Source organism: Anabrus simplex, chromosome 2, assembly GCF_040414725.1.
Source record: "Anabrus simplex isolate iqAnaSimp1 chromosome 2, ASM4041472v1, whole genome shotgun sequence".
Taxonomy (NCBI): domain Eukaryota; kingdom Metazoa; phylum Arthropoda; class Insecta; order Orthoptera; family Tettigoniidae; genus Anabrus; species Anabrus simplex.
Window position 1 is genome coordinate 88,940,908 of NC_090266.1, and position 72,089 is coordinate 89,012,996.

General features: G+C 41.4%; 1 protein-coding gene across 1 annotated transcript; it reads left to right on the top strand.

The window, feature by feature from the left end:
- The first annotated feature begins 21,339 nt into the window (after positions 1-21,339).
- On the top strand, positions 21,340-39,746 carry LOC137498439 (uncharacterized). The gene is made up of 3 exons (XM_068225941.1): positions 21,340-21,406; positions 38,930-39,029; positions 39,381-39,746. The coding sequence occupies exons 1-3, from the start codon at positions 21,340-21,342 to the stop codon at positions 39,625-39,627; spliced, it is 414 nt and encodes a 137-aa protein (XP_068082042.1). The 3' UTR covers positions 39,628-39,746.
- Positions 39,747-72,089: the final 32,343 nt, after the last annotated feature.

Consider the following 72,089-nt stretch of genomic DNA (forward strand, 5'->3'; position numbering starts at 1 on the left):
GCGGACGCCGGGAGTGCAGGCCTCCTTCAACCAACCGACGAGAAATTGTTCTGGTCGATATTGGAACAGCCAGGGTGTCTTGCACATGCTGAAGAATGGCGGTTGACGTGGCGTGCGGGGCTGCCACCGCTTGGCGGCGGATGCGCCGATCCTCGCGTGCTGACGTCACTCGGGCTGCGCCTGGACCCCTCGCACGTGCCACATGTCCCTGCGCCAACCATCTTCGCCACAGGCGCTGCACCGTGGACACATCTCTATGGGTATCGGCTGCGATTTGACGAAGCGACCAACCTGCCCTTCTCAGCCCGATCACCATACCCCTCGTAAAGTCGTCTGTCTGCTGGAAATGCCTCCGTTGACGGCGGCCTGGCATTCTTAGCTTTACACGTGTCCTGTGGCACACGACAACACGTTCTACAATGACTGTCGGCTGAGAAATCACGGTACGAAGTGGGCCATTCGCCAACGTCGTGTCCCATTTATCGTTCGCTACGTGCGCAGCACAGCGGCGCATTTCACATCATGAGCATACCTCAGTGACGTCAGTCTACCCTGCAATTGGCATAAAGTTCTGACCACTCCTTCTTGGTGTTGCATTTGCTCTGTCAGTCAGTGTATCTAAAACAATAAGCATTCAATTGTAAATTTCAGTATAATACCGTAGCGAAGCACGGGTATCTTGCTAGTTATATGATATGTGGAAACACACGAGGCCATAGTGCTAGTTACAAGTGGTGTATTGTGGAGGACTGGATTTCATTCACAGTCGCTTGCAGAGTGAACGTTGAAAGGAATAAATATATGTGTTAAATAAGTATATGTACATGTATGCATTTATGAATTGCACCCGTATTAAGGTCAATCGAAGAGCAAGAGACCCCTCACGTGTCTTCAGTAAAGATTTGGCTGTAATATCAATTAAGCAATACATCAGGTAAAATATCTCAGGGAAAATGACGTAGGATTTGGCAACAAAAAGCGACATTCCAAATTTTAAACACAGCACGATTTATTATTTAAAAAAGTGAAAATTTGTCATCCTTGGCTAGCTAAGGTTTTCATGTTTTCCTTAATTTAGTAAAGTTAATAGACGATTTAAACTTCTGCTTTATGATTTCAAAAAACATTAGAGATACTACACTCGAAATATTCAAAGCACTCATTCACACAGAAGGAAACTGTCACAGTATGTATTACAATTATTTACAATCACAATTTCGGAACACGGTCAAAACTGATACACTATCACTGACAGCACCGCACCTCGTGATGCACAAACTCATTTGTTATTTCTTCAACACGACAGTGGAATAAACTACCTGTCTCAGTCACAGGAGTATCGTCTGCTAGTCTTAGGCATCATTCTCACCAATATCTACTACGTAATAGATGAAGTCCTGTTCGTATGTTATGGTAATATTGCATATAAACGAACTGTTGTGGATAATATATAAGATAATAGAAATCAGCTATATTAAACTTTTGTGAATATTATAGTAATTTGATGATTACGTAAATCATCATCATTATCCTCAATAACAATTCTTTATTATTGTTATTATTATTATTATTATTATTATTATTATTATTATTATTTTCATTAACATTATACTGTATTTTTTCGTAGCTGTAAGATATTTCACTCGTAGTCTTCTAAGTCTTCTTCTCCTTCATCTTCTACCACTCTTGCCCCCACCTGTAGGGTCGGGGGCGCGAACTGTCTCTCTATCAATCACTACTGATCTGCATTTAGGGCAGTCGCCCAGGTGGCAGATTCCCTATCAGTTGTTTTCCTAACCTTTTCTTAAATGATCGCAAAGAAATTGGTAATATATTGAACATCTCCCTTGGTAAGCTATTCCAGTCCCTAACTCCCCTACCTATAAACGAATAATTGCCACAATTTGTCCTCTTGAATTCCAGTTTTATCTTCATATTGTGATCTTTCCTACTTTTAAAGACAACACTCAAACATTCGTCTACTGATGCCATTCCACGCCATATCTCCACTGACAGCTCGGAACATACCACTTAGTCAAACGGCTCGTCTCCTTTCTCCCAAGATTTCCCAGCCCCAACCTTGCAACATTTTTGTAACGCTACTCTTTTGTCGGAAATCACCCAGAACAAATCGAGCTGCTTTTCTTTGGATTTTTTCCAGTTCTTGAATCAAGTAATCCTGGTGAGGGTCCCATACATTGGAACCATACTCTAGTTGGGGTCTTATCAGAGAATTATATGCCCTCTCCTTTGCATCCTTACTACAACCCCTAAGTACCCTCAATACCATGTGCAGAGATCTGTACCCTTTATTAACAATCATATTTATGTGATTACCCCAATGAAGATCTTTCCTTATATTAATACCTAGTTACTAACTATGATCCCCAAAAGGAACTTTCACTCCATCAACGCAATAATTAAAACTGAGAGGACTTTTCCTATTCGTGAAAGTTACAATCTGACTTTTAACCCCGTTTATCATCATACCATTGCCTGCTGTCCATCTCACAACATTATCGAGGTCACGTTGCAGTTGCTCACAATCTTGTAACTTATTTATTACTCTGTACAAAATAACATCATCTGCAAACAGCCTTAGCTCTCATTCCACTTCTTTACACATATCACTGATATATATAAGGAAACATAAAGGTTCAATAATGCTGCCTTGAGGAATTACCCTCTTAATTATTACAGTGTCAGATAAACCTTCGCCTACTATAATTGTCTGAGTTCTATTGTCTACAAATTTAGCCACCCATTCAGTCACTCTTTTTTCTAGTCCAGTTGCACTCATTTTTGCCAGTAGTCTCCCATGATCTACCCTATCAAAAGCCTTACATAGGTCAATCGCAATACAGTCCATATATATATAGATAATATGTGCGTGTGTGTGTGTGTGTGTGTGTGTGGATTTGACCCTGTTTAACGGTCGGATGCTCTTTCTGCTCTTTGTGGAGGGATGTAATCGCCATTGCGTGGTTCTGTGCTGGTTGGTAGTGTGGTGTGTCGTGAGAATGTGAAGAGGAGTGTGTTGGGACAAACAAAAACCAGTCCCCAAGCCAGAAGAATTAATCACACGCTATTAAAAATCCCCGACCGGCCGGGAGTCGAAACCGGAAACCTCTGAAGGGAAGGTCTCAACGCTGACCACTCAGACAAGGAGTCGGACAATATATTTCACTTATAGCCTCTTAGTATATTTATTTTAATTCTGCACAAGTAAATATTGTATTTTTTGGTAAGATGGAAGAGAGGGTCGAAAACCTTTTTTCTTTCCTTTCTTAATCCGTTTACCTTCCAGGGTTGGCTTTTCCCTCAGACTGAGTGATGGATCCCACCTCTACCGCCTCAAGGACAGTGTCCTGGAGCGCGAGACTTTGGTTTGGAAGGATACAACTGGGAGGTGGACTTTTACCTCACTCAGGCGGCCTCACCTGCTACGTTGAAAGGGGGCCTTGTGGGGGTGGGGGGGGGGCTGGAAATTTGGAAGGGATAGACATGGAAGATGGAAGGAAGCGGCATGGCCTTAAGTTAGGTACCATCCCGGCATTTGCCTGGAGAAGAGGTGGGAAACCGCGGAAAACAGTTTTAGGATGGCTGAGGTGGGAATCGAACACCCCTGAACTCATTTGACCTCCCGAAGCTGAGTGGACCACGTTCCAGTTATCGTAGTCCTTTTCAAATTTCATGGCAGAGCCGGGAATCGAGCCGGGACTTCCGGTGGTGGCAGCTAACCAGCACACCACAGAGACGAACAGCCTCAATCTTGCCGGACAAAACAGATTTTATTCTGTTATTATTATTATTATTATTATTATTATTATTATTATTATTATTATTATTATTATTATTATTATTAATTTTATTGTCCGCCTCTGTGATGTGGAGATTAGCGTGATTAGGTGGCACTCCCGGAGGCCCGGGTTCGATTCTCGGCTCTGCCACGACATTTGAAAAGTGGTACGAGGGCTGGAACGGGGTCCACTCAGCCTCGGAAGGTCAGCTGTGTAGAGATGGGCTCGATTATCTTCTCAGCCATCCTAGAAGTGTTTTTCCGTGGTTTCCCACTTCTCCTCCAGGCAAATGCCGGGATGGTACCTAACTTAAGGCCACGGTCGCTTCCTACCCTCTTCCCTGTCTATCCCTTCCAATCTTCCCATCCCCCGACAAGGCCCCTGTTCAGCATAGCAGGTAAGGCCGCCTGGGCGAGGTACTGTCATCCTCCCCAGTTGTATCCCCCAACCCAATGTCTCACGCTCCAGGACACTGCCCTTGAGGCGGTAGAGGTGGGATCCCTCGCTTAGTCCGTGGGAAAAACCAACCCTGGAGGGTAAGCAGATTAAGATGATGAAGAAGAATAAGAATAAGAAGATTATTATTATTATTATTATTATTATTATTATTATTATTATTATTATTATTATTATTATTATTATTATGAGCATAACATTGTTATTCTTGGCTGAAGCCGGCCTCAGTGACATCCACTGCGGTAAGACACATGCTTGTAAAATTGTATTTGCAAATCCATTTATCACCTAGCAGTGAGCCGGAGTATCCGTGCAAAAATGAGGTCAAGCTGCTGCTATCACGTTTCTTCATATTTGAGAGAAAGTTTTCCCCACGGGGAGACGAGAGGACACTGAATGTCGTGAACACGAGAACTGTAAATCCCAAGATCATCATTGTGTTCCTTTGCTGTATCACGTTCTATAAAAAATAACTAAGAAATGGTGACTGCCATAGTTATATGGAGAGTACGACCGAAGGAATTATTGTTCAAAGCATTCTGAGCGGAAATCAAACGAATAATTTTCATTCAAGAAAATCTCTAATTTAAGGAGGAATCCTCCTTGTTTACCTTCATATTTTACTTTTCCGTAGGGACGCTTCGGTAGCAACCTTACCCTACCGTAAAATACAATAATAATAATAATAATAATAATAATAATAATAATAATAATAATAATAATAATAATAATAATAATAATAATAATAATAATAATAATAATAGCTTTTCGTCCTACTAAATACTTTTACGGTTTTGGCAGACCATGAGGTGCCATAATTTTGTCCCGCAGGAGTTTTTAACGTACCACTAAATCTACCTACACGAAGTATTTGAAAAACCTTCAAATATCACTGGACTGGGCCGCGAGTGAACCCACCAACTTGAGCTCAGAAAGCCAGCGCTCTACCACCTGAGCTAGCAAGTCCGTTATGCTACAGCACCATCTAGTTTAACGGGACATGCGTTAAATGGCTAAAGGCGAGTTATGATTAAACTATGTTTTTCCAGAGAAAAACATATGTACTTCTTCTTCTTCTTCTTCTGTTGCTATTACTTTCCGCATACTGAGGTGTTACCATAGGTGCGAACTGTGTCACACATGCGGACCACCGGGCGATTGGCCATGCGGTTAGAAAGGCGCAGCAGTGAGCGTTCATCCGGGAGATAGTGGGTTCGAACCCCACTGTTGGCAGCTCTGAAAATTTCCGTTGTTCCCCATTTTCACGCCAGGCAATTCCTGGGGCTGTACCTTAATTAAGGCCATGGCCACTTCCTTCCCACTCATAGCCCTTTCCTATCCCATCGTTGCCATTAGACCTATCTGTATCGGTGCGACGTAAAGTAATATTGTAAAAAAATAAAAATAAATGTGGATTTGGCCCTGTTTCAAGGCCGCATGCCCTACCTATCCCCAAACACTATATGGAGGAATTGCACCATTGGATCTGGGGATATGGGTGCAGTATGTATTCACTACTGCGTGTTTCTAGGGTGGTCTGTTGTGTGAGCATGAGCCCACCTATTGGTCATGCCGGTTAAGGCGTCACCGTGGTTAGCCGATTCGAGTCCCGTTGATGGAAAGAGAATACACCGTCAGAATGCTGACTTTCAGGGTAGAGGTCGTGGTATACAAGATTTCTTATCACTAGATTCCGTGCCAAATGCCTGGATTCAATTCCAAACCTCTCCGCATGTTCACATGGAGAGAGGGCATATGGAGACGTTAAGCCTTGATCAGACCCCTTGGAGTATACTATGTGCCGACACCGGGTTTCACCATCTCCCCTACTTCATTATAATAATTTTCCCACATCCAGACGTGCACATCGCCGATGGGTGTCAAATAGAAAGACCAGCACAAGAAGAGACATACGATAAATAAATAAATAAATAAATAAATAAATAAATAAATAAATAAATACACGTCGCCTCTGTGGTGTATTGGTTAGTGTGATTAGTTGCCACCCCCGGAGGCCCAGGTTCGATTCCCGGCTCTGCCACGAAATTTGAAAAAGTGGTACGAGAGGCTGGAACAGGGTCCACTCATCCTCGGGTCAACTGAGTAGAGGTGGGTTTGATTCTCTCCTCAGCTATCCTGGAAGTGGTTTTCCGTGGTTTCCTACTTCTCCTCCAGGCAAATACCGGGATGGTACCTAACTTATGTCCACGGCCGCTTCCTTCCCTCTTCCTTGTCTATCCCTTCCAAACTTCCCATCCCCTCACAAGGCCCCTGTTCAGCATGGCAGGTAAGACCGCCTGGGCGAAGTACTGGTCATCCTCCCCGGTTGTAATCCTCCGACCCAGCGTCTGAAGCTCGAGGACACTGCCCTTGAGGCGGTAGAGATGCATCCCTCGCTGAGTCCGAGCGGAAAACCGACCCTGAAGGTTAAACTGATGAAGAAGACGAATAAATAAACGTCTGAACGTGAATAGGATAATTATAATATCCCAGTCACCAAGGCAAAGGAATTAATCAAGCCTGATTAAAATCCCCGATCTCCTTTTTTCATTTTTTTCAATTTGCTTTACGTCGCACTGGAGCAGATAGTTCTTATGGCGACGATGGGATAGGAATAGAGTGGGAAGGTAGCAACTATGGCCTTAATTAATGTAACACCGAGCTAGATAGCTGTAGTCGCTGAAGTGCGGCCAGTATCCAGTAATCGGGAGGTAGTGTGTTCGAGCCCTACTGTCGGCAGCCCTGAAGATGGTTTTCCGTGGTTTCCCATTTTTACACCAGGCAAATGCCGAGGCTGTATCTTAATTAAGGCCACGGCCGCTTCCTTCAAATTCCTAGGCCTTTCCTCTTCCATCGTCGCCATAAGACATATCTATGTCGGTGCGACGTAAAGCAAATAGCAAAAAAAAAAAAAAAAAAATTAAAATTAAGGTAACACCCCACCATTTGCTGGATGTGAAAATGGGAAACCACCAAAAACCATCTTCAGGGCTGCCGACAATGGGGTTCGAACCTACGACTTCCCAAATGCAAGCTGACATCTACGTTACCCATATCACGCAGTCACTCGCTCAGTAATACCGATCTGACCGGCAATCAAAACCGCCACCCTCTGAACCGAAGACCTCATCACTGACCATTCAGCCAAGGAGCCGGGCGAAACAGCTACTTCTATCTAAGAAAAATTTCATTTTTGTCAGTACACTCTACCCCCAGGGGTACGGATAGTGGAAGCATTTATCTTCCACTTCTTCCAAGGCCTTCATGGCCTGTACGAAGATGACTTTGCTTTGCTTATATAAAAAACAAAAAACAAAACAAAAACATGCAGTCAGCTATGCAAAAACAGCAGAAACCAACCAAAGGACTAAATTTGTAATGTGAGAGTTTGCACACCAAATCATCTTTCGTTGTGTGGCAGATCAGTACCATGCATAGCCGACTCGGTCCTTAGGCATTCTTGAAAACGGTGAGTCATACTTAGCATCAAAGAATACAACTTGTTTTGGGTTAGATTATCCCACTCTTGTATAGCAGCTTTAGTCAGTTGCTTTAATTTTAGTAGGAGGATTAGGACGGTGTGTATTTGTTCTCTTAGGTTCACGACATGCAGGTTCAACACAGTTCATGTCCGCAGGATATACCAGCTACACCTTTTGCTGTGTACCATGCGTCTCAGGGAAGTGACTGACCACTCTGGCTCGATCATCCACTCTCCCACAGTGGCAGAAAATACTGTAACTACGGGTTGGGAGATGTTGTGGCTGTATACCAGATCAGGCATGTTTACCCTGGATAGGAACTAGAGGCATACGTTGACCAAAGACGATCCCATCCCAAAATATGACAGAAACTCCCTTAGTGCTACTGAAGGGCTCGTTCCATCCTTCACTAGGTCTGTAATGCCCCTATTGTATAGGTGCAAGCTTATAGGGCCCGCTGTTCCTGATCCCAAGAGCAATGAAGTGTTCACCTCACACGAGCTGTCCTGCGGTGTGTTTTAAGAGGAGCTTTTGGCACAGGCCTTCTTGATATTAGCCCTCCGTCTGACCTCACATATTCAGTATGGTGGCCATTCGAAGACCATGGAGAGACGAGGTGGCAGTAGCAGTGAACCTACGACATGCTGAAAGCAACAAATACCGACCTTCCCTGCGTGTTCTTTCGCGTGAGGATCCCGTCTGTTTTCGATCAGCAACGGTTTGCGACTCCCTGAAATTCATCCAAACTTTAGAGATATCACTCCAATTCACTCCAATACGAGCGGTGATATCCACAATTCGAATGTGGCCAGTAGCATAAATGAGTACTCTTGCCATGTTTACAACGATCCTCACGCGCAATCTATACACTACCGACTTTACAAGTCATGTTAAATTGATCGACACAACAAATGATTCCTAGCGGAAAAATATCGAACCTGATTAGGAGGGTTACTGTGTGAGATTGGCCTCCAGTCCAAACTGTGAACATGCATGAGGTATCGTTACGTATATCACGTGGAATGGTAATACGATGGGGGATCAAATATAAACGGGATTTTTATTTTTATATAAATTAATTTATTAAAAAACGCAGGGCAATTACAATTTATATTTCCACATTGTTTCCTGTTTTCGAAATGCATTTGTCCCAGTGCATGGGCAGCTTTTTGATTATCTCATCGTAAAAAGAGCAGGGTCGTGTCACCAGCTATTTGCACACGAAGTCTTTACACTCTCGTCATCTTCAAATCATTGCCTTCCTACAGCTTCTTTAAGTGGCCCGAACAAATGGAAATCACAGGTTATAAGTCCGGGCTGTAAAGAAGATGATCATGTGTAGTCCCTGTAGCTAGGGGACAGTTAGAGCTGCAGTGTGGGGCCGTGCATTGTCGTGGAGGAGGATGACCTGTCGAATTGGTTGGTCCTGTCTTTTGTGGCGATTTCCAACCCTCGCCTTGTTCAACAGCTCGCAGTAGTAACCAGCATTGATTTTGCGTCGCTCCTGCAATAAATCAATCAGCAAAATGCCTCGCCGTTCGAAGAAACGGTTGCAAGTACCTTGTCAGCCGACAGTCGAATCTTGGTTTTCACTGGTGCTGCCTCCCCTTTCCTCCTCCACTACTTACTGGCTTGTTTGGATTCGGGAGTGTAGTGGTGGACCCATGTTCCGTCGCAGGTGACGATCCGATTTAAAAATGCTTCACCTTCTTCCGAAAATCTTGCTGTGAGCCTCTGACAGACCTCCAAACGTCTCAACTTCAGATTTCCAGTCAAAAGGCGAGGGACCCATCTGGAACGCACTTTACGGAGCTGTAGGTCGTTTGTGATGATTGCTTGACAGCTCCCATAACTGATTCCGACTTTTTCTGCAATTTCTGATACACTCGCCCACCGATCGTCGTCAATAATGCCTTTAACCGCACGAATGTTGCTGATTTTACACACGTTCTCACCCTTCCTTGAACTTTTATGGCAGGCTAACACATGCGTCCTTGACAATGTCTGATCAGAGAACTGTGCAGTCAATCTCTGGTAAATTTCCGCCGCTGTAACTCCTTCACGAGCAAGAAATTTTATGATTATGCGTTGTGCAGTGCGGGGGTGCACCTGTTGCTCCGACTGCGTGAGCATTACTGACGAAACGGCGGGAAATATTTAACAGCACGCTCTCCCCGGCCTAAGCAAAGCAGAAGCGCGGGGCCAGTCCTACCAACTGTTGATGTTCAGGGACAAAAATCCCGTTTATACTTGTTCGACCTTCGTATGTAGACATTTTTGAGCTCTGTAATTTTATGGCGTAAGCTATCACGTCTGGTGTATGATAGTTATGTGAGAAAGAATTTTTATACCAATTTTCACGTGACGAGACTGTAAGAAATTGTGGTCAATTGACAAGTTTTTAATTGGTCCTAACCTATCACGTTTTCTATGAAACCGCATATGCCCATTTCTCTTAAAATAAAGTGGCCTCTTGTATCCATCAGATACGCAATTCCCAGCGACAGCGAAAATGCTGGATAAAAGAAAGGGTAAAGGGTTTTTAGTATGGCATCGCTTACTGCCTCTTGTACTGATTTTGAATTATACGTGGAACCTATGTTAGGTTATGCGTGCCGTGAGATATTGCGTAACATACGTCTAAGCTACATGTAATTTCTTTGTGTTCAAGAAAATAATCGGCGCAAGTGATTCACCCCGTATTTTACTGAAGGATATGACAGTACTGACTGACTAAACTTATAATGTTGGTATTAATGATTAACTAACCTCAGATCCATCTTTGATAAGATATAGTGATCACTGCGCACTATAGCGTCTGGTATGGTTTGTCACGTTCATAGACATGTTTCAGTTTTATAATTGACTTGGAACTCCTACCACTAACTCTCACTGCAGACTGATTGTCAACGTAAATGCATCTGATTACTATTAATAGCCCACCATTGATGCACTGAACCTTCAGTATGGCCAACTTCTTTTTCCTTGGTACTTTGTTGCGTGCTTTCTCTACATGTGGTCTACAAAACATAAGCGTAACATTTCTCACTTACTTGTATATTTTACTTGCATTTATTTAAATGTTCCTCTTTAGCAGAAACTACTCCTATATCTTAAAGAGACGTTTACAATTTGTTGTCAAGATAATATCTGCTGCCTTTCGAGCGGGTAAACCCGAGTGTTGGATAATGTTCCCTGTAAGTGAAAGTACGTAAAGAATACTGACGAGTGTACATGAACGTCTGCGTGTTAAAGCCCCGGGACTTGTTGGAAAGAGAAGGGTTGATATTATAAGATCTCACTCTTCGTCAAGAGTAAGTGCGAGGAAATAGGAAAAATATTGAGATCAATGGACTTGACAAAGGAGCGGTCCGGTAAATTCATAATTTGGTAGGGGAAAATAAAATATATGCCCACGAAAATATTTAGATTCTACGCTATTTTCTCTTGTGAATACATTGATAACTCTGCAATTCCACTGCATTCAAACGTAGTATCGTTGTTACTTTGGCACACGTGGACTTTGGTCTGTTTTACGGCCGGATGCCCTTCCTGATGCCAACCATATGTGGAGGAATGTTATGACTATTTCGTGTTTCTGTTTTGAGAGGCGAGTGGTGGGACGGACAGAAACACCATGCCTGCAAATTAGACGAATTATCCGGACGCGATTAAAACCCACCACCCAGCCGGGGATCGAGCCACGGGTCAGCTGAACAGAGGGCCTCCACACTGAACATTTAGTTAAGGAGCCGAATAAATAAATAAATAAATAAATAAATAAATAGCAAAGCCGTCTTTGTTCAGGCCACGAAGGTCTTTGGAGGAGTGGAAGGAGAAGGCTATCCGCAACCTCGGCACAAAGTGGGATAGAGTGGTTAACACTATGCCCGACGACCTGTGCTTCCAGAAATTAACCTGCTACTCATTTTGGTATAGGCTATGTGAAACTCAAGGCTACGTGCCTCTTAAGAAACGGAAATTTGATTCCTAAATTTTTCGACTCCTGACGGGAAATCAAATTCACGTACTTACGGGAGAACTGAGCACGCCTTTAACACCCTGGCTAGGTATCCCCAATAAATAAATAAATAAATAAATAAATAAATAAATAAATAAATAAATAAATAAATAAATAAATAAATAAATAAATAATAGTGGAAATTAAATGGATAAAAGAGGAGGGCCCAATATGTTGTGCACTTGTTTTGGGAAACAAATTATAACGAGGAGTTGGAAATTTATTGAAAGCAATTAATTAGTTGTGGGTATTATTCCATAATTTTATATAATGTAGTCAATAATTGAAACACTTTACTTACCAGAGTAGAGGATTACTAGAAGAAAACGTGCACAGCAGAAAAACGTGGTCCATGCATAGTGTATATTTAATTAAAAGACAGTTTTGTTGCTGTTTTATCCGATATACTATACGGTTCATCTGTCTTTGAAGTGAAATACTCAAAAATGTTTGAAATGATCCGGAAATTCCTTTGATGTAACCACATTGTAACAAACCAATTAATGTAAGTACACCTCTACACTTCCCTTCTCGTCTGTATTAGATGGTAAAACGTCGCTAGGTGTAGTTGTTTACGAAATAATTTCGTTCTATTCTCTGTAAGAATAACTGCACCTTTCTTCCTCCGCAACTAATATTCCATAGCAGTGATAAATACTGTGATCCTTACTTGTGAGAGGTAACTAATAATAATGTCGCAGGCTATGGCCACAGCTACTTTTTGCTTTGATGCCATTTAAGCTGCCTGAAGGTCAATTTATATTTTATTCTACTTAAGGAGACGGCAGAGGAACAGATCACTGTTGGACAATCTACTACTGAATTTAAAAAAATACTACTGTTTTCGGAAACTTTGACCCCCCCACACCTCTACCGCGTTTGGACCCAAGATTTTGGTTTCCGGAGATCTACACTCTTCCACTAGTCCACGGGTTGAGCTACTTGAGAGAGGTAGTTTGAATAATAATAATAAAGTTTTATCTGACCCTGTAATAATTAAGAGGGGAATTCTTCAAGGCAGTATTATTGGACCTTTATGTTTTCTTATATATATCAATGATATGTGCAAAGAAGTGGAAACAGAGATGAGGCTGTTTGCAGATGATGTTATTTTGTACAGAGTAATAAATAAGTTACAAGATTGTGAGCGGCTGCAGGGTGACCTCGATAGTGTTATGAGATGGACAGTGGACAATGGTATGATGATAAACGGGGATAAAAGTCAGGTTGTGAGTTTCAAAAATAGGAAAAGTCCTCTCAGTTTTAATTACAGAGTTGATGGGGTGAACGTTTCTTTTGGTGATCATTGTAAGTACCTAGGTGTTAATAAGAGAAAAGACCTTCATTGGGGTAATTACACAAATATGATTGTTAATAAAGGGTACAGATCACTGCACATGGTATTGAGGGTATTTAGGGGTTGTACTAAGGCTGTAAAGGAGAGGGCATATAAGTCCCTGGTAAGACACCAACTAGAGTATGGTTCCAGTGTATGGGACCCTTACCAGGATTACTTGATTAAAGAACTGGAAAAAATCCAAAGAAAAGCAGCTCGATTTCTTCTGGATGATTTCCGACAAAAAAGTAGCGTTACAAAAATGTTGCAAAGTTTGGGCTGGGAAGACTTGGGAGAAAGGAGACGAGCTGCTCGATTAAGTGGTATGTTCCGAGCTGTCAGTGGAGAGATGGCGTGAGAGGACATCAGTAGGCGAACAATTTTGAGAGGTGTCTTTAAAAGTAGGAAAGATCACAATATGAAGATAAAGTTGGAATTCACGAGGACAAATTGGGGCAAATATTCGTTTATAGGAAGGGGAGTTAGGGATCGGAATAACTTACCAAGGGAAATGTTCAATAATTGTCCAATTTCTTTGCAATCATGTAAGAAAAAGGTTAGGGAAACAACAGATAGGGAATCTGCCACCTGGGCGACTGCCCTAAATGCATATCAGTAGTGATTGAATAATAATAATAATAATAATAATAATAATAATAATAATAATAATAATAATAATAATAATAATAATAACAACTCGATAGCTGCAGTCGCTTAAGTGCGGCCAGTATCCAGTATTCGGGAGATAGTAGGTTCGGACCCCACTATCGGCAGCCCTGAAAATGGTTTTCCGTGGTTTCCCATTTTCACACCAGGCAAATGCTGGGGCTGTACCGTAATTAAGGCCACGGCCGCTTCCTTCCCACGCCTAGCCATTTCCTGTCCCATCGTCGCCATAAGATCTATCTTTGTCGGTGCGACGTAAAGCAACTAGCAAAAAAATATAATAGGCCTAATCATAATAATAATCCCTAATAATAACAATAATATTGGTTTTACGTCCCACTAACTACTTATACGGTTTTCGGAGACGCCGAGGTGCTGGAATTTAGTCCCGCAGGAGTTCTTTTATGTGTCAGAAAATCTACCAACACGTAGCTGACGTATTTGAGCATTTTCAAATACCACCGGACTGAGCGTGGATCGAGCCTGCCATGTTGGGATCAGATGGCCAGCGCATTAACCGTCTGAGCCGCTCAGACCGGAAGAGGTAGTTTGACTGGCCTCTATATCACCCAAGAGCCTAATATTTCGAGAGTTGCAAAAATCACAATACAAAGGTTTGAAGTAACGTGTTTCCAATTGGAGACCTCTGTGAACATTGTAGTTCCGTTCATGGCACAATTGTGGCTTTATATTCTCGAAATGCTAGGCTCTTTGGTGATATGGAGGGCATGACTTCACGTAGTGCCCCTTAGACCTACCAGAGGCCTCCACCCAACCGGTCTGGGAAGAGCCGCAAATGTCAAGGGATGAGCAGTAACCACACCGCTTGGAATGCAGACTGCCAGCTCTGGCAAGACGTGGCACCCACACGCTGCCTTCACCATCAGATAAACACTACACCACATGCGCACCTCCTGATGAATCTATGCCAGTTAATTGTAAAATTATTAGCACTTTCTTACTGAAAGTGTGACTTGACCCTGAACGCGACATTTTTGCGCTGTTATTTCGTTCTGAAAATGTATGTTTACGATCGGTCTGGAGAGAGTTAGAGAAATGGTTACTGGAATGCGACAAGGATTTAATCCTTTTTAGTTAACGTATATCATTCACTGGGATCTTGTAAGTTTGCAGGGACGTAAATTACAGACCTAAGTCATATAGGAGGATCGTGAAAGTTTTGAAAGAAATTCCTTAAGTTTAAAGACATTTACAACACGTTATTTAGATTAAGTGTTTTCTAACCAGAAAACTACATCCCATTTACCGCAACACAGGAATAAATAAATAGCTGACTTATTCTTTTTCTACCGTTTTTCCCACACCTGCCGGTTCGCAGGTGCGAACTATATAGCACATATGAATTTGGCCGTGTTTCACGGCTAGATGCCCTTCCTGATGCCAACCCTAAGTGGAACGATGTAATCACCATTGCATATTTCTGTGGTTGTCGGTAGTGTGGTGTGTTGTCTGGATATGAAGAGGAGAGTGTTGGGACAACACAAACCCCCAGTCCCCGAGCTAGAAGAATTAATCAGTTAGCGATTAGAATCCCCGACCCGGCCGGGAATCGAACCCAGGACTCTTTGAACCGAAGTCCTCAACGATGACAATTCAGCCAAGGATTAAGGACAAATAAATAAATAAATAAATAAATAAATAAATAAATAAATAAATAAATAAATAAATAAATAAATAAATAAATAAATAAATAAATATTTTACAATTTTTTACGTCGCACTGACACAGATAGGTTTTATGGCGACGATGGGACAGGAAAGAGCTAGGATTGGGAAGAAAGGGGCCATAGCATTAATTCAGGTACACCCTGGTGTGAAAATGGGAAACGACGGAAAACCGTCTTTAGGGCTGCCGACAGTGGGCTTCGAGCCCACTATCTCCAGGATGCAAGCTCACAGATGCGCGCCTCTAACCGCACAGCCAACTCGCCCGGTAATAAATAAATAAATAAATAAATAAATAAATAAATAAATAAATAAATAAATTTTATACCTTTGCTGGCGAATCGTACAGTAGTATTAAGAATGAATGCTTTATGTCTTCTGGAATGGGCTAGAACAATTTTGTTTTCCTTTACCTTTCTCAGTTTCATGCCTGGCTTTGCCAATATGTAAGTGACTGAGTAATGAGCGACATTAATGTCATTCGTATGACAGCTATGAGTGGTGTGAAAATGTCGCCCATAGGGTCAGTTAGTGCGTACATTTCAGACTGATGTGTTACAGTACCTTCTGGCTCCAGGAGGAAAGCAACGGGAAACTACCTCACTCCTAATTTGTGTACTACGCCTTTTCAGTGACGCCTAGACCATCTATGACAGCTAATGTCGGAGCTATTAAGGATCCAGCCAGCCTTCGGGCAGCGAACTCAACATATAAAGTATAGCAGGAGGCTCGTCAGTGCCGTACTTTCTTACGTATAAGAGTCCCACAGGCAACAATGATGAATGGGATGTCTAGTAACTGATTTCCACAGGGGCACTATTGCCTGCAAGTAGGAGACGTCAGAATACTAATAGATAATAATCGGACGGCAGCTCGCTGCATGTTCCTCAGCGCTGCCCGTCTAATGCACCCCCCTTGCGTTAGTAAGCCCCTTCTTCGAACGCATAGTAGCAGGCTGGTATTTGGTGCAGTAGCACTACAGTTGCTGCCAACATATCGACGATGGCTGGTGTGATCAACAACGGCGAATACACAGGCATATTTTAATCTGTGAAGAATCTGGTTGGAATGCAACCGAAACTCGCAGACGGTCTGAGCAGGAGTTTCCAAATGGTCTCCTGCCTTTTATATAAATATTTTGTCAAAAAGAATTGCAATTAAATGCTAATAGATTGTTCAAGGCACATACCGCATACAAGCAATATTTTAGTGGAGTGGAATGTCTGTACGTTCATACAATGATAAGTTGTTATACTTCATTATCTGCACCTTTGGCGTAATTCCAAATCCAACTTTTTACAGAACATGTATAGTAAAATGACTCCTATTTATTTCACATCCGAAATAAGGCACGTTATAGCGCTTCTTTGTAAACCGGCGACTAGGCATCCCGTTCAACATTAGTGCATGCGGGACACTCGTAAGTAGAAAGTACGGGGCTGGAGAGCCACCTCGTATATATGCTGTATAGTTTGATTCTTCTTATGCCGCCTGTTCCCTTGTGGATTTTATAGTTAGAACTCTAAAACAAAACAATGAAAATATACTTACACTCCAATGTAACTTCCCGCTCCACGTAACACCCCCTCTTCTCTCTCTCTCTCTCTCTCTCTCTCCAACTATATAGGCTACTTCGGATTTTCCACAGTTCAAACTACTGTATTTCAATTTGTGACACAACGCATCGAGGGGTGTTCAAGTTTCAGAGACGTATAAGAGAATCTCCTTCTTATTTTCTTGTGCGATCAAATTTTTCCACACCTTGGTGGAGTCGCGGGTGTGATGTCACACATGTGGACCTAGTCCAGTTTTATGGCCGGTTTCCCTCCCTGACGACAATATGTATTCTATTTTACGTATTTTTATGTAGTTAGCAGTGTGGTGTGCTGTGTGTGAAGAGACGTGAATTATACCTAACACAAATTCCCAGTCCCTGAGATAGAGAAATTAACCGGGCATGAAATCAAACGCCAAGACCCTCTGAACCGAAGACCACTACGCTGACTATACAAGGGAATACTAAATGCATAATATGACATTCAAAATAATAATAATAATAATAATAATAATAATAATCATCATCATCATCATCATAACGTGTGGACCGAGCTCGATAGTTGCAGTCGCTTAAGTGTGGCCAGTATCCAGTATTCGGGAGATCGTGGGTTCGAACCCCACTGTCGGCAGCCGTGAAGATGGTTTTCCGTGGTTTTCCACTTTTACACCAGGCAAATGCTGGGGCTGTACCTTAATTAAGGCCACGGCCGCTTCCTTACAACTCCTAGCTCCTTCCTGCCTCATTGTCGCCATAAGACTATCTGTGTCGGTGCGATGTAAAGCAAATAAAAAAAAATAGCGTGTGGACTCCCAAGAGGCCTGATGATGCTATGATGAATTCTAATGATAAAGAAGGCACACAAACCCAGGCGCCGAACTATCGGCATTAACCAAAGAATATCATAATCTCCGATCTGGCCTGGAATCGAACACGAGATCCCCTGAGCCAAAGGCCAGTACGCTAACCATTTAGCCGTGGAGCCGGAGATAATAATAATAGTTTAATGTCCCTCTACTTTCATGGTTTTCGGAGACTCCGTGGTGCCGAAAATTTGCAGCACAGTAGTTATTTTAATTGTTTTAAATTTACCGACACGAGGTTGAGATTTGAGTTCCTTCAGTTATCACAGGTCAGAGCTGGTATCGAATCTATAGACTTGGGCTAAGAAGGCAAGCACCCAATCGTTTTAGCCACTTAGCCGAAAACTATTTGAAATTATCTCTGCCGTTTATATGACTAGCTGCAATATCTGCTTTCTCCGTAGAAAAAAATCAAACACCATTAGGCATGGCGCAAAGCATATTAATGTAGGTATGTAGTTCTTCAGGCTTTTTTATTATTATTATTATTACTATTATTATTATTATTATTATTATTAGGACAGTTAATGGGAAGAAGGGTAGTAAATAAGACGAACAAAAACTGATCGTTTAGTCAAGACATGTCAATACGTCTTGATTTTCTCGAAAAATGTCCTGATGTTGTCGATTATGCAAACATATTTCAAGGGAGATGCCCAAGTTATCTTTTCCTACCTTTAAAAGCTCCGCTCAAGCTTATTCGTCTACTATTGTCATTCCATGCCTTCTATCTACTGACAGCTCGAAATACACCACATAGTCGAACATCTCGTCTCCTTACTCCCAAGTCTTCCCAGACTAAAGTTTGCAAAATTTTCGTAACACTGTTCCATTGACAGAAATCATCCAGAATAATTCGTGCTGGTTCCCTTTGGTCCTTTCCTAGTTGTCGTAACAAGTAGCCCTGGTGTGGGTCCCGTACAACGGAACCATACTCTAAAGGGGTCTTACCAGGGACTTATACGGCCTCTCATTTACATCCTTACTATAAACCGTAAATACTCTCATACTCATAACCATGTGAAGAGTTCTGTGACCTTGCTTCACAACCTCGTTAATATGATTATCCCATTGAAGATATTATTAACACTTAGGTATTTCAGTGTTCCCCATGAGGAACTTTCACCCCATCAACACAGTAGTTAAAACTGAGAGGATATTTCCTTGTGGTGAAACTTAAAACCTGACTTGTCACCCCATTTAGCATCATACCATTATCCGCTGTCCACCACACAACATTGTTTAAGTCGCCCTGCAGTCGCTCACAAGCCTACAACTCATTCACTATTCTATACAGTATAACATCATCCGCAAATAGCCTTATCCGCGATTCCAGTCCTTTACCGATACCTCTTATATATAAGAAAACACACTGCTACAAAAATACTGCCTGTTGGATCCCATCTTGATCAGTACAGGATCAGATAACACTTCACTTACTCTAATTCTCTGAGTTCAGTTTTCTAGAAATGTAGCCACCCATTCAGCCACACTTCTGTTTTGTCCAATAGCCCTAATTTTTAATCAGTAATCCCCCCTGATCCACCCTATCAAGAGACGTGGATGTCAATAGCTATACAGACCATTTGACCTCCTGAATCTAAAATATCTGCTATACTGTATCTTGCTGGAACACTGGAAGTTGAGCTTCACTGGAATAACCTACCCTAAACCCAAACTGCCTTCTATAAAACCACTTAGAATTCTTGCAAACGTGTCTAATATAATCAGAAGCCCGGGTCGGGGATTTTAATCACGCATGGTTAATTCCTCTGACTCGAGGAGTGGGTGTTTGCATTTGTCCCAATTTTCTTCCCTTCATATTCCCACAACACGCAACACTACCAACCAGCACAGAAACACACAACAGTGAATACAGCCCTTCACACATTGTTGACTACTACTACTAATAATGTTGTTTGCTTTACGTCCCATTAACTACTTTTACGGTTTTCGGAGACGCCGAGGTGCCGCAACTGAGTCCCGCAAGAGTTCTTTTACGTGCCAGTAAATCTACAGACACGAGGCTGACGTATTTGAGCACCTTCAAATACCACAGGATCGAACCTGCCAAGTTGGGGTCAGAAGGCCAGCCACTCAGCGCGGCTATATGGTTGACGTCAGGAAGAGCATCCGTCCGTAAAACTGGGCTAAGTTCACAGGTTCGACACAGTTCGCACTCCTGACCGCACCGGGGTGCGGGAAAAGCGGTAGATGCAGAAGGAAAAGAAGCAAGAGAAGAAGAAGAAAGGGACGAAGAGAAAGTTTTGAAATTATATTTTGATTTGTCCAAATAATTAGGGGGCTACAACATCAGTTAGTGATATAGTTTACACAGCAATATGCAAGTCACTACATTTACAGAAAAAATGTTACACTTTTCAGTATATTATGTTTACCTTTCCTGAAAATATGCTAAGTGTGATTCAGCCCGTTTCGTTCCAGAGGGATTTCATTCATTTCTGATAAGATTTCATTTATTCTTCTTCTTTTGCTACCGCTTTTTCCACACATGTGGGGTCGCGGGTGCGAACTGCGTCGCACATGTGGATTTGACCCTGTTTATAGCCGGATGCCCTTCCTGACGCCAACCCTATATGGAGGGATGTAATCACTATTGCGTGTATCTGTGGTGGTTGGTAGTGTGATATGCTGTCTGAATATGATGAGGAGAGTGTTCGGACGGACACATACACCCAGTCCCCGAGTGAGAAGAATTAATCAGAAGCGATTAAGATCCCCGACACCGCCGGGAATCGAACCCGGGACCGTCTGAACCGAAGGTCAGTACGCTGATCATTCAGCCAACTCGTTGGTTTACAAATATTTTGTTAAAATTATTTTGGTAAAATGTTACTCGAATTAATTTAATTAACACTAATTATCTGAAATAATGTCCGGCTCCATGGCTAAATGGTTAGCGTGCTGGCCTTTGGTCGCTGGGGTCCAGGGTTCGATTTCCGGCAGGGTCGGGAATTTTAACCATCATTAGTTAATTTCTCTGGAACGGGGGCTGGGTGTATGTGTCGTCTTCATCATAATTTCATCCTCATCACGACGCGCAGGTCTTCTACCGGCGTTAAATCTAAATACCTGCACTTGGCGAGCCGAACATGTCCTCGGACACTCCCTGCACTAAAAGCCATACGCCATTTCATTTCATCTCTAATAATAATAATAATAATAATAATAATAATAATAATAATAATAATAATAATAATAATAATAATAATAATAATAATAAAATCCTTACTTCTATTTACACGAACGTCCAACCTGTATTTCACTTCAGCTGAAAAAGCTACAGAGGTAATAAAACTCCTACCCTTACTTTGCTATCGCCTCTATTCCACATGTACAGTAGACTGTATCCGTCCAGCTGAGGTGCTAATATAGCAACATGTGGGTTTGTGTCCCGCATGACAGAAGTTCACCACACGGAAGTTGGAGAGATAATGACCCTCTGCACTGCTCGATGACATCATCCTTCCAGTTCCGGTGTGGTGCATGCAAGAACGGTTTCTGCACAAATAGGGGCAGAGGTAAGGAGTAGACTATGTCCAACACTCCCATTACCGCTCACGCAGTGTTACCAGGTCTACAAATAAAAAACGGTAGATTGTACGTAAAAATTTCGGAAGTTTTGATGAAAATTCCGGTAATTTCACGAGCACTGAAATTTTATATCTAATTTCTTTTTTTGCTAGGGGCTTTACGTCGCGCCGACACAGATAGGTCTTATGGCGACGATGGGATAGGAAAGGCCTAGGAGTTGGAAGGAAGCGGCCGTGGCCTTAATTAAGGTACAGCCCCAGCATTTGCCTCGTGTGAAAATGGGAAACCACGGAAAACCATTTTCAGGGCTGCCGATAGTGGGATTCGAACCTACTATCTCCCGGATGCAAGCTCATATCTCTAAATTAAAGAATGCAATAGTCATTTGAAGTTATTATGAGAAAAATATACCATTTCATTCACCGGTATTCTCTGGTCCCTCTATGGTTCTTCTTCTTCTCTTCCTATAGATGTAGTTATCATCAGGCGTAGAAATTGTATGCCAACTTCGAATTCATAGCAGGATGCAGATTTTGTATTCTATATGCAGGTCTGGGATTTCCCTTCGAATGATGCAGTCAAGCGTGAGTTTTGAGTTCCATAAGAGGGGAGAGATTACGTAATTCGAGCCTAAAATTAATGCGGGGAAGTACCTAACGAGTGATGTTATCGATAAAACGCCACGCAGTGAGACGAGGAAAGAGTTTATATATTTTTTGCTATTTGCTTTACATCGCACCGACACACATAAGTCTTATGGCGACGATGGGATAGGAAAGGCCTAGGAATGAGAAGGAAGCGACCGTGGTCTTAATTAAGGTACAGCTCCAACATTTGCATGGTGTGAAAATGGGAAACCACGGAAAACCATCTTCAGGGCTGCCGACAGTGGAATTCGAACCCACCGTCGCCCGGATGCAAGCTCACAGTTGCGCGCCCCTAACCGCACTGCCAACTCGCCCGGTAACACAAACTTATTGTGCACCATTAATCATTATTAATAATTTTCCTTGAATTTGGATTGAAAGAAATTTCCGGAGCTTTTTTCGGGTTTCCTTGTGTGCTGCAAAGAAAATCGGGAGATCTCCTAAAATTTCCGGAGACCTGGCAACACTGCGCTCACGAGCCATGAGCCCTATCGGAGAGCTAAATCTCTTCACCTCTGCCCTTTCCACCTATATGATTGCACCCTTTCATTCTTATTCTTCCCGATCTTGAGAAAGCCCTCAGTATGTTTTTCTCTTACTTTTACAATAGTATGGAATTACATTTTACAGTAACGATGTTTTGTCATTCTTGTAAATCTCTCAAACAGTGAACGGTGACATTTAACCAATGCTCTCTGATCTCTTCCCTGGGGTGAATATGGAAAACAGTCGTTTTGAATAGATGTTTAGACGTAAGGGTGAAGGAATGTAGCGATGGCGAACACCAATTGTGGAGTGTCTGTCGCTATTTCCATCGTTACAAAGTTGTGGGATAAACACAGGAAACGTATAATAAAAGGCACATGGAACATATCCATGATAGGGTATGGTACACATTCTAAGGAATTACATTTTTTTGGTCAGGATTGCTCATGACATTCGATAGCATTCAACTACTGCAATTCATAAGGACGAAATACTAATTTTTATTTTGAAGTGTAAATAACACCTTTTCAACAGAAATTCCTCAATTGATGATGCTTGTTGTATAAAGGGGTCTAACATCTAGGTCATCGGCCCCTACTGGTACGAAATGAGACGAAATATAATGACAATTTAAAAGTCTAAAATCATCCACTGACCAGAATTCAAACCATGGTGACGAAGAATGAATGGATGGAATGAATTTAAAACAGCGGATTCAACCCGTAATGCCCCACATTCCCAGAAACTAGCGTTGAAATAGAATTACTGACCAAGGTACTGCTTCTAAAGCACAATTTTGAATCGATGATGCTGTAGTCTAAAGGAGTTCAAAATCCAGGTCATCGGCCCCTCATAATAGTACTTATCGCTAGGATAGTAGAACCATGGTATTTGTCATGTTGCGGTACTAATCAAAAGCAGCGTAGACTCGCGGTATTCCACGCAGTATGGTACTACTCACAGGTAATGTAATGCGCACAGGTAACACAGACCTATGTTGTTTCTCACATTGCGCCGCCACTTACAGGCAACGCAAACCTATGGTGTTCCTCACATAGGTGTACTAATCACAGGGACTCGTACTATCCCGTGGTGTTCCTCACATAGTGGGTACCAATCATAGGCAAGGCAGACTCATAGTGTCGCTCGCCCATGGTGTCGCTCATAGAGTGGTACTAATCACAGGTACTGTAAAACTCACCCTGATTCATACATTGTCGCTCGTAATCACACACCTATACTGTACCTAACATAGTGGTACTACGCGCAAGTAAAAGCGACTCATGGTGTTCCCCGCGTGGTGGTACTAATTACAAGTAGTCTCATGGTTCTAATTTGATCATCCCTTGGTCGCCCCTTTTAGTCGCCTCTTACGGCAGGCAGGGGATACCATGGGTGTTTTCTTCGCCTGCGTCCCCCACGCACATGGGGATGTGTGTTTGGTCCGCGAGAGCTATTTTATTTCGCTGAAGTTGGCCAGCAAGCCGGTTAGGAATCCCCTATCCGCCACCTGGGACGCCCCATGTAGGAGTACCACCACTCCCCCTGCTATGCCAGCGTAGTAGGTTCGTGCATTCCTCCATTGTAACGAACCCTGTTTGAGATAGCTAACGGCTTTCTGGCTACATTACGAATTTCCAATAAATCGGCTCTCCCATCCTAGTTCATGGAACATTTACAAGGCGATGCATCTCTAGATATACGGTACAACCGAAGACAAGGCGCTGGTCTCATAGTAAATTACGAACACCTTGCCTCAGAACTATTCTAGTGAGTTCAATAGTGGCCATATGAAGTGCGCCTGCGAACACCGCTCAGTGATAATACTTTTTTTAGAGAAATACTGACCCGCAGCACATATGTTATGAAGAGCGAGGATTCAATTTGATTCACGTCGCCCCGACACAGATAGGTTTTATGGCGACGATGGGAAAGGAAAGGAAGCGACTGAGGCCTTAATTAAGGTACAGCCCCAGAATTTGCGTGGTGTGAAAATGGGAAACCACGGAATACCATATTCAGTGTTGGCGATAATAGGATTCGAACCCACTATCTCCCGAATGCAAGCTCGCAGCTGCACGACTCTAACCGCACTGTCAACTCGCTCGGTGAGCGAGAATTCCTTGACAACTGTCATACAATATTGAACCATAGATGACAGAGCCTTACCGGACAAATTTCTAAGCTGAAATATTTGACATAGCGATTTTTGCGATATATATTTTGAATTGATGTAAAATTCCAAGATTTCCGCAAGATTGCCGGAAAATAAATGTCCTATTGAACGTGGGTAAAATAGTTGCATACTGGGGGATTGTAGATAAACTGAGGAATGTTGCAAGGACATCGGCCAACAGATGGTGTGGTACCATTTACTTCGCTGCGCCGTGTGGTGTCCTGTTCGCCTGGAAGGTTGAAGGTTGTTTAAGTGTGTAGCATTTGGGACATAGACATGCCTCGAAGAGGGATACGTGCCCCCGTTGTGCAATCAATGCCGTTTGAGAGGGACCGCATCGTGGGACTTTTTGAGGAGGGATGACCTTACTGACGAATTGCTGCACACGTTGGTCAGGATGCATCAGTAGTTTGGCGATGTTATTAACGGCGGTGAGTTGAACATGTCCACACCCATAGAACAGGTTCGGGACGGTCGCGTATTACAGAGGTACGCCAAGATCGACGTAATGTTAGGGCATCACTGGCGGACCTTTACGTATCCGCAGCAGAGATCCGAGCGAATGTGGCACCTGGGATGTGCACATGCACCAGTGTGAACCGTCTACTTGTAGCAGAACTACGAACACGTGTTTGGCCTAGCTTCCTCTTCTGTCACAACACCGTCCCACACATCTCCTGTTGTGTCACGCAAAAATCGTTTGCACAATAGAATGGCGGTCTGCTGTGTTTAGCGGAGTCATCTTCTAGAGTGCATTCGCTTCAGGTATAAGGGCCCAACTCCATTTATCATTGTGTGGGGCGCCATAAAGTACAATTCCCGTTCACATTTTTGTTTGTGGAGGATTCGTTAAACAGTGCACGCGGTATCTAGAAGATTGTTCGACCCGTTCTGCTGCCATTACTTCAAAAGGAAGGTGATGCACTGTTCTAGCGAGATATTGCTCGTGCACATACTGCTACTACGTGACGTGGTCTTCTTCGTGTTCGACAACTGCTCTGGCCAGCACGATCTCCAGACCTCTCTCCCATTGAACACGGTTGGGTTATGATGGGATGACGTCTGACCCAGTCTGTGCGACCAGATACTAATCTTAGGCAGCTGCGACAAGAGGTGCAAGAGGCATGGAGCACAGTATAGCAGTATCGTATTTGTCACGTGTACGATCGTATACATGCCTGTGTGGATGGCCAAAGAGGATATACTTTATATTGGTACTTGGCGTCTCTTGCTTATTTTATACTGTACTGTTATTTTCATAAAGCTTTATTGCCTCTAGATTGAATCATGAAGAAAGTGATATACACAGTCAAGGTGTTGCAATTCTTTCTCCGCCAGTATATGTCTTGTAAACAAGAATGAAATTTTAAAAAGTAAAGCGTTCCTAACCATTGAAAATAGCTACAGTAAATAAATAAATCTATCTATATATATATAAAATAACTTGTCCTGACTGACTGACTGATTCATCATCGCAGAGCCAAAACTACTGGACGTAAAGAAATGAAATTTTGGGAATATATTCATATTAAGATGTAGGTGCTCGCTAAGAGAGGATTTTTGGATATTCCTTCGCTAAGGGGGTAAAAAGAGGGGTGAAATTTTAAAATGAGTGTGTCTATATCTCGAAAGTTTAAAAGTTTACAGATGTAAAAATTGGTATTTAGAATCTTCTTTAAAAATAAGGAAACACGTACTTTTTGTTTTCAGAAAATCCCAATAGGAGGGGTGAAGAGGGGTGAAAATGGGGAAAATGGGTTGAATGTCCTTAATCAGGATACCAGTACTTATATCTCAGAAACTGAAGATATTACAGACCTGAAAATTGGTACTTTTGATCTCTTTTAAAAATAAAGAAACACGTATTTTTTTGTTTTCGGAAAATCGCAATAGGAGGGGTGAAAAGGGGTGAAAAAAGGGTTGAATGCCTTTGATGAGGCTACTTATATTTCAGAAACTGAAGATATTACAGACCTGAAAATTGGTGTTTGGGATCTCCTTTAAAAATAAAGAAACACGTATTTTTTTGTTTTTGGAAAATCCAATTAATGGGGGGGTGAAAAGGGGGTGATTTTTTTAAAATGAGTGTATCTATATCTCAAAACTGTTACAGTTTATAGATGTAACAATTGGTATTTAGAATCTCCTTTAAAAATAAAGAAACACGTATTCTTTTGTTTTCGGAAAATCCCAATAGGAAGGGTGTAAAAGGGTGAATAATGGGTTGAATGCCTTTAATGAGGCTACTTATATTTCAGAACCTGAAGATATTACAGACCTAAAAATTGGTATATGGGATCTACTTTAAATGTAAAGAAACACGTATTTCTTTCGTTTTTGGAAAATCCAAATATTGAGGGGTGAAAAGGGGGGTGATTTTTTTAAAATGAATGTGTCTACATCTTAAAACTTTAAAATTTACAGATGTAAAAATTGGTAGTTAGAATCTCCTCTAAAAATAAAGGAACACGTATTTTTTTGTTTCCTGTAAATCCCAATAGGAGGGGTGTAAAAGGGTGAAAAATGGGTTGAATGCCTTTAATGAGGATACATATATCTCAGAAACGGAAGATATTACAGAACTGAAAATTTGTATTTGGGATCTCCTTTAAAAATAAAGAAACACGTATTTTTTTAGTTTTTGGAAAATCCTATTAATGGCGTTTAAACAGAAGTGACAAATTGGGGTGAAATTTTTGAAAGATTATCTTGGAAACGTAAAATGTTACAGACGTAAAAAGTGGGTGTTTGGAATCTCCTGTAAATGTAAAGAAACATGGGTGTTTTGTTTGTGGAAACTCCACTTAAGGGGAACCCAAAAGGGGTGAAATTTTAAAATGAGAATTTTTACAGTATATCTAAAAAACTTAACATGTTACAGAAGTGAAAAATGGTATTTTTATCTCTATTAAACGTAAAGAAACGTGTATTTTTAATTTTCGGAAATACCACTTGTGTGGTGGGGGGGGGGGGGGTGAAAGTGACTGAAAATGGTGTTTAATTCTTTTAATTAGGCTACTGATATCTTAAAAATGAAGATGTTACAGACGTGAAATTTGATATTTGCAATCTGCTTTAAAAGTAAAGAAACACGTATTCTCGGAAAATCCAATGAACCGGGGGGAGGGGGTGAAAGAATTGAAAAATTAATTGACTTTAATTGTATGAGAATATATACATCTAATAAAAACTAAAGTTGTTATAGACGTGAAAATTCGTATTTGGATCTCCTTTAAAAACAAAGAAAAACGCGTTTTGGGGAGGAAACCATCTAGGGGGGCGGGAGTGTAAAGGAGTTGAATTCCTTTCATGAGGACACATAAATCAAAAAGTGAAGAAGTTAGAGTCGTAATAATTGGTATTTATAAGATCCTTCACTATTAAAGAAACAAGTAATTTTTGCGGGAAAATTCACTTGGGGGGGGGGGGGAGTAGTTTGAAATGAAGTGACAAAAGTAAATTATATTTATGGGGATACTTATATCTCAAAACTGAAGGTAATAGACGTGAACATTGATGTTTGGAATCTCCCTTAAACATAAAGAAACACGCCTTCTTTTAATTTTTTTTTTGGGGGGGGGGGGGGGTTGGCAGTAAAAACTAACGGCGGTGGGGTGTAAAAGGAGGTGAGACCAATTGATTTTACTGTTCTTAATGTACTTATAGGGATCCTCCGTTGCTCAGGCGGCAGCGCGCCGGCCTCTCACAGCTGGGTTCCGTGGTTCAAATCCCGGTCACTCCATGTGACATTCGTGCTGGACAAAACGGAGGCGGGACAGGTTTTTATCCGGATACTCCGGTTTTCCCTGTCATCATTCATCACAGCAACACATAATAGTAATAATGATAATAATAATAATAATGATGATGTTCCGAACCTTCGTCAAATGTGCGAACCGCGCTGGAAACGGCTCCTGGACGGGTAATGACTAAGAATGCAGTCCGGCCGCGGGTTCAGTGCCGCCAAGACCCAATATGACACCACGCCTGATCTCCTGAAGGATTTTATCCAGATTAAAAATGGTTATAGGAAAATACGGTATGGCAAAGATTTACGGACCCAACTGACCGCGAAGAATACCTGAGCCTAGCCCGGGAACTACGAAATCGATTGCTTGAAAGGAAGATTGAAAAATGGGAGGAAACGTGCCGTAATCTAATAGAAAACGAGTCAGATCGGGAATTTTGGTGGATTCTCGCTGAAAACGTGTCAGATCGCGAATTTCGGCGGATTATATATCTAAAACAATAAGTATTCAATTATGAATTTCAGTATAATACCGTAGCGAAGCACGGGTACCTTGCTAGTATATATATAAAATAGCTTGTCCTGACTGACTGACTGATTCATCATCGCCGAGCCAAAACTACTGGACATAATGAAATGAAATTTTGGGGATACATTCATATTAAGATGTAGGTGCTCGCTAAGAGAGGATTTTTGGATATTCCGTTGCTAAGGGGGTGAAAAGAGGGGGTGAAGTTTTAAAATGATTGCACCTATATCTCAAAACTTTAAAAGTTTACAAATGTAAAAAATTGGTATTTAGAATCTTCTTTGAAAATAAGGAAACACGTATTTTTTTGTTTTCAGAAAATCCCAATAGGAGGGGTGAAAAAGGGTGAAAATGGGGGGAAATGTGTTGAATGCCTTTAATCAGGATACCGGTACATATATCTCAGAAACTGAAGATATTACAGACCTGAAAATTGGTACTTTTGATCTCTTTTAAAAATAAAGAAACACGTATTTTTTTGTTTTTGGAAAATCTAATTAATGGGAGGGTGAAAAGGGGGTGAATTTTTAAAATTAGTGAATCTATATCTCCAAACTTTTAAAGTTTGCAGATGTAAAAATTGGTATTTAGAATCTTCATTAATAATAAAGAAACACGTATTTTTTTGTTTTCGGAAAATCGCAATAGGAGGTGTGAAAAGGGGTGAAAAAGGGGTTGAATGCCTTTAATGAGGCTACTTATATCTCATAAACTGAAGATATTATACACCTGAAAATTGGTGTTTGGGATCTCTTTTAAAAATAAAGAAACACGTATTTTTTTGTTTCTGGAAAACCCAATTAAGGGGGTAAAAAGTGGTAATATTTTAAAATGAGTGTATCTATATCTCAAAACTTTTAAAGGTTATAGGTGTAAAAACAGGTATTTAGAATCTCCATTAAAGATAAAGAAACACGTATATTTTGTTTTCGGAAAATCCTAATAGGAAGGGTGGAAAAGGTTGAAAAAGGGATCGAATGCATTTCATGAGTCTACTTATATTTCAGAACCGGAAGATATTACAGACCTGAAAATTGGTGTTTGGGATCTCCTTTAAAAATAAATAAACACGTATTTTTTGTTTGTGGAAAATACAATTAATGGGGGGGGGGGGGGTGAAAAGGGGGTGATTTTTTGAAATGAGTGTATCTATATCTCAAAACTTTTAAAGTTTATAGATGTAAAAATTGGTATTTAGAATCTCCTTTAAAAATAAAGAAACACGTATTCTTTTGTTTTCGGAAAATCCCAATAGGAAGGGTGTAAAAGGGTGAATAATGGGTTGAATGCCTTTCATGAGGATACTTATATTTCAGAACCTGAAGATATTACAGACCTGAAAATTGGTATTTTGGATCTTCTTTAAAAGTAAAGAAACAGGTATTTTTTCGTTTTTGGAAAATCCAAATATTGGGGGGGTGAAAACGGGGGTGAATTTTTTAAAATGAGTGTGTCTACATCTTAAAACTTTAAAATTTACAGATGTAAAAATTGGTGGTTAGAATCTCCTCTAAAAATAAAGGAACGCGTATTTTTTTGTTTCCAGTAAGTCCTAATAGGAGGGGTGTAAAAGGGTGAAAAATGGGTTGAATGCCTTTAATGAGGATACACATATCTCAGAAATGAAAGATATTACAGAACTGATAATTCGCATATGGGATCTCCTTTAAAAATAAAGAAACACGTATTTTTTAGTTTTTGGAAAAGCCAATTAATGGCGGTTAAACAGGAGTGACAAATTGGGGTGAATTTTTTGAAAGACTGTATCTACAGAATATCTTGGAATCGTAAAATGTTACAGACGTAAACAGTGGGTGAAAATCTCCTGTAAATGTAAAGAAATATAGGTTATTTGTTTTTGGAAACTCTACTTAAGGGGAACCCAAAAGGGGTGAAATTTTAAAATGAGAATTTTTACGGATATCTAAAAACTTAACATGTTACAGAAGTGAAAAATGGTATTTTTTTATCTCTATTAAACATAATGAAAAGTGTATTTTTAGTTTTCGGAAATACCACTTGTGTGGAGGGCGGAGGGGGGGGGGGTAAAAGTGACTAAAAATGGTGATGAATTCTTTTAATTAGGCTACTGATATCTCAAAAATGAAGATGTTACAGACGTGAAATTTGATATTCGCAATCTGCTTTAAAAGTAAAGAAACACGTATTCTCGGAAAATCCAATGGGGGGGGGGGGGGGTGAAAGAATTGAAACATTAGTTGACTTAATTGTATGAGAATACATACATCTAATACTAAAGTTGTTATAGACGTGAAAATTCGTATTTGGATCTCCTTTAAAAACAAAGAAAAAGGCGTTTTGGTGGCGAAACCATCTTGGAGGGCGGGAGTGTAAAGGAGTTGAATTACTTTCATAAGGACACATAAATCAAAAACTGAAGAAGTTAGAGTCGTGATAATTGGTATTTAGAAGATCCTTTACTGTTGAAGAAACAAGTATTTTTTTGCTGGAAAATTCATTTAGGGGGAGGAGAGGTTATTGTGAAATGAAGTGAAAAAAAGTAAATTATTTTTATGTGGATACTTATATCTCAAAACTGAAGGTAATAGACGTGAACATTGGTGTTTAGAATCTCCCATAAACATAAAGAAACAAGCATCCTTTTAATTCTTTTTCGAGGGTGGGGGGGGGGCGGGTGGTGGCTGTAAATAAACTTAACGGCGGTGGGGTGTAGAAGGAGGTGAGACCAATTGATTTTACTGTTATTAATGTACTTATAAGGATCCTCCGTTGCTCAGGCGGCAGCGCGCCGGCTTCTCACAGCTGTGTTCCGTGGTTCAAATCCCGGTCACTCCATGTGGCATTCGTGCTGGACAAAACGGAGGCGGGACAGGTTTTTCTCCGGATACTCCGGTTTTCCCTGTCATCAGCCATTCCAGCAACACATAATAGTAATAATAATAATAATAATAATAATAATAATAATAATAATAATAATAATAATAACAATATTCCGGACCGTCGTCAAATTGCGGACCGCGATGGAAACGGCTCCTGGACGGGTAATGACTAAGAATGCAGTCCGGTCGCGGGTTCAGTGCCGCCAAGGCACCCAGTATGACAGCACGCCGGATCTCCTGAAGGATTATATCCGTATTAAAAGTATTATAGGAAAAGTTGGCAAAGATTTACGGACCCAACTGACCTGGAGGAATACCTGAGCCTAACCCGGGAAGTACGAAATCGATTGCTGGAAAGGAAGATTTAAAAGTGGGAGGAAACGTGCCGTAAAATAATAGATCGGAATTTAGGTGGATTCTCGCAGAGAACGAGTCAGATCGCGAATTTCGGCGGATTATATATCTAAAACAATAAGCATTCAATTATAAATTTCAGTATAATACCGTAGCGAAGCACGGGTATCTTGCTAGTAAATAAATAAATAAATAAATAAATAAATAAATAAATAAATAAATAAATAAATAAATAAATAAATAAATAAATAAATAAATAAATATTCACAAGTAGCACTGTGCTCTCTTCTGCTTCCATGTCCTGTATATTAAGTTCTTGATGCTGATACAGTGCGAAGTTACTATGAAAATATAACACCACCACCACCACCACCACCACAAGAACAACAACATCAAAAAACAACTACTACTAGTACTACTATTAATCATTTTCCACATGCTGGTGCTATCTCTGTCGCACATATGGATGACTTGGCCCAGTTTTGCTGCTGAATGCCCTGCCGGTCACCAATACTACGTAGAGGGATGTAGGCAATGGTTGCGGGTTGCTGTGGAGATTGAAAGTGTAGTACGTTGTGTGAAAATGAAGAAGTGGGTATTAGGACACAAACAAACACCAGTCTTCGAGTCACAAGAATTTGTTAGAATTAGCCAAAACACCAGCCAGATCGGGAATCAAACCGGGCTCCCTTAAACGAAGGCTGCTATGGTGACCATTCAACCAAGAATCAGATAATAATAATAATAATAATAATAATAATAATAATAATAATAATAATAATAATAATAATAATAATAATAATAATAATGAAAACCTACAACCTGTTTTCCAGTCAATGAACGGGTCAGGAAAGGAATGAGTGAAGCCCCCATCTTGCGGCGAGGATAGGAATTGTGCCGGCTGCCGAAGCCTGTCGCACTCCTCTGGGGCAATGATTAATGAGTGACAGATGAAATGAAATGATAGTGAAGAGTGTTGCTGTAATGAAAGATAACAGGGAAAACCAGAGTGCCTGAAGAAAAAGAGCTACGGAGGCTACAATAATAATAATAATAATAATAATAATAATAATAATAATAATAATAATAATAATAATAATAATAATCAGTGCCCAGATTTGATGGCCGAATAAAAGCCGAAAAATGACCTAAAATTCCTCAAGGAATGACAAAAATTAGCGAGAAAAAGGACCTAAAAATATGAAGGAAAATATCCTCTATAGATACCAAAAACAGTAAATATGTGTACTGTCCACTTCACATTTAACTCGTATTGCAGTAGGTGCGATTAATGTCATCAAATAATAGTAGTAATAATAATAATAATACTACATACATACGTACATTATCATTATAGACTGCTATGCCTTTCAGCGTTCAGTCTGCAAGCATCTGTGAATTTACTAAACGTCGCCACAATCCTCGATTTGCAACTAGAGCTGTGGCCTCATTCAGTTCTATACCTCTTATCTTCAAATCGTTAGAAACCGAGTCTAACCATCGTCGTCTTGGTCTCCCTCTACTTCTCTCACCCTCCATAACAGAGTCCATTATTCTCCTAGGTAACCTATCCTCCTCCATTCGCCTCACAAGGCCCCACCACCGAAGCCGGTTTATGCGTACAGCTTTATATATCGAGTTCATTCCTAAATTAGCCTTTATCTCCTTATTCCGAGTGCCCTCTTGCCATTGTTCCCACCTATTTGTACCAGCAATCATTCTTGCTACTTTCATGTCTGTTACTTCTAACTTATGAATAACATATCCTGAGTCCACCCAGTTTTCGCTCCCCGTAAAGCAAAGATGTTCTGAAAACAGACCGATGTAAATATACTTTCGTCTGGCAGCTGACTTCCTTCTTACAGAATACTTGACCGCAACTGCGAGCTCACTGCGTTAGCTCTACTACACCTTGATTCAATCTCACTTACTATATTACCATCCAGGGAGAACACACAACCTAAATACTTGAAATTATCGACCTGTTCTAGCTTTGTATCACCAATCTGACATTCAATTCTGTTGAATTTCTTACCTACTGACACCAATTTAGTAAGCGGGAGGCTAATTTTCATACCATACTCATTGCATCTATTTTCAAGTTCCAAGATATTAGACTACAGGCGTTCGGCACAGTCTGCCATTAAGACCAAGTCGTCAGCATAGGCCAGACTGCTTACTGCATTTCCACCTAACCGAATCCCTCCCTGCCATTTTATACCTTTTAGCAGATGATCCATAGAAACTACGACCAGCAAAGGTGAAAGATTACAGCCTTGTCTAACCCCTGTATAGTACCCTGAACCAAGAACTCATTCTACCATCAATTCTCACCGAAGCCCAATTGTCAACATAAATGCCTTTGATTGATTTTAATAATCTACCTTAATTCCGTAGTCCACCAGTATAGCGAACATCTTTTCCCTCGGTACCTTGACATATGCTTTCTCTAGATCTACGAAAGATAAACACAACTGCCTATTCCTCTCGTAGCATTTTTCAGTTACCTGGTGCATACTGAAAATCTGATCCTGACAGCCTCTCTGTGGTCTGAAACCACACTGGTTTTCATCCAACTTCCTCTCAACGACTGATCGCACCTCCATTCCAAGATGCCAGTGAATACTTTGCCTGGTATACTAATCAATGAGATACCTCGATAGTTGTTGCAATCCTTCCTGTTCCCTTGCTTATAGATAGGTGCAAATACTACTTTTGTCCAATCTGAAGGTACCTCACTAACACTCCACACTACTCTATGAAGCCATTTCATCCCTGCCTTCCCACTATACTTCACCATTTCAGGTCTAATTTCATCTATTCCTGCTGCTTTATGACAATGGAGTTTATTTACCATCCTTTCCACTTCCTCAAACATAATTTCACCAACATCATTTTCCTCCTCTCCATGAGCTTGGCTGTTCGCAACACCACCAGGACGATTTCCTTTTACATTGAGAAGATGTTCAAAATATTCCCTCCACGTCTCCAGTGACTCCCTGATATCTATTATGAGTTCACCTGAACTACTCAAAACACTGTTCATTTCATTTTTCACTCCCCTCCTAGGATTCTTTATTACTGTCCAGAAAGATTTCCCCGCTGCTTGACCTAGCCTTTCCAGGTTATTACAAAAATCTTCCCATGACTTCTTTTTGGATTCAACAACTATTTGTTTCCCTCTGTTTTTTTTCATCTACTTACAAATCCCTGTCTGTCTCGGCCCTTGTTTGGAGCCATTTCTGATAAGCCTTCTTTTTACGTTTACAAGGTGCTCTCACTTCATCATTCCACCAAGATGTTCACCTTTTCCCATCTTTACACACAGTTGTTCCTAGGCACTCCCTTGCTGCTTCTACTACAGCATCCCTGTATGCCAACCATTCACTTTCTATATCCTGAACCTGCTTACTGTCCACTGTTCGAAATTTCTCACTAATCATATCCATGTACTTCTGTCTAATTTCCTCGTCCTGGAGATTTTCTACCCTTATTCGTTTGCAGACAGATTTCAATTAGTTCACTACAGATCAGATAATGGTCTGTATCATCAAAAAATCCCCGGAAAACTCGTACATTCCTAACAGATTTCCTGAATTCGAAGTCGGTTACGATATAGTCTATTATGGATCTGGTACCCCTAGCCTCCCATGTGTAGCGGTGAATAGCCTTATGCTTGAAGAATGTATTCGTAACAGCTAAACCCATACTAGCACACAAGTCCAGCAAACGCTTCCCATTCCCATTAGCTTCCATATCTTCTCCACATTTACCAATCATCCTTTCGTATCCTTCAGTTCTATTCTCAACTCTCGCATTGAAATCGCCCATTAGCACTATTCTATCCTTGCTGTTGACCCTGACCACGATGTCACTCAATGCTTCATAAAACTTGTCAACGTCATCCTCATCTGCACCCTCACATGGTGAATACACGGACACAATTCTAGTCCAAATTCCTCCAACTGACAAATCTACCCACATCATTCGCTCATTTACGTGCCTAACAGAAACTACGTTGCGTGCAATGGTATTGTTGATAAAGAACCCTACACCAGACTCTGCCCTTCCCTTTCTAACACCCGTCAAGTACACTTTATAATCTCCTATCTCTTCTTCGTTATCTCCCCTTACCCGAATATCACTTACTTCTAGCACATCCAGATGCATCCTCTTTGCTGACTCAGCCAGTTCTACTTTCTTTCTTCCATAAGCCCCATTAATATTGATAGCTCCCCATCGAATTCCATTTTGTTCGCCAAGTTGTTTCCAAGGAGTCCCTCGCCTGTCAAATGGGAGTGGGACTCCGTTACTCCCATAGGTCCGAGGCTTGCTTAAAATGTCCTGAGCTCGGTAAATTCATGAAGCAGGATGCTACCCTACTTGCACATAGTCCAAGTGAGGATCTCTCCTCTAACGGGTTATGGATCAGGGTGAATTGTATAGTCCTAGCCGCTTGAGCACAAGGAGGGTCATGACTCAGAATATGTCCGAGATGCCACTCCCATTCCATAGCAACTGGTATCCCGACTCTCAGGACCACTTACTAGGCCAGTCAGCCGTTGCCCATGGTTCACGAACTAGGGCGTGACTACAGTAATCCACACGATGAACCATATAATAATAATAATAATAATAATAATAATAATAATAATAATAATAATAATAATAATATAATAATAATAATAATAATAATAATAATAATAATAATAATAATAATAATAATAATAATAATAATAATAATAATAATAATAAAACCTCTTCACGGGAAATACCCCCATGAACTGGATCAACCTCATATCGACAAATCTGCGTCGCACGCTTGGTTGACCTACTCCGGTTTTTTCCCAGAAACAGAAGGATTTGTTCTGGCCATCCAAGATCAAGTAATTGCTACACGGAACTACCGTAGATTTATCATGAAGGATCCAACAGTTGTCTCAGACAACTGCCGCCGCTGTTCCAGAACTACAGAGAGCATACAGCACGTCATCTCTGGTTGCCCACACTTGGCCAACACCGATTACAAGCACCGACATGATCAGGTAGCAAAAATCATTCACCTGAAACTTTCTGTAAAATGTGGATTTCTTCAGTCATCAACTGCGTATTGGAAATATACACCTCCACCCATTCTCGAAAACTCTTCATATAAACTACTATGGGACCGAGAAGTCATAACCGATGTCACGCTCAGCAGCAATAGGCCAGATATTATTCTAATCGATAAATCAAAAAGATCCGCATCCCTTATAGAAATTGCTTGTCCAAATACCTCCAATCTGCAAACAACAATAGCCACAAAGATATCAAAATACACAGAACTGGCAATAGAAATACAACGCCTGTGGAAACTAGAATCAGTCACCACAGTTCCAATAGTAATATCATGTACCGGTGTTATTCCAAAATGCTTGCACAGCTCTCTGGCCGCATTAAACCTGCATCATCACACATACGTAGAACTACAGAAAGCCACCCTCCTGAGCACCTGCCACATTGTGAGAAATTTCCTAGGAACGACTTTTCCTCTGACTCACGCCAAGCAGCATGAAGTTCCAGGTCGCAGTTCCAGTAATACTGAAGAACAGATTCCCAAAACGGGGACATAAGAAGTCTGAAGTTGTTTGTATTTACTGTATAAATGTATATGTTTTAATTATTTCTGTTGTAAATATTTGTACATATATGTACCTGTAGTTTCATAATCAAGAAGGTGACTCCTTGCTTAGGCCGAGTCAGCCCATTATGTTACCGGCACAAGCCGAGCCTTCCTAAATTGATACAAATAATAATAATAATAATAATTCTGAGCATCTATACGTTTTTTTAAAATTATAAATTACCCAATCCCTTCAATCCACTGTTATTCTGGATACCGCGTCTTTGTCACACATATACGAAATATATGTATTTCAGCGTTCTCTCTACAAACCTTTGTAATTGAACTGAGCCCCTCTATAATACAATATAAAGTATAGTTGAATATTAGTAATTTGGTAAATATTACATTTTTATGAGAAAACACTTCACCTGTATTCGATTAAAAGATGAATGATATAGGCCCTAATTCTTCTAAAGGTGAACTCAAAAAAGGGCGTAGGCCTCAAACAGCATGGAATACTGTCTTTCAAAATGCACATTGAAAATTTCGTTAATGAAGGATGCAGGTTCTTAGGCTTCGTAATGAACCATACGGTTCATGGGACAATTGTATTAATTTTAGTATTGGATATTGGAAACACACGAGGCCACCCACGAAGCCAGTTTCTTACAGTATACGTCATAAAGGAGTCAGAAGAAGCGTTCTTGTGTGAAGTGAGCGAGAGCGTCATTATGAGAAATCTCCAGAAACTCATTAAAAGGAGTTATGTCCCAACCCAAGCCTCTTGATGAAGATTGGGGACGCTTCCCAGATCCCGGCAAAACTTATAGTAGGAGGGAAGAAAGAATTAAATTAATATCTTTGGTTACGGAAGAGTTGCATTGGATTTGAGACAAGAATTGCAACCTGTATAATTTCTGCTTTATTTTGATATGCATTAGGGCTGCATTCATAAATGCATTCGTTAATTAGAGCTCATGGTGTACATTATGCGGGAAAAACTTCGCAGGCGCGCGCAGATTGCACGCGATCAAGCGGCGTGATGACGCTATACGGGATTATAAAATAAGGCCGCCTGGCATATCAGTCTCATTCTTGGACCAGAAGGCCGCTTGAACGAGTCGTCATACTGCGTGTTGGTACTGAGAACAACGCTTTGTCTTCGAGCTGCACAGACTACTTGTACTGCTATCTCTGCGAGGAAGTAAGTAATCAACTTGAATATTTAGCTGAATTTAAGATTTTACCTGTGAGGGTATGCTATGGGGAGATGAGGTACGGCTTATAAGAGACTAATGAACTAGTAGCTTCATATTTCTGAGAGGTCAAGTTATGACTGACGAACTGCTAGAATTAAGATTGGCTCAGGATAGGAATTCAAAACGACATGTTGTCCGAATGAAGGGATGAAATAACAGTGACATAAAGTAGTGAAGAAACTGTGTACCAGGTTTAGAACTCTGAACGAGACTTGGTCAATGTGACGTGTGAGACACGATAGTGTGGAAACAGGCATCGAGTTTGGACAGTCTGTAATATATGAATTTATTTTCAGTTACCCCAGCATCAAGTCAGAACGAGTGTTTGACATCATCATTGCAAGGAAGCCACAACCAGGAGCTGAAGCCAACACGACAACGGGCATCGATCCAGGAACGTTGGGAGCACCTGATCAGCGCGACATCGAAGGGGACACCTTCCAACTACAGAGGGAGCTGTACGAAGGCGCCACACAAGAAAGAATGTCTCCAAGTGGTCAACAGTATCTGATGCCAGCGCCGCAGTCTATCATGAGGTGGTAAATCCAGTGGTCCACAGGGAGGGCCGCTCCGTTATGTCATCGATAACATAAGGTCAGAGCTTTCCAATTCTGTTTCAAGCATGTCATTTAAATTTAGATAGGAATATGGGGGCCGTCAGTCAACAGATTAGTTATGGTAGGAAAATTTTCCTTGTAATTAAGAGCTAGGCCTCAAGCTCGAACCCCGTACATTAGGGTAGATGATAATGTGTAGATTCCTTGTTAGGGTGTTTGTATTTTATTTCGAGTGTATTATTTTAACGTACGTGTGATGTTTTATGGGTCGGATCGAACTCCTTTGGTCATAGGAGGATAGTTTAACAGACAGGCACTTTTTATTATATCGCATTTAGGCATTTGTTTCTGCAGACGTAGATACGTATAGTTGAGACCAGTATGAACCCGTAATCCACCCAGCTTCACTGATAGAGCGAGCGAGTCCGAATATTTGAGAGATATGAGCCCATGAGAGGCAAAGGTAAGATTTGCGATTGATATGAGAGAGACCAGCACAATTGAGAGTATATTGGATGTATTTGGAGATGCCTAGTATGGCCATGTGACTATCGCTTAATGATTAGTGCTTTTGTAGCTCCAAGGTTGAGCCCATGAGAGGCGGAAGTAAGATTGGCGATACTGCTGGTGATATTGAGACGAGGGCAGATAGCCCAGGTGTATTTAAAAGAGGGCTTTTAGCAGCAGATTACGTGAGGTGTTTCTTTTGAAAGGCGAGATTTTTAGCCTGCCGCCCAGATGAGCTCATAAATTAGGGGGACTGTCGCTAGTGGAGTGGTGAGGGTGAAGGTCGTTGAGCTTGACGTCACAGGCTTGAGAATTGGTTTTTGTCGGCTGCAGCTTGTCAAGTGTGCGAAGGGGAGGAGGACCTTGATGTTTTGAAAGCAGGAAGATATCTTTTTTATGTCCTATTTGTTCTACGTAAATTTTTAACACTGGCCCGTTTGATATTGATACCCGTGTATATGTTGATTGTGTCCTTTTTTTTTTATTTTGTTTGCATATGTATCTTATACGCCTTACTCGTCATGGGACTAGGGATCGTGACCGAGTCAGGTCATTGTACATTTTGTGGTGATATTTGTTTGCACCGGGGTTCGACGGTACGAGGCATAGTAAATTTTATGGGAGTCATTCAATAATGTGTATTTCAGCAGATATCCGTTTTTCTAGAGTTCGTTACTTACACTATTGTAACATGCTTGTTACAGAACAGCTGTTTTCGTGAAGGCAGTGAACTGGTTGTCATCGGCTCAGCGTTATTTTACCCTATCATAATGAAAAGCTCTTTCATTTGTAAATAATTCAATTTTATGTAATAAAGCCCTATTTGTTAAACTTTGAATGCAGCGATGTTTTCTGTTAGATATTTTATTAATCGTCGCCATAAGACCTATCTGTGTCGGTGCGACGTAAAGCCCCTAACAAAAAAAAAAAAGATATTTTATTTTATTTTATTTTAATTTAGCCGATTCTTACCTGATTAGTCACATATCCTCGTGTTTATCTTTTGTTGCCCCGTTATACCCATGTTATCCCTGAGAAGAATGCTTATCCGGCTGAGTGAAGAGGAATATGTTCAGGTAAGACTATGTGCACCAGCTCACGTCTGTGAGAGTTCTTTCACTACTGTACTCTGGGTTCGAGACCGGCTTTCGCCTGGCCGAAACTTCAGAGTCCAGTAGGGCACAGTAACAAGGGAACTAGAGAACTAAAAAGTACCCGTACAAGGGCCACCCTCTATAATACGTTTTTCGAAGTAAGCCTGAATATGATGAATTGTGAATCGTTTCTCCGCTGCACCTTTCACTTCGCATGTTTCTCAGAAAGGAATCTAACAACCTGTAGGATAATTTCCGCACCTAATTGCGAAATAATTTTCCTTCAGTGGCAGCGTTAGGCGGATTTATCATTGGAATTCTAACACGTGAAGTGAATCACACACGAATAAATAAAATTCGCACAGTACGTGCAGTAGCCTGGTACTCAGCCACTTCAACAAGTTCAACAACTAGACTCCTTCTGTTATCGCAAACCCATCCAGATTACTATAGTAAGAATATGTGTCGTCACTCTTGAGGGACGTAAATTTCTAAAGGTTATTTTGTTTCTCAGTTTTCGAAGTGAATAATGAACCTTTTGATGTTTGAGTATTCTCGGCAGTCGCTTAAGTGCGGCCAGTATCCAGTATTCGGGAGATAGTAGGTTCGAATCCCACAGTCGGCAGCCCTGAAAATGGTATTCCGTGGTTTCCCATTTTCACACCAGGCAAATGCTGGGGCTGTACCTTAATTAAGGCCACGGCCTCTTCCTTCCCACTCCTAGCCCTTTCCTGTCCCATCGTCGCCATAAGACCTATCTGTGTCGGTGCGACGTAAAGCAACTAGCATAATATATGAGTATTCTCCATTATTGAAACCTCCAACAATAATAAGATATGTCGATTACTGTTTACGTTTACATTACAATTTACTGAATAATAAAAGAGAACAGAGAAAAATGACTTAATAGAAGAATTGCTGCAAACGACTTAGTAACGAGGTAAAAAGTGACCTAAAATTAAAAATGGCAAAAATGACGAAAAATGACTTAATTAATGCGCATTTCTCCAATCAGGGGTTGATGTCCAGGATTTGTATATAAGTTAGCAATGTGTGCTATGAACCAATCAAAAGATGACATGTCATCAAAATCCAGGCCATAATAATAATAATAATAATAATAATAATAACAACAACAATAATAGTAATAATAATAATAATAATAATAATAATAATAATACCGAGCAAGTCGCCGTGCGATTAGGGTCGCGCAGCTGTGAGCTTTCATTCGGGTTCGAACCCCACTGTCGGCAGTCCTTAAGATGTTTTTCCGTGGTTTTCCATTTTCACACCAGGCAAATGCTGGGGATGTACCTTAAATAAGGCCACGGCCGCTTCCTTCCCACTCCTAGCCTTTTCCTATCCCATCGTCGCCACAAGACCCATCTGTGTCAGTGCGACGTAAAGCAAATTGAATAACAATGATAAGGTAATAATAATGCCGTAATTGTGCCTAAAATGGGACGGAGCGAATGGCTATACGATTTGAGTCACGAAGCTGTCAGCTTGCATTCGGGATATAGTGAGTTCGTGCCTTACTCTGGGTAGCCATGAAGATGGTTTTCCGAGGTTTCCCATTTTCACACCAGACAATAATTAAGGCCACGGTCGCTTCCTTCCCACTCCTAACTATTTCCTATCCAATCGTCGCCATAAATTGTCTAAAATGTGGTTGTTTAACAACCCACTGAATCCATTCTCTTGCATTTAAGCGCATTTACAGTAACGCTGTACCGGGACTCAATTCCACAACCTTTAGTGTAGGAGGGTTGACATCCAACATTTTTTATCACCTGGCATTAACATTAACGTCCAAGCCCTGGTTATCATTGATGGGTGAAGGATGTTTGGCTCTTCTCTCGTAGCAAGCGCCAGTGTTTACAACACTGATGTCCAGGCGACACCTGTTAAAAACGAGTGAGTCCAATGACCTCGAAGTCCAGCACTGGAACGTGTGATGTATGCAAATGTATGCTCTCCCTTTCTTGTATTGTTTAAGGTTCCGCCCACGTGTGGGAATGTGGAGACTGGAAGTGCGGACCGCGAGGTCAAGAGCTGAGCGTAACCACTGCGGGCCAGTGACCCCGATCTTGGCATTGACACGTAACCCGCCATAAACTCTCCATACGTCCGCGTGAGTGACCATGTTGGGCGCACTAGGAAGTGTGCGGGATCCTCATGTGACAACGAACTGTAAGGGAAGAGTTTGTTTCATTGTAACTGCGAGATTTCAGGTCTCACAGAATGATGTGAACGCTTACGGCATTTGACGTCTTTTTCTTCTTCTGCTATCACTTTTCCCACACCTGTGGGGTCGCGGATACCATCTCAGTGGAACATGTGGATATGTCCCTTGTATCGCCGGATGCCCTTCCTGACGCAACCCTGTGTGGAGGGATGTAATCACTATTGCGTTTTTCTGTGGTGGTTTGTAGTGTGGAGTTTTGTCTGATTATGAAGAGGAGAGTGTTGGGACAGACACAACCACCCAATATCCGAACCAGAATAATTAATCAGAAGAGATTTAAATCCCTAATCCGGCCGGGAATCGTATGCGGGACCATATGAACCGAAGGGCACTAAGCTGACCTCTGAGCCAGGGAGTCGGATACGGCATTTGAGTACTAAAGCTGCTTTATTTATTTATTTATTTATTTTATTATTTATTTATTTATTTAACCGTTTAGCCACCAGGGTCGGTTTCTCCCTCGAACTCAGCGAGGGATCCATACTCTGCCGCCTCAAGGGCAGTGTCCTGGAGCGTGAGACATTGGACCGGGGGATACAACTGGGGAGGAGGACCAGTACATCACCCATGTGGCCTCACCTGCTATGCTGAACAGGGACCTTGGTGGGGGAGGTGATCAATCACTACTGATCTGCATTTAGGGCGGTCGCCCAGGTGGCAGATTCCCTATCTCTTGTTTTCCTAGCCTTTTCTTAAATGATCGCAAAGAAATTGGAAAATTATTGAACATTTCCCTTGGTAAGCTATTCCAATCCCTAACTCCCCTTCCTATAAACGAATATTTGCCCCAATTTGTCCTCTTGAATTCCAACTTTATCTTCATATTGTGATCTTTCCTACTTTTAAAGACACCACTCTAACTTATTCGTCTACTGATGTCCTCCCACGCCATCTCTCCTCTGACAGCTCGGAACATACCATTTAATCGACCAGCTCGTCTCCTTTCTCCCAAATCTTCCCAGCCCAAACTTTGCAACATTTTTGTAAGGCTACTCTTTTGTCGGAAATCACCCAGAACAAATCGAGCTGTGATAGAGGTGGAACCCCTCGTTGAGTCCGAGGGGAAAACCAACCCTGGACGGTAAACAGACAATGAAAGAAAAAGGGCAGAAAGAAAGAAAGGAAGAAAGAAAGAACGGAAGGAAGAAAACGGATAACATGCGTTCGCCTCTGTGGTGCAGTGGTTAGTGTGATTAGCTGCCATTCCCGGAGGCCCGGTTTCGATTTCCCACTTCTTCTCCAGGCAAATACGAAGAGCTGATAACATGCACCATTCTTAGAAGAGTAATTATGCACGTGACTTAGAGCATCATAATACAATTATGTAATTAATGGAAACACTGAATTACTACGTCACTTATTCTGACACTCACCTAAGAAAGATCTTTAAATGGGGCTAATGTAGTTCCTCTCTCTATGGGAGAGAATTCCATAGCATAGCACACCAGACAAGACAAGAGTTGCTATAGTAGCTCCTATGTATAAATGAAACGGAGATAGACAGGTAGCTGAAAATTACAGGCCAGTCAGTTTGACCTGCGTTGCATGTAAGCTTTGGGAAGACATTCTTTCTGATTATTTTAGACATGTTTGTGAGATTAATAACTGGTTCGATAGAAAGCACTTCGGGTTTAGGAAAGGTTATTCCAATGAAGCTCAACTTTTAGGATTCCAGCAAGATATAGCAGATATCTTGGATTCTGGAGGTCAAGTGGACTGTATCGCGATTGGCCTGTCTAGGGAATTTGATAGGGTAGATCATGGGAGACTACTGGCAAAAATGAGTGCAATTGGACTAGACAAATGAGTGACTGAAAATTGAACTCAGAGAATTAGAGTAGGCGAAGCTTTATTTGACCCTGTAATAATCAAGAGGGGAATTCTTAAAGCCAGTATAATTGGACTTTGATGATTTCTTATATATAAATTATATGAATAAGGAAATGGAATCAGAGATAAGGCATTTTCGGATGATGTTATTCTGTATAGAGTAATAAATAAGTTACAAGGTTTGTGAGCAACTGCAAAATGACCTCTATAATATTGTGAGATCAGATGAACAGTAGGCAATGGTACGATGATAAACGGGGTTAAAAGTCAGGTTGTGAGTTTCACAAATAGGAAAATTCTCCTCAGTTTTAATTACTGGGCTGATGGGATGAAAGTTCCTTATGGGGATAATTGTAAGTACATAGGTGTTAACATAAGGAAAGATCTTCATGGGGTTATAAAGCAAATGAGATTGTAAATAAAGGGTACAGATCTCTGTACATGGTTATGAGGGTATTTAGGGGTTGCAGTAAGGATGTAAAGGAGAGGGCATATAAATCTCTGGTAATACCCCCAACAAGAGTATGGTTCCAGTGTATGGGACCCTCACCAGGATTACTTGATTCAAGAACTGGAAAAAATCCAAGGAAAAACAGCTCGATTTGTCCTGGGTGATTTCCGATAAAAGAGTAGCGCTACAAAAATGTTGCAAAATTTGTGCTGGGAAGACTTGAGAGAAAGGAGACGAGCTGCAGGACTAAGTGTTATGTTCCGAGCTGTCAGTGGAGAGATGGTGTGGTATGACATTAGCAGACGTATAAGTTTGAGCGGAGTCTTTAAAAGTAGGAAAGATCACAATCTGAAGATAAAGTTGGAATTCAGGAGGATAAATACGTTCATAAGAAGGGGAGTTAGTAATTGGAATAACTTACCAAGGGAAATTTTCAGTAAATTTACAATTTCATTACAATAATTTAGGAAGAATAGGGAAACAAGAGATATGGAATTGCCACCTGGGCGACTGCCCTAAATGCAGATCAGTAGCGATCGATTGATTTCTTGATTGAGTGACTGATTGATTGACTTACTGATTGATTGATTGATTGATTGATTGATTGATTGATTGATTGATTGATTGATTGATTGATTGAATGTACGGTTGCGCATTTATACACGAATTATGGGTATAATAAGCGAGGAGTTGGATTGGGTGTAAACCTGATGAGTGGAATAGATGTAGCTAAAATCAGAGGAAAATTACTGCGCTGCCGGTACCTTCATTCAAAATTTGGAAAATATGTATAACAATGTGTAAATGTCTTTCTTAATTCGTTTACCCTCCAAGGTTGGTTTTTCCTTGGATTCAGAGAGGGATTCTACCTCTCCCACCTCAAGGGCAGTGTCTTGGAGCGTGAGACTTTGGGTCGGGGGATACAACTGGGGAGACGACCAGTACATCGCCCAGGCGGCCTCTTTGGGAGGATGGGAAGTTCGGAAGGGTTAGACAAGGAAGAGGGAAGGAAGCGACCGTCGTCTTAAGTAGGTACCATCCCGGAATTTGGCTGGAGAAGAAGTGGGAAACCACAGGAAAGCATTTCGAAGATGGCTGTGGTAGTAATATCTCATTTGCTTAATCATTAACGAGACGTTAAAACACACATTGAGACATGAGCTGCAGTTATGTGTCCGGCAGCCAAGAAAATTAACCATTTAATATTAAAATAACTACCTCGGCTGGGAATCGAACTCGGGACCACGTACATCTGACCATTCAGCCAAGGATGATAATGCTAATGGATGCTGTTTTAAAAGGCCCAGTATCAGTGTTATCTGCTTCGCTAATTGCTTTACGTCGCTCCGACACAGATAGGTCTTATGGCGACGATGGGACAGGGAAGCGCTAGGAGTGGAAAGGAAGCGGCCGTGGTCTTAATTAAGGTACAGCCCCAGCATTTGCCTGGTGTGAAAATGGGAAACCACGGAAAACTATTTTCAGGGCTGCCGACAGTGGGATTCGAACCTACTATCTCCCGAATACTGGACACTGGCCGCACTTAAGCGACTACAGCTATCGAGCTCGGTACTATCTGCTTCTGTAAGCTTGGAGGGCAAATGCCAGCGAGAACTAAAAGAAGGAAGAACCACGTGTGCCATACTGCGGGATGTATATGGATATGAGTTCTACGTAGAGCCCTTATTATCATATCGTTAATATACATGGCTGCCATTTAGCATTTTCACAACCTGCAATGGCCTCTCTTCGAGCTCAATCAGACTGGTTGGCTCAGATGGTGGAGTGCTGTCATTCTCAGCCCAAGATGGCGATTTCGAACTTCGCCCAATCTGGTGGTATTTGAATGTGCTCAAACTCAGCATCTTCGTGTCAGTAGATATACCAGCACGTACATGAACACCTGCGTGGCAAAATACCGGCACCTCGTCATATTCGAAACCGATAAAAGTAAGTTGAGGGGCGTAAAACTAATAGCGTAATTATTACTATATCCTTCACCTCCAGTTGCACAACTTTGGGACTATTTAGTATCCCGGTGGCCTTAGAGCACCTCCGCGACAGTTACTATAACCAACAACTACTTCTCATTTCTGGCTGAGAATGTCTCATCCTAATGATGGCACTTGCACGTTGTCAACTATAACACTGCTCTACAAAGGTTCTATTTATGGGATGAAAAAATACTAACGTATTTTACATTGCTAAATTCAAATCTGAAATCAGAATTGCGCTATCAGGAATTGTTTTTCATTAATTTGTACATACATTATATTTAATATGTGGTATCATTGTTTGCGGTCTAGGAAGCCAAGAATAACGGCCGAGGGGATTCGTCGTGTTGACCACACGACACCTCGTAATCTGCAGGCCTTCGGGCTGAGCAGCGGTCGCTTGGCAGACCAAGGCCCTTCAAGGGCTGTAGTGCCATGGGGTGTGATTTTTTATCATTGTTTGCGGCAAATACGGCACTTTTATAAAAAAAGTACAGTTAGTAACATTAACTTTACTCATGTGATTGATGCCTTTGCTGACGAGATGTAGTGTTTACAGTGCACTATGTCTTCTGGTGTGGGCTATATCAAATTTGTTACTTTCATTGACCTGTCTCAGTCTCATCCTTGGCTTTGACAATATGAAAGTGACTGAGGTATGAGTGATGCTAGTAATACCATTCCTTGTGCAGCCAGTCCCTGTTATGAATGGTGTGAAAATATCGCTCATAGGGTCGGTTGGTGCATGCATTTCAGTGGGCTTGGCAGACTGATATGTAATAGCAGTGGCTGGCTCGGTGAGGAAAGCAACGGGAAACTACCTCACTCCTCATTTCCCTAGTACGCCTCTTTAGTGACGCCTAGGCTATTAATGACAGCTGTTGGCGGAGCTGGAGAGGATCAAACCAGCCTTCGGGTTGAATACCCAACATACATACACATCTGATTGTTCTTCAGACAGACACCGAGCTCGATAGCTGCAGTCGCTTAACTGCGGCCAGTATCTAGTATTCGGGAGATAGTAGGTTCGAACCCCACTGTCGGCAGCCCTGAAAATGGTTTTCCGTGGTTTCCCATGTTCACACCAGGCAAATGCTGGGGCTGTACCTTAATTAAGGCCACGGACGCTTCCTTCCCACTCCTAGCCCTTTCCTGATGATAAAATTTATTTGTTTGGCTTCTTCAGATATCATCATCATCTGTTTACCCTCCAGGTTCGGATTTCCCCTCGGACATAGCGAGGGATCCCACTTCTACCGCCTCAAGGGCAGTGTCCTGGAGCTTCAGACTCTTGGTCGGGGGATACAACTGGGGAGTATGACCAGTACCTTTCCCAGGCGGCCTCACCTGCTATGCTGAACAGGGGCCTTGTGGAGGGATGGGAAGATTGGAAGGGATAGGCAAGGAAGAGGGATTGAAGCGGCCGTGGCCTTAAGTTAGGTACCATCCCGGCATTCGCTTGGAGGAGAAGTGGGAAACCACGGAAAACCACTTCCAGGATGGCTGAGGTGGGAATCGAACCCACCTCTACTCAGTTGACCTCCCGAGGCTGAGTGGACCCTGTTTCGGCCCTCGTACCACTTTTCAAATTTCGTGGCAGAGCCGGGAATCGAACCCGGGCCTCCGGGGGTGGCAGCTAATCACGCTAACCACTACACCACAGAGGCGGACCCTGCGAGTATATCATCATCATCTGTTTACCCTCCAGGTTCGGTTTTTCCCTCGGACTCAGCGAGGGATCCCACCTCTACCGCCTCAAGGGCAGTGTCCTGGAGCTTCAGACTCTTGGTCGTGGGATACAACTGGGGAGAATGACCAGTACCTCGCCCAGGCGGCCTCACCTGCTTTGGTGAACAGGGGCCTTGTGGAGGGATGGGAAGATCGGATGGGATAGGCAAGGAAGAGGGAAGGAAGCGGCCGTGGCCTTAAGTTAGGTACCATCCCGGCATTCGCCTGGAGAAGTGGGAAACCACGGAAAACCACTTCCAGGATGGCTGAGGTGGGAATCGAACCCACCTCTACTCAGTTGACCTCCCGAGGCTGAGTGGACCCCGTTCCAGCCCTCGTACCACTTTTCAAATTTCGTGGCAGAGCCGGGAATCGAACCCGGACCTCCGGGGGTGGCAGCTAATCACGCTAACCACTACACCACAGAGGTGGACCCTGCGAGTATATCCGGGAAAAAAAAGGTCGTTGAAGAGTGGCGATCTGGCAACACTGTAACCACATGTAGGGTAACTACCTATGTCAGCAGAGGTCAGTCGTGCTGTACAGTTGGAGCAATGGATACAGTTTTCGGTTAACATGCAGGAGGTCGAGGGGTTGATGCGTATGTTTTTTATTTCGTAAATGTAGTCCAGGTGGTATGGTATCTGGCATCTTAATCGTCAACAGCGATTGCAGCGGGTTCTCTAGAAATGGACGAACATTCGTTTTCATATGTCAGTTTTGAAAGACGCCCTTTCCACGTCGTGGGCGTGAATTTATTCGCACCATTTCATCTACTAGATGCGTTACAACGTGTTCAGCGTTACTAAATTTTGTAAATGTAGGATACATGTGACCTAATAAATGGTGTCTTACTGTGTTACAGTATGTAATGTCCGATGGAAATTAGCAAATAAAAACCACCTCAACCCAGGATCGAACCCTCGACCACCTGCATGCTAACCCAAAACCCTATCCACTGCACCAACTGCACAGCACGACTGTTTGATGCTGACAGAGGTAGTTACCCTACATGTGGCTGCAGTGTTGCCAGATTGCCACTCTTAAACGACCTTTTTCTCCCAGATATACTCGCAGGACGAACTTTTGTGACAGACATTTTTTTATTGCTGGCATATGAGGAGTCGCGCTGCGACGCCCGAGTGCGCGAATTTCGCTTCACCCTATATATATATAATTAGATTTACGATTATAAGGAGAGTGGTGGCTGAGTGATATCATTACTGCGTGGCCACGTTTCGTAAACCGGCACGTGAAGATTTTCAAACGAAATTTCACGTCTCATTGGTTCGGGTTCCACTTACAATTAGACCACGATATTGACTGTCATATAAAAATAAAAAAATGTAAGCTTGCGTGTCAACCATTATAGGCATAAGTTGGATTTTATTTTATAATCATGGAGTTATTATTGGGGCACTGTTATCAGGCATGCGTGGCCACACAACACGTCATCAAGTTGGTAGAGTGCTGTGTCATTTTACTGAACGGAACGAGTTCGCTTTCGATTCAGATAATGTGAACTTCCGTGACAAATGCAGTGACTCGTACTTCATCCGCTGCTCATGATGCACTTTAAAATCCTGATTTGACCATTTTGTGAAATCAGACGATGACCACCTTGTGAAATATAACTCCCATTTCTAAAGCAAATATTTCTAGTTTGAAGTAGATGTCAAGCATTCCACAGCCTGTTTCCAGTCATTCAGCCGGGTCATGATGTAATAAACGAAGCCCCACCTAGCGGCGCGTATAAAAATTTTGCCGGCTGTCGAAGCCTGTCGCACTCCTCTGGGGCAATGATTAATGACTGCCAGATGAAATGAACTGGTATTGGAGTATTCTGCTGGACTGAAAGATGACAGGGAAAACCGGAGTACCCAGACAAAAACCTGTTCCACCTCCGCTTTGTCCAGCACAAATCTCACCCGGATTTGAACCGCGGAACTCAGTGGTGAAAGGCCAGCGTACTGCCGCTTGAGCCACGGAGACTTCATGTCAAATATTCTCTTGTAGATAAGGTTTTCCATTATCAGTTGTTGAAATAACCAAGGCTAGCTAATATTGTCCATGAATACTAGATGTTGTGTGATGCTATCAGTGATGACAACAACATTGTACTTTTCCAACTTTGAAACGGGATACGTTTCTCTCAGTAGGCAACTTGAAAGCACCAATTAATTGGTAAAATGTATGTAAGAAGCAAGATAAATTTAAACGTTATCCAAGCTAATTTCCCAGCTTAACATGCACCTTATTTGAATATAATAATAATAATAATAATAATAATAATAATAATAATAATAATAATAATAATAATAATAATAATAATAATAATAATAATAATCGTCCGCCTCTGTGGTGTAGTGGTTAGCGTGATTAGCTGCCACCCCCGGAGGCCCGGGTTCGATTCCCGGCTCTGCCACGAAAATTTGAAAAGTGGTACGAGGGCTGGAACGGGGTCCACTCAGCCTCGGGAGGTCAACTGAGTAGAGGTGGGTTCGATTCCCACCTCAGCCATCCTCGAAGTGGTTTTCCGTGGTTTCCCACTTCTCCTCCAGGTGAATGCCGGGATGATACCTAACTTAAGGCCACAGCCGCTTCCTTCCCTCTTCCTTGCCTATCCCTTCCAATCTTCCCATCCCTCCACAAGGCCCCTGTTCAGCATAACAGGTGAGGCCGCCTGGGTCATACTCCCCAGTTGTATCCTCGACCCAAAGTCTGAAGCTCCAGGACACTGCCTTTGAGGCGGTAGAGGTGGGATCCCTCGCTGAGTCCGAGGGAGAAACCAACCCTGGAGGGTAAACAAATTAAGAAGAAGAAGAAGAAGAAGAAGAAGAGGAAGAAGAATAAGACAATATACGTAATATATATCGATAATTGTATAACGCTAACCTCAACAATAATTGTATGTTAAATCTGTATCTGTAAACACAAATGTATATGTATCTGTAAACACCGCATAATAAGCCCCACCCACATTAGATCTCCTTCGCCTCCTGATCACCTCTTTACACAACTGTACAACCACCCTGCATCTTATAACCTCACACCTACTCCCAGCCATTTCCATCCCACCTTACCCACAGCCTAGTTATATTCAAAATCATATGTACCAATAATTGTATAACGCTAACCTCAACAATAATTGTATGTTAAATCTGTATCTGTAAACACAAATGTATATGAATCAGTAAACACTGCATAATAAAGGACGGAACAGCTACGCACCTTAGCCATGGGGCCAAATCTTCACATTCCCTAAAAATCAATGCTCCCCTTTTCCATCTCCCAACTCCAAAAAACCTCCAAACCCCGCTAAATCTCCTGGCCAGAGAGAAGGCGTTACCTTCTAGGCGGCCCCCCAGGTCCCAGGCCTCCACGGTACGCACTAGCCAGAGTCTTGGTAGGTGTGCTAGGTACCAACTGATGAGCCCAACCTAGCAAACGGGGGCGAAACGCTGGCAACCAGGAATGAGTTAGCTGGAAAAAATTTATAATGTCCAATAACGGATCATTTATATTGGTATTATAAATTTACTCATTCGAGACAAATATTTCATATTCTCTATGGAAATCAACGTCTATATCATCTGATGGCCAAGCAAGCATCAATTTTTGCCAAGGAGACAAAGTCTCTCATAGTGCATTGGCATTGCCGGTGGCTCCAAGTAGCCTACACAGTGGCCTTCACGGTGTGCACTAGCCAGCGTCTTGGTAGGTGTGCTAGGTACCAACTGATGAGCCCAACCTAGCACACGGGGGCGAAACGCTGACAACCAGGAATGAGTTAGCTGGAAAATTTATAATGTCCAATAGCGGACCATTTATATTGGTATTATATTGAAGGTAGCCATGAATGATTATTCTCCTGAAGAAATACGAGAGAACTGAACTGAGAAATAAGTATTTATGACAGAGAATTAGTGAAAGTGTTTTCCTCAGCTGGCAACACGCTTATTTAGAGAGAGAGAGATTTATGGCCTTCACAATATAGGACGGGGTATGATGCGACCAGGCCTTCGAGTCTGGCCCGTTATGGTGATTTACAGGATACCAACGTTGTTTGTGCCCGTTTTGTAAAATATTAGAATAAGATAGTGCCCCGAAGAAATGCGTATATGCGATAATATTGTATGTATTTAATATTATGAAGTAGACTTTGTTAGCGGCAAGCGACGACACGGTATTCATAATTGGATAAATATGCGTAATCGTATTTTATAAAATATCTTAATACTACGTCATTGTATGACGTTGTAAACAACATTGTTTTTCTCATGAGAATACCATCCTGTTCACATGATCTTGTGTTGTATATTAATACAGCGGATAAAAGCGGGTACCTATATTGTACAGAGAGACAGATCCCTAGTGATTAAGAAGTGTAATTTATATATGTGCAATGTAATAAGCTGATTTGGGAATGCGAAAATGATATTCAGAAGTGATATAGACTGATACAAGGACATTTAAAGGCATTTCCCATCGAATTAAATTTTGTGTTTAATAATATTCCATTTTCTCGTGTGTACAGATATTTCATGTGACTCTATCAGTTATTACTATTTATGTTTTGAATTGGAAACAAGCCATCTTCTTGTCCAATAGTATAGTGTGTTCCTTTTTGTTATAGCACCCTGATTTCAAGATATTTCAATTAACTGCCCACATTCTTACGAACAGGCCATCGACCCGTATGCTCTTCAGCGTAGCCGTTGTGCCAGTTGAAAGGAGGGTGGGTGACACTTCGGGTTTGATTTCCGAAGTTCCTCATCCAGAAGATTTCCATCCAAACATTTATTTGTGAAATTAAATTTTATATTGAGCACTCTGACGACACCAGGACATGTGCGATACATTGCTGTGAATTTACTTGCGCTTTGACTCTCCATATCGCCACCTAGTCTTTACAGCACGAAATATTAGAAGTCAGCTGTTCTCGGCGCTTCCCGCGCTCATGCCGTTAACTCAAGAAGTGGGGCTCTCTCATTGCCCACCTATGGTCGAGGAGATTTATTTATTTATTTATTTATTTATTTATTTATTTATGTCCGGCTCCATGGCTAAATGGTTAGCGTGCTGGCCTTTGGTCACAGGGGTCCCGGGTTCGATTCCCGGCAGGGTCGGGAATTTAAACCATCATTGTTTAATTTCGAAGGTAGGGGGGATGCGTGTATGTGTCGACTTCATCATCATTTCATCCTCATCAACGCGCGCAGGTCGCCTATGGGAGTCAAATCAAAAGACCTCCATCTGGCGAGCCGAACTTGTCCTCGGACACTACAAGCCATACGCCATTTCATTTCATATTTATTTATGTATTTATTTATTTAATTATTAGATACAGCCGATGGAGGGGGATTCTACACTAACAATATAACAAATTTAAATAAGTATAATACGATAAAAATCGGTATAAACAGAAATGTTAAATATTAACTGTAAATTAACAACAATAATAATGTAAGAATAATGGCAACAATAACTGGCAAGGGCCAGTTACAGAGTTAGCAAGAAAAAGTTTGAAAGGACGGAAGAAAATAGAAACCTGGAGATAAATTCAAAGGAATCTCTTTAATTTTGTGTTTCAAGGAAGCAAAGGGTGTGAATATGTCGTTATCGGGTAGTGAGTTACCCAGAGTAGTGAGACGTTCCTAACTCCTTTACTAAATTAAATTCATATAAAACTGCATTTAAATTGAAAATCATGAAAATTAATATTCCTATTTTTCCTATTATACATAACATTATGGGTACTGTCCTGCCTATACTGATGCACATACTGAACTATTGTTTACTAAACGGAACTTTCCCTCCCGTCTGGAAAACAGCCAATATTATACCGGTACCTAAGAGTTTAGACCCACAATCACCCTCTGACTATCGTCCTATGTCCATACTCCCTACGCTTTCTAAAGCCTTTGAACATTTAGTATACGCGCAAGTTCTGGAGCACCTAAATAAAAATGCTCTTTTGGACCCTTTGCAATATGGATTTAAGAAGTGTCACAGTACCGCGACAGCACTTTTGAAGGTTACTGAAGACATTAGAATCACTATGTACAAACGAGTGCTCACTATACTTATCCTTCTTGACTTCAGTAGCGCTTTTGACACTATAGTAATTCCGACTATGATAAAGAAAATGGAACTGCTAAATTTCGACCTGGCTGCGCTTAAGGTTTTTAGTTCTTATTTGAGTAACCGTCAACAGCGTGTAACAGTAAACGACAAAGCCTCTAAATGGAAAATGAAACTTAGTGTTGCCCCGCAGGGCAGTATTCCAGGGCCCCTAATTTTCTGTATTTATATCAATGACATATCATCTGTGACAGAAAATAACACACACCACCTCTATGCTGACGATCTTCAAATATATCTCTTGCTATTTGCTTTACGTCGCAAGGACACAGATAGGTCTTATGGCGATGATGGGATAGGAAATGCCTAGGAGTTGGAAGGAAGCTGCCGTGGCTTTAATTAAGGTTCAGCCCCAGCATTTGCCTGGTGTGAAAATGGGAAACCACAGAAAACCATTTTCAGAGCTGCCGACAGTGGGGCACGAACCAACTATCTCCCGATTACTGGATACTGGCCGCAATTAAGCAAGTGCAGCTATCGAGCTCGGTACAAATATATCGACACTGCAAGACAAGATATTAACAATGACCTCCGACGACTCAGTGTCTATGCACAACGACACTCTCTTATACTAAACTGCACAAAATCTCAGGCAATCATAATTGGATCACGAAAATTACTGAGCTGCTCAAACGATGTCGCAATCCCGCCTATCCTACTGAATGGTAACATTATTCCCTACAGTAAAATGGTTACAAATTTCGGCGTAACAGTTGATTGGTCTGATCACACGAAAGAAATACGTAAAAAGATTTTTGGAGTTCCTCACCCTCTTAAACGGCAGAGGGATGTATTTCCATTCGAGCTACACGCCAAACTAATAGAGACACTCATTGTCCCTATTCTTGATTATTGTGACGTTGTTTTAGTTGACACGACGAGAGACTAAACACTTAAACTTCGACGAGCACTGAATTCCTGCCTGAGATTTATTTACAATATTGGGTACGATGTTCATATCACCCCATACTATCAGGCTGTGTCATGGCTGTGGTCTAATAAACGTCGGCAGGTACACACTTTAATGATGGTGCTTAGAGTGGTAGCTGAAAGTCAGCCACTGTATATTTCTTCTAAATTCATCTTTTTATCATCATTTCAAACTTAAAAACGACGTTCTAGATTCATTCTTTCTATTCCACTGCACCACACAAATAAAATTAATAGATCATTTGTGGTGACTGTCGCCAGATTATGGAATACCCTGCCAGCTCAGGTCAGAGAAAGTAGCATTTTTTTAATCACGATTTAAGGTCACCTGCCGAGACTACCTGCTGAGGACAGCTGATTGAATGGTTGAAGTATGAATGTGTGCGTGCCTGAGGATTAGTCATTTTCAAGAGTTTTTAATATTAGTTTTAATGTTAATTTAGTAATTTATTTAAAATTACTTTCAATTCTATTAATTTATGTAGTTTTAATTATTTTAAGTATCTCAGTATTTTATTTAAGATTCTGATTAGTATGTGGTTAAGTGTACAAGGAGGCTTGGAGCCCTAACTTCGCCACTGTACAGAATGCACTAATAAATAAATAAACAAACAAATAAATAAATACATATAGAATGTAAAGCGTATGGGTATAGTTACATATTTTGTTAGTTGGTAAAGGAAAATGCACGTCACAACATATGCAAGGTAGGGTTTACCTTGTCCTATTAGTTAGCTCTCGTGGTTAGGGCCACACAGATGTGAGCTTGCATCCGGGAAATAGTGGATTTGAACCCCATTGTCTGTAGCCCTGAAAATGCTTTCCCGTGGTTTCCCATTTTCACACCAGGCAAATGCTGGGGCTGTACCTTAATTATTAAAGCCACGGCCGCTTCCTTCCCGCTCCTAGGCCGTTCCTGTCCCACCGTCGCCATAAGACCTATTTGTGTCGGTGCGACGTAAAGCAAATTGTTAATTATTTTCCCTGGCAAGCCTGGGATACAGAATGTAGTACCGTGGTATAAAGTTACAGTTTTGTGACGCTAATATTCATATCTATAATTTTTATTAACGTGCCAGAAACCATCGACATGGAGCTGTTGCCATTTCAACACCGTTTTAAGGGCCACTGACCCAAGCCTGGATTTGAACCTGCTAACTCGGACTCAGAAGGACAGCGACTCAACCAACTGAGCCACATGAAAAGGAGTCGTTTGTGATTATTGTTATAAATAGATGCAGTTAGAATGTTTACAAAGGTTTTATGAGGAGCATTTATTAAGGCGTACGTTCTCCAACTGTCCTAAATGCACGAGGACGGACAGAATAACTAGCTGGAAGCTAAAGAGGCTTGCAGGGGTGTCGCTACCTTCTGTGTTAATTTTTCCAAACCAAACTCCATGGCGTAACAGCCCCGAAGGGCCATCGCCTACGTTATTCCTGGCGTTCTAGACCGGGTCCGCCATCTCACCGTCAGATAGCTCCTCAATTATAAACACGTAGGCTGAGTGTACCTCAAACCAGCCCTGAGATCCAGGTAAAACTCCCCGACATGGCCGGAAATCGAGCTCGGGGCCTCCGGTAAGAGGCAGACAGGCTACCCCTACACCGCGGGGCCAGCTGGTTACTTTTTGGTCCCCTTATTATAGATTTGACTTAAGGAACCCTGCATTCGATTCCCGGCACTGACAGAGTTAAGAAAGTCATGGGATGGGGCATTAGAATTAGCCTCCCGTAATCAAATGTATCTACGACCTAGAAGGTAGTCACCTTCACGGGGTGTAGTACCGAAGTGGCTCCTTTTTATAACAAGACAAATTAAATGAAGATTCTACTTCCTCCAATTTTACGGACAGTTTCAATAATGCAGCCGGTTTATGTTAAGAGTACAGAAGTTATGATTGTACATGGTAAAAATCAAAACCGTCAATATCTACTGAAGATCCGTCACCGCACCCGGTAGGACCAGCTTTCTTTTCATATCCACCGGGCGAGTTGGCATGCGGTTAGGGCGCACAGCTGTGTGCTTGCATCCGGAAGATAGTGGGTTCAAACCCCACTGTCGGCAGCCTTAAGATTGTTTTCCGTGATTTCCCCTTTTCACACCAGGCAAATGCTGGGGCTGTACCTTAAGTAAGGCCACGGCCGCTTCCTTCCCACTCTTAGCCCTTTCCTTTCCTATCGTCGCCATAAGACCTACGGTGTGACGTAAAGCAAATTCTAAATAAAAATTAAAAAATATCTTCACAACCCCTTGCAAGAAAAAGTTGTATCCACGCTACTGGCTTGAAATTATTTTTTGGGTACGCCACTGCATCCACTCACCATTTAAGGTACAAAGTATGGTTGGATACTCAAAATACACCACCATAAATTATGTGATTATGGCTCAAAACTAAAAGAAAGGTAAGGGACGGGATCTAGTGTTTTAAGTAGAATCCGTGTCAATAGAACGTGACTTCCCATTTTTAAAATGTTTCATGCATCGACTGCAATTCAAGACTGGGCTGTCGTGATGAGAAGATAGAACCATTGGAACTGTGTTTTCACGCCCGCCAATTACATAATAGTTACCCGCACTTTTGATGGTGCCATTTGAGGTTCCAATCCGTTCCCGGGCATTTGACAAAATATATAGACCTACCTATCGAACTTAGGCACGCATCAGCAGCCTGTTAGAATTAAAAAAAAACTTTTTCATAACTTAGCAAGTATGCACATAGTTCTGACTTTTCAGCTTGTATGGCACAAAATAAGTGCAGCTCACAATCCTGTCACAGTCTTCCCAACGCTGCAACTTAAACACAGCACATCTCTCAACCACGGCCCAACCCGAGGATCCCAAGGACATTGTTGTTTTCCTGCCCCCCCCCCCCGGCTACGCCAGTGCCTCCCGATTACTAGAAATTCCTGACAACTTATTACTTAACGGTACGATATTGTTACTGTCTTCTGTACCTGTCTCCCTAACTTGTTCGGTCTGAGTATGAAGATTGCTCCGACCAAACTCCATTTCACCTTTAATTTCAACACACACTTCATTTAACTTAATTTCTAACTTAGATGTATGATCATTTGTCTCTAATATATTAGTATCTATTTTACTAATGATCGCACTGTTCCTACTACCAATTATTTCTTCCATTCGTTTCATCTGTTTATTCTTATTTTCGACACAACGACTAATCATTTCTTCCCTCCGTTTTTATTATTTTCGTTTATACTAATTAATTTTTTACAGTTTTCATTATTGAGCTCGGTCGTTCTGGCCATCAGCACATTTAGAATATCTTGGTTCATCCGCCCCCCCTTGACTTCGTTTTGAGTTTCAGTGTGCTTCTCAATTTCTGCACTTTCCTGAATTACCTCAGAACCTTCCATCGTTTTCACCTGCTCCCTATTTTCAACATCACCTTGGATGTTCTTAGAAGCAACAGTCTCCTCATCACGTGACTTACTATTGCCTTCCCTGTCCATCTTCAGTTCACTAGTAATAGTACGCGATCTCAAATTAATTTCCCTCTTCAAATCCCTTGACATACCCCCAAAGTACCAATATATCACAACATTACACTCCTGGCATTTACCGGTAATAATTCCGTTGCCTTAAATGTGCATATTCTTCCCAAAATGAAATCATGACATGCTGCCATTCAAAACAAGTTCTGAATTTATTCGAGTCCCACTTTGCGTCGTCACATTGAGACGTACCTAACTCCTTTACTAAATTAAAATATATGAAAAACTGCATTTAAATTGAAAATGATGAAAATTAATATTCTTTAAATAAAATACACAATCGTCGGACCTTGTACTCACACTTAGTTCTTACCTGCTTACTTACACATACGTTATTTGAAGGGCGCCAGCTACAACTCAATGCAGCAATAATAGAATGAGAATCTTGAATATCTCTAAGGTGTGGGGTAATAAGCCCACTTTTGACAACATACCATACGGGTTCTGGGAAAAGGAGATTGGCGTTCGGTTTCCCCATCAAATTTGAGGTCAGGAAATTTTACTGTTTAAATAAAACGACAAATTAATTTGTTAGAACAAAATATATTCTTGATATAATTTCATTCAATAAAAATAGTGAGAACTGCTGTGATTAAAACAGATGAGAATATGAAATTATGACATTGCAACTAAAATAAAATAGGCATGATTTTGAATTCTTCTTGACCGGACATTTAACAATTATACACGAAATTTATCCCTCACTGATTCACTTGACTGTACCTTTAACTCATTGAGTGTAATTACGACGTATTCCTTTGATCTGGTATTTAGTGTAGATGTGTCAAGCCTAATTTGGTGAGGTATCCATGCGACTGCTTCTTCTCCAATTGATGACTTTTTGGTAAGTCTGTCCTATGTGACTTCATGGCACACCTATCCTTCGAACACAACTGACCGACTGAGGTCTCACCTTCCACTTGACTCCATCACTGTTCACCATCCACTTGGCTAATAACTAATGACTGACTGAGGCCTCTCCTTCCTGTTGACTCAATGACTGTTCACTTATCCATTTGACTTCTTCACTGTTCACCTTCCCTTTAACTAATGACTCACGCTACAATACACAGCCACCTTTTACAGGCATTGGTTGACACACCTACGCAATCTCCAGGAATAACTATGATCTACTCCCACCTCGCGACAAATGTTACACCGTATGGTGAAACCGCCGGCGGCACCCTAGGTATCTTCAAGAAAGTGAGCTCACCGCTAAATACGCACGATGACGGAGCGATGACTTGGCAGTTACTCCAGCAGTATTTCGCAATATTGCAATGTCACAAGTTATTGCACACACTACATCCCAATCTGATATACAGCAACTCTTACTGTACATGTTTTTAGTGTTAATATACACACACATATACACGTAACAATTTGACTACATTCACGCAAGCGACAAGCATTGCAGAATTGAATTGAACAATAATAATACTTACAATAATAGTAATAATATCACAGATGAAATAATAATAATAATAATAATAATAATAATAATAATAATAATACAAATACAGATATCATCTTGTAACGGGATTTGAACAGTTACAGTAGGGAGACGGTGAAAGATAGAGCGTTGTTGTAAGGTTAGGCGTGGACGGGACACATTATGAGTATGCTGGTTGCGTGCTGGGCGGGGTTGGGGGCAGGGGGTGGGGGTCGGGACGTGTGTAGTGAAGTACGTCGGAAGAGTATTGCATTTGGTATAGCCATTGATTATTTTATGTAGGTAACAAAGATTGGAGAACTGTAAACGACTTCTCGATTCTAGTATACCCAGGTAGTTCAAGATGTTCGATTTAGTTGTGTTCTTAAAAACAGGATTGCGAGTCTTAACAAAGAAGGTGTAAGAGTTACAATTACTACTTAGTTGAGATATGTTTGTGAAAGCAGATGAGGACCACATAAGGGAACAAAAGTCAATAATGGGGAGAACATAGGAGACGAAGTGTAATTTTATGGCGTTAATGCAATTCTTTTCAGTGAACCTGTAAAGAAGTATTGTTGTTGTTGGTGTGACGTTTGCCGCTTGGGACATCTTGACCATCAGCTTCGTGTAAATATTGTGCGCGAAAACATTGCCTTATAACTAGTGTCGACGTAGTGTTTGTATTATGATTACCTGGGACTAAACTAGAGGAAGGGACCGTGGACTATACAGCAGATGCCATCGTGCAGTCCTAGAATGACTGAGGATGGGAATTTAACCTGCATTTCTATTCACTTGTTACCCGAGGCTTGCACACCCCGTTCTGGTCCTTCAGACCAGCCGTACATTTGTATCAATGCCAAACAGAACAGGAAATCGAACCCTGGCAACCCGGACAGGAAACTGCCACCCTAACGCCTAGACCATGACGACCCAGGCTCGATGCTCTCATTCGATAGCGCTTCTCAACACCCGACGAACTCAACTGTCTGCTCAAGGTCACACTGCAAGTAAACGAGAGTTTCAAATGTGTGCTATATTTTTTCTACTATACATTTTTCAAGAACTGCTTTATTCTTTGCTTTTGCCTTTTTCTATTAAATTTCTTGGCCCCTACAACATATGCATAGGGATACACTTTAATATAGTTCTAATCAATTTAACTTATATTTCCTTGCAAAATCTCTATTTCAAGTTAGTTTCCCATTAAGAAGAATTCAGTACATGCAAGCACAGCATGTTTATTCTTGTAATTTAAAATGATAATTTCAGATGATCACCGATTGGCTGTGCTACACCAAAATGAATACTGTACCGTAGCGTTGGGTGTTTCAGTTGATTTATTTACTTATCGTATGGCTATGTTAGTGCCGGGAGAGTCCGAACATATGTTCGGCTCGCCTAGTGCAGACCCTCCAACGAGGGTGGGCGGCATTCGTCATGTTTCGGAAATGCGTGTGTTTCCAAAGGAGGTTAGTTTGACTGCGGTGTATGAGTTGTAGGAACGTTTGAGACAGCACAAACACCCAGTCCCCGAGCCAGGAGAAATAATCATTTAAAGTTAAAATCTCGCCGGTAATCGAACCCGGGGCCCTCCGAACCGGAGGTGAGTACGCTGACCATTCAGCCAAGGAGCCGGTCTTTCGGCTAATGATTGGTTGGTTTAAAAAGTCAACAAAGGGTTTCTCTCCCAGACATCCTTTATTCTGTTAGTGAAACATAATTTACAGATAGGAAATTAAGTTAAATAGTTTAACATGCGGTGGAAATATTTCAGTCTCAGTGATTACTAGCCAACGGCTGTAGCCGTGTTGAAACACCGGATCCCGTGAGATCTCCGAAGTTAAGCAACATTGGGCGTGGTCAGGAGGTGGATGGGTTGCCACGCGCTGTTGGTGGGGGGTAAGGGAATGGAGGAGCGGAAAGGAACTGGCCACCCTACCGCACGTAAACTCCGGCTCAGGAACACCTCGGGCAGAATAACCCTTACCTAGTAATTCCTATCGAAGCTTGTCCGATTTTCGACAGCTGAAAATACACTTTCAAACATGTTATTGATCCTCATCCGAGCAGCATTTGATTGAAAGGGATGCTTTCACTGATTTTTCTACACTGTTACAGAAGGAAAGTCGTTAATACTGTAGTTTGTTGTACTTGTCACATAACGGCAGAGTTGCAGAAAGCCATTGGTGAATAACGTAAGTTTTAAACACTCTGTTGATATACTCGTATGAAACACTAACACATTTCTAAATAAAAAATGCACGAATGCAAGTATTAGAAGAATAACCACTACTTACTTTTCTACGCCCCCTTTTATACCATCTTTTATCACCCGCCTTACTCTCCTACAAATATCTGCTGCCGCTCTTCGCTTTCAAGTTTGGTACAACCTGAGAATAGCTGTATTATTATTATTATTACTATTATTATTATTATTATTATTATTATTATTATTATTATTATTATTATTATTATTGCTGGCCCCGTGGTGTAGGGGTAGCGTGCCTGTCTCTCACCCGGAGGCCCCGGGTTCGATTCCCGGCCAGGCCAGGGATTTTTACCTGGACCTGGACCTGAGGGCTGGTTCGAGGTCCACTCAGCCTACGTGACTGGAATTGAGGAGCTATCTGACGGTGAGATAGCGGCCCCGGTCTAGGAAGCCAAGAATAACGGCCGAGAGGATTCGTCGTGCTGACCACACGACACCTCGTAATCTGCAGGCCTTCGGGCTGAGCAGCGGTCGCTTGATAGGCGAAGGCCCTTCAAGGGCTGTAGTGCCATGGGGTTTGGTTTGCTTATTATTATTATTATTATTATTATTATTATTATTATTATTATTATTATTATTATTATTATTATTATTATTATTATTATTATTATTAATATTCGTTGAGCATATCTTTGGCATAGTTTCGAAAGACCAGTGTCTCTTAGGCAACACGGTCATGTCAGTAATTTTTTTACTTAATTTCTGCTCTGTTGAGATAAAAAGCTCAATCACGTGGATCATTTTATTAGTTTTTAAAATGGCTGACATTCTTCTTACAGCGGATCGCAGCCGACCATAGTCTGAGGAACGATGATCTAAGTAAGTCACCTTGAGAAGCAGGCGTTCAAAAACGGGGAGTTAAAAACTCCCCAAATTATCTCTTTATGATATGTTCGCTCCATGCTCGGCCTCATTTGCTCCCAGAAACTAACCCTGTGTACATTTCCCCTGTAGGTTGAGTGAACTTCGGGTCTCATGCCTTTCCAAGAGTGCGAAATCTCGTTTCTAACTCCCTGACAGGAATTCGAACTCGTATCCTTCCAGGTGAACCAAGCAAACCTCGGTTAGGCAGCTCCTTCTCTGACTGAAGGGGTATTTTTAAACTTTCGTTTACGTTAACTGGAAGCTTCAGGACGCTGCCTCATTCGATCCCGGCTCAGTCCGCTGGAATGTGAAGGTGCTCAAATACGCCAGCTTTGTGTGGGAGATTCACTGGTACCTAAGGGAACTCGTACGGAACACAATTCAGGCACCTCGGTGCCTTAGAGAGCCGCAAAATAGTTACTGCGACATAAAACCGATCTTCTTCTTCTTCTTCTTCTTCTTCTTCTTCTTCTTCTTCTTCTTCTTCTTCTTCTTCTTCAAAATATCGTCAACACATTGATCATAAAATTAATACTGAATGAATAATAATAAAGATAATAATTATAATTTATTATATTAATTATAATATCATACAAATTTACGATTATTATTATTATTATTGTTATTATTATTATTATTATTGCAAGTGGCTTTACGTCTCACCGACACAGTTAGCTCTTATGGTGACGATGGGATAGGAAAGGCATAGGAGTTGAAAGGAAGGGACCGTGGCCTTAATTAAGGTACAGTCCCAGCATTTGCCTGGTGTGAAAATGGGAAACCACGGGAAACCATCTTCAGGGCTGCCGACAGTGGGATTCGAACTCACTATCTCCCGGATGCAAGCCCACAGCCGCGCCTCTAACCGCTCGGCCAACTCGCCAGGTATTATTATTAATATTATTATTATGATTATTATTATTATTATTATTATTATTATTATTATTATTATTATTATTATTATTATTATTAATATTGGTGGCTTCTGGGTTGTGAATGTGAGAATTCTTACCTAGACTTAAACCGAATTCCGTTTTAAGCTGTTCAGTGTCAAAGAGGAATGTGGAATTTTTTCTAAAATGCTCATGAGAAGACAATCTTCTGGCTATATGGCTCATAATTATTATTCAAGTATATTTATTCGTTTTACATTTTTGAGACCTAGCTATCATACGTAAAAGACAGATATGCCACTCATAGAGCAGCATCTGTATAGCATATGGTACAACGAGTCCAAAATATTTTGCTGCCTCGTGCTTCGTGAAAAGAATTGAAATCCCAGTGTAGAATATATGAAGAGGATAAAGAAAGTCACATAATCGCGGGGCCCACGGCCGAGGTTTTAAATGATGAAACTGAAAGTCTGATGAATAGTTGCACGTTTCTGATAAGATAGAACAAAGGCTGGGCGCTAATGGAAACGTATACAACACAAAGTGAACCAGTGGGTTTATTAATAAGGAATACAATGTGTCCACTTCCTATTTCACCAGTGAGTAGGTTTAACATTTTCTTTCAACACAATTTGGTCATTCATTACAAGATAAGGTTGGTGAGGTCATCGTTACCATCATCGTCAAATGACATTTCCATTCCTACACAATGGTGATGTCACAATGTGATCAACCTCATTTCAAGGGGATACAACCAGAGCTGGATTTCTGCTCTAAACTTGTTGGTATGATTGCAGCATTTCCTTTCCAAAATAGGTTCATGACAGCTGGGATGGAACCAATAACTTCCAGTACCATATATATATAAAACTAGCAAGATACCCGTGCTTCGCTACGGTATTATAGTGAAATTTATATTTGAATGCTTATTGTTTTACATATAATCCGCCGAAATTCGCTATCTGACTAGTTTTCTAATAGATTACGGCAAGTTTCCTCCCATTTTTGAATCTTTCTTTCCCGGGCTAGGTCCAAGTATTCCACCCGGTCACTTGGGTCCCTAAATCTTTGCCATCTTTTCCTATAAGCATTTTTAGTATGGAACAAATCCTTCAGGAGATCAGGCGTGGTGTCGTCTTGGGTGCCTTGGCGGCACTGAACCCGCGACCGGACTGCATTCTTAGTCATTACCCGTCCAGGACCCGTTTCCAGCGCGGTCCGCACATTTGACATCATCATCATTATTATTATTATTATTATTATTATTATTATTATTATTATTATTATTATTATTATTATTATTATTATTACCGTAGTTTGGTGGATCAGCAGAGGTGAAAGAAGGTGCTGGGATGAATAGGTCTCAATATACGAAATTAAAGTTAATTTAAAATTTAACAATGTTATATTTTCTTTTCAAGATCAAGAAATAACAAATATAACAGGTACTCAGTAGCCTAGCAACAAATCGAGAATGTACAATTACAGCTGTTACAGAATTTGGGCTCCGAGACCCAGACACACAATTCTTGAGCAATTAGCCCAACTTTAGCCAAATACCAGGTTTGACAAAGGGGCAGAAAACCCCAATCATGCCCAGGAGCACTTGCTCCCTATTACTCAGTAAAGCCTCCTCGAGGCACACAGAAACCAAAATTTTAAGAAAGAGCAACCCGCTCTTAAAGTTCAAGCCTATCAAAGGCCACACCAAACTCCACATTCAAGCTGTCCCCCAAGTACAATTACACAGGGATAAAAATACCCAACCTACTGAGGCCTATTCAGCGAAGAAACCGGACAATGACATGGCCCCAAAATACCAATTTAAGTGGAGGCGTACTTGCACTCCTAATACAGTTTATTAAAACCTAATTTGGCCCTAGGCCGCTTATGCAAGGGCTAATCCCATTGTACGGAGGTGACACGATGGAAAACTTTATGACATTACGAGTAGAAGGGAAACTGTTATGAAAACGTAGTCACCTCAAAACAAAATGAATGTGAGCTCGAGAGGGTTAGGCACTCTCTATCCCAATTTGTAGTTTAAAGAGATAGAATTGATACCAAGTGTCTTTTACATTTTAGAGGAAAGTTACATGGTAACGGCTTCGAACCTGCCCCGAGAGTTAAACTGCTGAGCTAGCAAGAAAATAAGTTATTAAACGGCCATTACCTGATGGTTGAACTGCTACCCGAAGAAAGAGGCGCTTCCCACCCCCTGCTACATAATCACACAAAGAAAGATGTTACTGAAGTGGTGAGGAGACCAGAAAATCAGCAGTTTATATACCCTCGCGGAACATTCGAGACCTTTCATGAATGATAACACCCGCCCACAAGCTTTTATTGGACGGCCAAAAGATTACATGTCAAAACTGGAGAAGAAAACCAGGATTGGTGGAAAATTAATTACAGAAATTTACGATTGGCCAATTTCAAAACTGGCGGAAAGAACGGATTAACATTGCCAACTTAAACAATGGCTGAAAGAAATTTAATAAACAACAAACTTCTAATACTAAATTTCTTCAAAAAAAAAAAAAAAGGTTCCTTCACCTCGCACTAGGGTGCACAATAGTAGATCTTAAGTAGTGTCATCTAGAAGAGAATGTTCACACTTCTTGCTACAGAGATAACAAAAATGAATCGAAACTGACACAGTTCAGAACACTTAAAAATTTATAGTAATGACATCTTCTGATAAACTTTAGAATTAACATGGTTGTTAGAGTTCAGGCTTCCTCCAGTAGAGGAGTTTCAACTGCCGCAAAGTTTGAATTAGCGGAGCGGAGGTGTACCGCCCGGTACAATTATTATTATTATTATTATTATTATTATTATTATTATTATAATATAATTCGCTGGGACCATCAAGCACCACGTTAAGTCTTGTTGCATTTGACACTGAACTTGGCATTCTTTAGAGCCCAAATTTCCCTCATCCTTTGTGAGTGAGCCTGTTTACGCTCCACTGTCAAAGGGGCACCGTGTCTTCCATTCCGTTGCTCGTCTCGGTTTAGCCCGTTCGTCAATATTTTCTTGCGGAAGAGATCTCTGTTAAGGGCGTCTTCAGCTGAGATATGTACCATTTGCAGGTCTTTTTTGGTATTTCTAAACCAGGGAATTGTGGTTTTGGGGTTTGAATAAAAAAAGTGAAAGATTTCTTTAGTTAACTTTCTTCCGTCCATTCTTTTCAGATGACCGTAAAATCGTACCGTCTTTTTCTGATTGGGTCGGTAATTTTCTCTATTTTGCTGTAGACTTCCTTGTTGGATCTCTTTTGATGGATTCCATTTCTGTACTTTGATCCCAAGATTCCTTTCACAATTTTGCGTTCTCTTTCCTCCAGTTCTTCAAGGAGTCCTTTGTTGGCATTTAGAGACAGGGATTCGGCTGCATATATAACTACTGGCTTCAGAACTGTTTCATAGTGACGTATCTTGGTGCTTTGGGAAAGGCATTTTTTGTTGTAGATTGTGCGGGATGTTTGGTAGGCTATTTCAGTTTGCGTACTCGCTCCTGAAGTGCTTCTTTGTCCAGTCCATTTTTCATGATGATCTCACCCAGGTATTTTAATTTGTCTACTCGGTTGATGTCCCCGTATTTTGTATGGAGTTTTGGTGGAGCCTCTTTGATGTTAGTCATTACTTCTGTTTTCTCAAACGATATCTGCAAACCAGTTTGCTCGGCAATTTCCTTTAAAATTTCAACTTGAGCTCCAGCTGTTTCTATGTCTTTTGAGAGAACAGCAATATCATCGGCAAATGCTAAGCAGTCTGTTGCGATCCCATTGGATTTTGTTCCTATTCTCAATGGACTGTAGTTGGTTACCTGCAATCTCACCCGCCAGGTTCTGATGATCTTTTCAAGAACACAGTTGAAGAGTATCGGGGATAGCCCATCACCTTGTCGGACTCCTGTTTTGATGTCAAAGGAATGCGACAGACATCCGTGGAATTTCACCTTGGATTTTGTATCGGTCAGGGTGGCTCTAATTAATGCCAGCAGTTTCAAATCAACTCCAAATTCATTTAAGATGTTTAGCAGGACTTCCCGGTCAATGGAGTCGCACGCTTTCTTAAAGTCCACAAAGACAGACACATACTGATTGGACCTTAGTGTACAATATCTGATGATCGTTTTGAGATTTTGGATCTGTTCAGCTGTTGAGCGACCTTTTCTGAACCCTCCTTAGTATTCACCTATTTAATGTTCGACTTGTGCTTCCAAACGCTCCAGGATGGCATGTGATAGAATTTTGTAAGTCACGGGTAGCAAAGATATTCCTCTGTAGTTGATGTTCTTCATGCTGCCTTTTTTGGTAATGGATGGATCAAAGCTATTTTCCAATCTTCGTGTAGGGTTTCCTTGTTCCAAATTTCTTCTATTTGCTTTTGCAAGATATCAAATGTTTCCTCTGGGGCATATTTCCATAGTTCTGCTACTACTGAGTCTTCCCCCGGCGCTTTGTTATTTTTGAGACGGGCAATGTGGCGCTTGATTTCATCTCTGTCGGGTGGTCTGGAATCTGGGTACCTGAGTAAGGGTTCCTTGGTCTCAATGGCGCATTGCGGTTTAGAGCAATTAAGTAAATTCTTGAAGTAATCTGGTAGAATGCTGCAATTTACTTCATTTGACGTCGCCAGTGTGCCGTCCTTTCGCTCAAATCATAGAGATGGTGGTTTATAGCCAGTGAGTTTGTGTTTGAAGGCTCTGTAGTACTCTCTGCTTTCATTCCTCCTAAAGTTTTGTTCTATCTTTTCAATGAGAGATTTTTCGTATTTACGTTTCTCAGTTCTGAACACCCTAGCTGCTTGGGCACGTTGGGTTTTGTAGGTTTCCCAATCATTTTCTGATTTCGTAGAGTAGTACTGTTTCCACGCATTGAGTCTTTCTTGGAGGACTGATTCGCAGGTACTATTCCACCAGGCATGCATTTTGCTTCTCTTGATTTCTGCAACGTCTTTGGCGGCCTCAACAAGGAGACTTTTGGCGTTGTTAATGTCACAATCATTTGGTCTTGCCTTCTCCTGGAACTCCTCGACCCTTTGCCGAAGTTTATCATTGTCGAAGTGTGTGATCTGTTTGGTTGTCTTCCTTGTGTTTGCGGGAATTGGTTTGCATTTGATAAGAGACATATAATGATCTGAGGCTACATGGATGCTTTTCTTTACCTTGACATTCATAATCTCAGGGCTGTTTCTCCTGGAGATTTCAACATGATGAATTTGGAACTCTCCGGGAGCTTGGCCGGGAGAACGCCAAGACATTTGCTTTCTGGGTAGATGGCGAAAGTGGGTCGACATGACCTGCAGGTTGTGATTTTCGCAAATGGACACCAGTCTTTTGCCGTTGGGATTGGTTCTTCTGTGAGCAGGGTAATTTCCTATAACTTTCTTGTACTTCTGTTCACGACCTGGTTGGGCACTGAAGTCACCCAAAAGAAGCTTGACATGGTGCTTGCGGATTTTGTTTAATTTTTCATCCAGTAGGTTCCAGAAATTATCAACTTCGTCTGGATCAGACTTAGTTCATATCGTTTGTAGGAGCATGTGCGTTAACCAGGGCGTAGGTTTTGTTCGCGCATTTAATTGTGAGTATAGACAATCTGTCATTCACAGGTTCGAAATTTGCAACCGATTTAAGGATCTTTGTTCTAACAGCAAACGCGGTTCCAAGCATCACAGCTCCATTGAAGATTCCTCTTTGCGCTTTGCTCTTGAAAAATCTGTAGCCTTCGGATTCAAAAATCTCTTCATCTGGGTACCTTGTTTCCTGTAGGGCCATTATGGATATCTGGTTTTAGTGAAGAGCTTTGGTGAGGGTTTTCAGCTTGCCAGTTTGTGTAAGTGAATTTATGTTGAAAGTTGCTAGAAAGGTTTTAGATTTTGGCCTGAGTTTTTGACCCTTCGGGGTACACCGAGACGCTCCGACTCGTCTCTTGCATGATGTCGAGTCTCCCCCAGAATCCGAACGAGACTCGCACGCCGTGGCGTTCACGACGAGGGATTTATCTGAAGATTTACCCCCTGGGGTATGTTTCTTGTAATGTTGTGCCATCATGCTTTTTGACTCGACTTTGCTTTGGACGGGTGCCCGTCCTTTTACATTTGGGGTTGTTAGCCCTAGAGGTCGCCTCAAGATGTTTTCTGGCTTCTGGTCATTTACCGGTCTTCGCCGTAACCCTGGCAAGGGACCAGTTTTTTCACGGTGGTATTTTATTTCCCTACTACCCTCTGACTCTGCTGTCGGCAGAGCCAGCGAGCTTCCCCAATTCCAATGGGACGCGCCTGATGGAGGTAACCGGTAAATCCCCACACGGGTGATTATTATTATTATTATTATTATTATTATTATTATTATTATTATTATTATTATTATTATTATTATTATTATTATTATTATTATTATTATTATTATTATTATAGATGTTCTGGACCCAACAGCAAGATGCAAGACCGCTACTTGGCGGTAAATTACATCTGCTGCCATTGTCATTGTTGAGAATGTGACCAGCACCACTGTCGCGCGTAGGCAAGT

Excerpts from the sequence above, each read along its gene's own strand:
- LOC137498439 (XM_068225941.1), top strand. The coding sequence starts at position 21,340 with ATGACATCATCCTTCCAGTTCCGGTGTGGTGCATGCAAGAACGGTTTC. Across the intron at positions 21,407-38,929 it reads CTGCACAAATAGGGGCAGAG|AAGGCCGCTTGAACGAGTCG; the intron begins GTAAGGAGTAGA and ends TTCTTGGACCAG. Across the intron at positions 39,030-39,380 it reads ACTGCTATCTCTGCGAGGAA|TTACCCCAGCATCAAGTCAG; the intron begins GTAAGTAATCAA and ends ATTTATTTTCAG.